Source organism: Oryx dammah, unplaced genomic scaffold (genome assembly GCF_014754425.2).
Source record: "Oryx dammah isolate SB20612 unplaced genomic scaffold, SCBI_Odam_1.1 HiC_scaffold_3, whole genome shotgun sequence".
NCBI classification, from domain to species: domain Eukaryota; kingdom Metazoa; phylum Chordata; class Mammalia; order Artiodactyla; family Bovidae; genus Oryx; species Oryx dammah.
In genome coordinates this window covers 71,554,422-71,621,461 of record NW_024070187.1, presented here as the reverse complement: position 1 = coordinate 71,621,461, position 67,040 = coordinate 71,554,422, and the positions used below count along the sequence as shown (strand labels likewise).

General features: G+C 40.0%; 2 protein-coding genes and 1 pseudogene across 4 annotated transcripts; 2 read left to right on the top strand and 1 right to left on the bottom strand.

The window, feature by feature from the left end:
* Positions 1-12,724: 12,724 nt before the first annotated feature.
* On the bottom strand, positions 12,725-37,861 carry LOC120862155 (RE1-silencing transcription factor-like). 3 transcript variants are annotated; one of them, XM_040238276.1, is made up of 5 exons: positions 37,500-37,828; positions 36,501-36,616; positions 30,345-31,248; positions 24,512-24,595; positions 12,725-18,361 (listed from the first exon to the last, which is right to left on the bottom strand). In XM_040238276.1, exons 3-5 carry the CDS (start codon positions 31,237-31,239, stop codon positions 16,347-16,349), a joined length of 2,994 nt encoding a protein of 997 aa, XP_040094210.1. In that variant the 5' UTR covers positions 31,240-31,248; positions 36,501-36,616; positions 37,500-37,828; the 3' UTR covers positions 12,725-16,346. The 3 variants fall into 3 exon arrangements, with proteins under 3 accessions (XP_040094210.1, XP_040094211.1, XP_040094209.1); XM_040238277.1 differs by lacking the exon at positions 36,501-36,616 and having other exon boundaries at positions 37,500-37,861; XM_040238275.1 differs by lacking the exon at positions 37,500-37,828 and having other exon boundaries at positions 36,501-37,219.
* LOC120861588 lies at positions 32,243-33,220 on the top strand (annotated as a pseudogene).
* LOC120861587 (translation initiation factor IF-2-like) lies at positions 35,242-37,905 on the top strand. Its single transcript, XM_040237316.1, has 4 exons — positions 35,242-35,263; positions 36,349-36,471; positions 36,666-37,140; positions 37,188-37,905. The coding sequence occupies exons 1-4, from the start codon at positions 35,242-35,244 to the stop codon at positions 37,903-37,905; spliced, it is 1,338 nt and encodes a 445-aa protein (XP_040093250.1).
* Positions 37,906-67,040: the final 29,135 nt, after the last annotated feature.

Genomic DNA, 67,040 nt, shown 5'->3' with positions numbered 1-67,040 from the left:
CAAATTTTTCCAAAATACAAAGCAGGTCAAGTATTATTTTTTATTCTTTTCTCTTTCCTGCATATAATTCCTTGTTAGTTCCACATTACTGAGAGAAATCTCAACTGATAGCTTCATCACTATTACACACACACACATGTACACCTAATATACTCTACACAGTTAAACTACAGTTCTCTGAACTCATCATCCTTTTTCCAGTTTTTTTGTCTGTACATGATTCTAACCCACAATACCTTTGCACTGAGTAATCTATTTTTCAAAATTCTGTTCATGTTTTCCTTGACCAAATCACATTAATTACTCTCTTCACAACCATAGTACTTAATAGATGACTCTCATCACTTTTCTTACCCTATAAATTATTTACTTGCTAATTCCACCTTCTGATTTCCTGTGGGATCAGGGACCATATTGTAACATCTTTGTGTGTCCTTAGTGCTAAAAACAGAGAGATCTATTAATACTTCCAATACATGGAAACACTTGTAAACATAGAGCTGAATCTTACCCATTCGCCATGTACCTTTCAATTCTAATGATGCAGGGAGTAACTTCTGTCTAGCTAGGCCTGTAAGAACTAAGGTGTTTGGAAGGTTGTTGCCTTAATTGCCCAGTTACTATGTCTAAAGCTTTATGGAGGGCTGTCAAAACAGTATAAGCTAATAAAACAAGATTCTGCTGTCTGGAGGTGACCATCAAGATGGATGCCATGGGGCCCTTGTCACTGGGATCCATAGGCTTCATCCTGTCACAGAGCTCCTGGGCTTTTCATTTGATCTAGAAGTGATTGAGGGTCTTTTTCAATAGTTTAATGTTTTAAAGGGTTTTATTATTGATACCTGTACAGTATTATTGTATCAGTTCCTTACTTAATATTAGAGTTATCAGGGGTTTCATTTGAATTTCCAAATAACTTCATCTCCTCCCAATGGAAGGTTCCAATGGGTGGAGAAGAAAGAATGGTGGGATTTCCTCCTCTTGTTGCTTAAGACATCACATTAGATGAAGGATTTGAGGAATCTGAAGCAGTAGCTGACATCAAGTTCTCCTCTGCAGGTAATTTTACACCAAGCACTTTTCAAAAGGGGAATAATGTAGCCTTCCTGATGTTTTAGGCTTCCCTAGTGGCTCAGACGGTAAAGAAACTGCCTGCATTGTGGGAGACCTGGGTCCATCCCTGGTTCAGGAAGATCCCCTGGATAAGGAACTGGCAACCCACTCCAGTATTCTTGCCTGGAGAATCCCATGGACAGAGGAGCCTGGTGGGTTACAGTCTACGTGGTCCCAAAGAGTTGGACACGACTGAGCAACTAACACATACACACTGATGTTTAGCATATTTTTATAGTCATGTATAAAAATATTTTATATATAAAAATATGTATATATATGTTGCCTTAACCGACATTAACTGAAAATTTTAAGAAACATGCTAGATTATTCATAAGATGCAACCTACTCTGAAAATGAATCTGTACATGTTCACAAATGCATTGTATGCTTTAAAAACAAAAAACAAAAAAACGGAGTGAGACAGCAGTAGCTTCCCTTGGGTCTCCATCTGGAGCTGTGTTTGGTGTTTTTAATAGGATGGTTGCTAACACCATCTGTATTCTGTCGTATGCCTACACAGGTTGGGTAGCAGTAAGGCCAAAGTTTAAGGACTGTACCTCTGATGCTATACACCTCAAGGGACAGTTCTGACACTGTACAATCTGCAGAAAAAGAAAAAAAGATGGCTGTATGAAGCTGACCTGTTCACATTGAAGATGAACTATATAGAATATACTGTGTACATCACATTGCATTTTATTAAATATCACTATAATAAAGCCCCCTCACCCTTTTTAAACTACCAAAGACCATGCCTCTTTTTTAATGAATTGAGTTTGAAAACACATTTTTTTTTAGTAGGGTATGTACATGTGCGTATCTGTGATTCAAACATACCTAAAAAGGAGTTCTGTTACATTCAGGTTTCTCCCACTAGTATTTGTTATTGAGACCAGATGGCGTTTCTTATTTAGAATCTAAAGAGCAGCTTAGCAGTTAGCGTAAGAGAAAATGGCAGAGAGTCAATGTCTCCAAAATACACTGGCTTAAATGAAAGAGAAATGAGTAAGTGGCTGTACCTCAAGGAGTCAGCCAAGCACCCAACTGTGGAACACTCCATGGCTTCCATCTCTGGGTCTAAGGTGGTTGCTAAGATTGTCATCCTTACACAGCAATGAGAAGAAGAGAGTGAAGAGCATGCAGCTACCTTACTGAAAAAAAAGGGAAAAGCTGGAAGTTGCCCACATCACAGTGTCCAGTGGGCAACAGTTCCATGGCCACAACCCCCCATGGGGAAGCTGGAGGATGTAGAGGGAAATGCAGTCAGATTTTTATTACTTAAGGGAAGAAACAGTGAAAGAAATCTGGAAAACAAGTAGAAGTTTCCCTTACATAATGTAAAAGTACCCGAACATCTTAGAAAATGATTTGTATCTTTTTGGTATTTGAGATCTATTCTGTAAGGATAAGAGCACTTCAACTATTTTCTCAGCATTTGCCTATAAACACTGTACATAAAACACTACACCGGTCAGAAGTCTGTACCTTTATGTATTCTTAGTTGAGTAAGTGGCACTATAGCTGTGGACAATGAATTGGTGAGTCAAGTCCCAGATCCCAGTGTTGAGATAAGTGCTTGTGGAGTAGGCTGGCCTGAAATGCAGACCCATGAACTTCCTGTAGACTCAGGTTTACCATGAACTTAACAGTCCAGGTTCTCTGTCAACAGGTACACTCTAGCCCCCTTCTCACTAAGTCAGTCATTGTTGGATAAATGGTATTTTAAAATGAAACTAGTAAAAAAAACAAAACAAAAAACTTCATAGATCTCACTTTCATCATGTTTCAAAGTGAATATTATTGGCATATTGGGGAAGGTGGTACTATACGTGCATCCTTCATCCCTAGATACTAAATGCCACTAGCTTGTAGCATAAATGCCCTGCCTTATTACTCACTGTGACATTGGAGAACCCCACTGGCGTTTCTAGACCCACCCTCTAGAGGGTGGTAGCTTCCCAAGTTGATAAAAATGATTGGTAGTTGATTTCTAGTTTATTTTGGAGAGAATGAAATACTGTTAACTTTACAAGTTAAAATTATGACCATTATTATTTTTTTTGACCATTATATTTCTATGTACTGTTCATAGTTTGTAGCTTAGTCCTGAATCTAGACAAGAAGATAATATGGTAAATGTGCATTTTAGAAAAATACAGAACCCAAAAACTAATGATGTTATTTACCTGAAAACTTACAGGCTTTTAGACATCTTGACAAAGATTCCATTTTTAAATGTTTAGAGTTGATATCCTCAGGTTTCTCTTATTTCTAATATTCAATGGTTATGGTTAGATTGAGGCATATCTAAGTGTTCCAAGATGTCTTGCTAAGTTTCAAACAGTAAAATTTACTAGGTAAATTTCAGTTTTACTGGTTGTGTTAGTTAATCTCTTTGGGTCTTCATTTTCTCATCTATAAAATGAGGGATTGACACTAAATATTTCTCAGTCCTTTTTATGATTCTCAGCAAAAGCAGACAGGAAAGCCAAGAAAGGTTGGTTACAAGACCTCAGATGAAAAAGGCCCTCTGAGCATAGACAGTGGAGACGGTGCTAGGATTTGCTATTAATTTATAACACATTCAGCCAACCTAGTGCAGCCCAGAATGATAGCCCAGTTGCTCTATCCAATTGATCCAGTGTGGATTTGCTTTAAGAAAGTTCTCTTACTGTGTTGGCTTCTGAGCATCAGCCAGCTAACTAATACTTCCTAATCCACTGATCTCAGGATGAATGACTTCCTATCTCTAATCATTTATACTGTGGCAGCACCCAGCAATCAGGAGAGTAGATATTAATGGCAAGGTGTCAGGACAGCCCCCTCATGTCCACAGAACAGGGTTGTTTTGAGGTACTAGAAAATGATTAAGCAAATTTTATACTAGTTCGTTTACTTGGTTCTGCAGACTTGTGTTCAGCATGTCACCTCTTGTGTATTCATGACACCTTAGAAGTAAAAAATGTGCCATCAAAGAGCTTTTTTACTTCTGTGATTATTAAATGCAGTTTTATCTTTTTAAAATTCCATATCTTTCCTCCCTTCTCCAAACGCAGCATTTTCTTCAAAGTTTCTGAGACAAAGTGATGTTTAACACATTTTGTGTTTTTCATCACCATAACCAGCAAGCCCTACCAATCAATGGGGCTTTACCATGTAGTTCCCCAGTGTCTTAATTTGTCTCTGTTACTTGCAACACTTCCCAAGACAATCGAGAAGTGCAGCACAGATGCAATCCTGTGTGTGCTTCTTGATCACTCACTCTGCTAAATGGAAATCAACGCTGGTTTCCTGCAGATGACTAACTTGGAGCTCCAGTGGCGCCAGACATGGCAGACCTCTTACTGCCTCACAGAGTAGGCACCCCATGCTCCAGCTGAGGCGAGCTGTTTTGTAGACAGCCTCCGATCATTTACCCTGGCTTCCCTCCCACCTGGCTGTGTCTCGTGGAGCAACAATCATTTCCATTCTTTCTCAGACTGCTTCATTTTCTCTTGGCTGCTCTCCTCCCCAAGGGATTGTTTTCTCTCAAATGTCAAAGAGTGACGCTTAAACAATAAAAACAGACTTCCGGCTCATGTGAACCCAACAGATGGCACCTCTGCCTGCTCTTAATGTCTCTGTCGTGTTGTCTGTCCCACTGATGCCTGGTAGTGGGTGGGAATGGCTCGAGATTAGTATTTTAACATCATATAGGAACGATGCTTCACTTTGTCCCTTCATGTCAAAGACCATCAATATTTTCTCATTTAGAACAGAAGTTTAATGATGTGAATATTTTTAGATCTAGACCATCCTTTAAAAACCCATGTCTTGGAGCCACAGGTTCCTGTTTTTCAGAAGCTTCCTTTTGCTTCTCAAACAATTCTCAGAATTGACCTTCTGGCTATTTAACCTGGTGGAAGCATTTGGCTGCAGTATTCTCACTGGTAGGTATAAGATGATGCTTAATCACAGATACTGTCAGTACCACTGGCCAGGAACATTGGTAGAGCTGAGAAAACTTGAGGCCACACACACACACACACACACACACGTGCTAGAGACCACATCATCAGATGATTTTGAACATGAAAGGTTATCAAAATCCTTCTTAAGTTTTCAGTAAGTCCCTGGAAAGCAGAAGGCATGAATGAATTAGGAAAAAGGGAGAACTTTTTTGTTTTGGTAGTTGGTTTTGCCTTCCCTAAAAAATAGCAAGACAGCAGAATTAAATTTGCTTAGTAGCACCAATACTTTTCTAGTGTTTCTTCCTATCCTGCCTAAAGACAGAACCTCAGGATCAGGACAGTTGTATTTGAGGCTATTCACAGTTACTATGATCACATAATAACCCATAGAGTGCCTATTTCTTTATAGTCTTTTAATACTACTAATAGATCTTATTTAAACATGTACAATGAGCCTGGCACTTTTAAGCACTTTACATTAACTGAATCCTTACAACAACCCCATGCTGGAGGTATTGTTATTTAGAGATTGCAAGCTAAGTTTCATGTAATTAGCCCAGAATTAAGGAGTGATGGATCTGTGATTCCAAACAAACCCAAGCAGTTGTGCTCCAGCACCTTGTGGGTTTAATTATACAGTAAAACTTCACCTTTTCCCCTTTTGATGTACAGTTCTCGATTTTAATATATGTATAAGCTCATTAACCACTATAATCAAAATACATAACAGTTCTAACAGCATCCAGTTTTATAATCACCACACAACAGTCCCTGTATATACTAGAATCCATCTCAAATCTAAAGGCGAGAAATTTTCAACCTTAGGAGGGGCATATCTCAGAAAAGCAACCCATTTTGAAGATCTCAAAGGTAGTGACAGAATTTCCTTGGAAATTCTGTAATTACCACTTAGTTCTCTTTAGCTTCCTTTGAATCCTTCCATATACAATTCCAGCCTAAGAACATTCCTCAGAGCTAGCATATGAGTGTGAGATGGGCTGCACCTTTGCTGACTTCAGCAGTGTTGTCCAAACTGTGTCCCACTGTGAATTCTGTGCTGTCTTACCATCTCAGATAGTTTTAAATCGAAAGTGCTTTCATGACTGGCTGGGAATCTTTACACATTGCTAGTGAGCTTTGCCAAGTACCACGGACAGATCACAGCATGAGTGGTGATCCTGACCCACAATTCTGATTAACAGGAAATTACACACACAGGAAATTTGGAATGCAAATACACAAAGAAATACACCAGTAAACTATCCTAAAAAAGAAACTGATTTAAAAAAATTAGTGGTCTCTATTTATTCATATCAAATAGCTTCAAAAACAATTATTTAAAAAATTAATTTGGCCTTAAAATTGTTTAAAAATGGCCTTGCCTTTCTCCTTGAGCACTCATCTTGTTTCCCATTCCTTTTCATATCTTATTGACTTTCACTAAAAGCGGATCTTAGTGGCACAACTAGAAGCCTTTTATTATCTCCAGTTTTCTCAACATTTAACATCTAGCTGGAAGAGATTTATCACTTTCTATTGTTCACTTTAAGGTTAAATATTCAACAGGAAGAAAAATTAGAGAAATGGTGACTACTTTCCTTTAAATACCAGATAGTATCCCATTTACTCACTAACTCACTAATTCAGCATGGGTTCAGACAGTTCTAGGTACAGTTGCTCATTTGTCAATTGGAAATGCTTCTTTTTAAACTACATTGAGGGCATAATTAGGCTTGTATCTACATTTGTTGCTGAGTAACCACCGCAAAGCAATGACTTTAAACAAGCTTTGCTCTGATTCTTCGTTGTTGTTCAATCACTAAGTTGTGTCTCTTTGCAACTCCATGAACTGCAGCCTGCCAGGCTTCCCTATTCACTATCTCCTGGAGTTTGATCAAATGACTGTCCATTGAGTCGGTGATGCCATCCAACCATCTCATCCATATCCTTTGCTGAGTGACTAACTACCCCAAAATTTAGTGACTTGAAACAAGCTTTGCTCCAATTCTTTGGTCTGGCAGTTTAATCTGGGCTCAGATCAGTGGTTCTTAAACTCTACAGGTCATGCATTTGCAGACCTCACTCCCATGTCAGGAACTTCAGCTGGGATGGCTGTTAGCAGCTGGGAAACCTGGGTCTTTTCCCATGGTTCACTCTACCTAGGATCTCATCCTGAAGTAGGCCAGTTCAGACTCGTTCACAGGTGATGGTGTTCAAAAACAGCATGAGTAAAAGTTACAAGGCCTCTGCAGGCTGAAGCTCACAATCGCACAATGTCACACTGCTGTATTCTACTGGTCAAAGCAAGCTACAGTGGCAGCAGAGACTCAAGTTGATGGGAAGGGCTGCCAAGAATCTGTAGCCATTTTCATCCACAAGGTTTCAGCATGTTCACCACCTTGAGGAAAATGCAGTATAACATGCTGAGTCAATTACTAAGTAGGTTGATAAGAAGTCCAGGGTCCCTGAGGAGGAGAAAGGGGTCTGGGGCTCTCAAGGAGAGGACAAACATTTTTTTTCCACATTGCTTTGTCTTAGTGAATATAACAATGTGTTTTGCACCTTTTAATTTCGTGGCTGCAGTCACCATCTGCAGTGATTTTGGAGCCCCCAAAATAAAGTCTGCCACTGTTTCCATTGTTTCCCCATCTATTTGCCATGAAGTGATGGGACTGGATGCCATCATCTTTTTCTTCTGAATGTTGAGTATTAAGCCAACTTTTTCACTCCCCTCTTTCACTTTCATCAACAGGGTCTTTAATTCTTTGCTTTCTGCCATAAGGGTGGTGTCATCTGAATATCTGTTACTGATATTTCTCCCAGCAATCTTGATTCCAGCTTGTACTTCATCCAGTCCAGCATTTCTCATGATGTACTCTGCATATAAGTTAAATAAGCAGGGTGACAATATGCAGCCTTGACGTACTCCTTTTCCTATTTGGAACCAGTCTGTCGTTCCATGTCCATGCTACAGTAATCAAAACAGTATGGTACTGACACAAAAATAGAAACAGGAGAGAAAGTCTGCTGGGCATATAAAAGCTATGTTTAGCTTCTGGTTAGATATTATGATAGAGGGAAGGCTGCTTAGAGTACCCTCTTTATCATGTTAATGTAAATAACAACTGTAAATTGAGAACCTTCAGATTAGGCTGAAATCCTTTTCACCACCCCTCCTAGTTGCTCCATTTACCACAGCATCCATCTCCCCAGCTAATATTCTTCACTTCATCAGAAAAGCAGTCTGGCACAGATCTGCCACACTGTGTGACACTAGGCACTTCGCTTGTCTGCAGGAAGCAAAGTGGGAATACCAACCTACTTCTTGGGGATGTTGAGGGGATTAAGAGTTAATGCAATGTGCTCAGAAGAGTGCTTGATACTTAGAAAAGGATTACTCCTGCTATGTTCATGTGAGATCTCCAGTTCCATGCAAAATGTTTCCCAATTATTTCCGGGTATCCCCAAGGGTGGCTCACATGGATCATGAATAAGGCTAGCTTACTCATATGTGAAGTCAGCCAGTCCCTTCCTCTCCAACAACAGCTCCCTTTAGTGTAATTTCATACTCCTGCACACAGACCACAGAGCATTAACATGCAAGTCTCACCACTCCACTGCTGCCACGACTAACCTGCAGAAAAATCATGTTCGTTACTACCTCTACCAAAGAGGCTATCTCAGTACTAACACAGCAGTGCAGATTCCTGCCCTTGGCTCCCTCCAGTCCCTGGGTAATGCAATCACTATAGCTGCCTCTGCTCTGTTAACTGCAAGGCCCCATGCTTGCTACTAGGTAAACTTGTCTGTCTTACTCTCCATATATGTAAAATGTGCTGTATCACATCAGAAAAACCTTTGTTCTCCCATGCAGATAAAAATCCTGCTGGCATCCCCACACTAGTTCACCAGAAACGGCAAAATTCCAGCTACTATTGTAGTTCATGCTCAAGCAGGGACCTCTGTCTTAATTTGCAGCTGATAGCTCGGTCAAGAATCTGCCTGCAATGCAGGAAACCCTGATTCAGTTCCTGGGTTGGGAAGATCAGCCGGAGAAGGGACAGGCTACCCACTCCCGTATTCCTAGGCTTTCCTTGTGACTCAGCTGATAAAGAATCCACCTGCAATGTGGGAGACCTGGGTTCCATTCCTGGGTTGGGAAGATCCCCTGGAGAAGGGAAATGCTACCCAGTCCAGTATTCTGGCCTGGAGAATTCATAGCTTAGAAGGGTATCCCCCACTACCAAATAGGGTAAAGTGAGTAACTCAGTACATGAAACAAGAACCTAGGTCTACGGGGGGGAAAAAGCTGTTCTTGATAGAGAATACCAGTTACAAGTTATGTAACTGATTTAAGCAAAAATCAGTGGATACTAAAATCAGTGAGTGTGTTTAAGAATAAGAGTTTCACTATATCATCCCACAGAATTATAAAGGGAAAAAATAACTTTGCAGTGGAGAAATATGATGGACACCACCTTAATCAAATAACAGAAGTGAAAACACCAATAACAGCATCATGTGTCTTCTGATGTAATGTACCAGTACTTACTATTCCTGCCAAGATGCATGACCTGATCTGAAGCATGAGGAAACAATTACAATACTCCAAATAAGGAACATTCTTTAAACAGCTGGCATGTACTCCTCACACTCTCAATGTTGTAAAGGACAAAAGCTATGGAGTTGTTTCCAATTAAAGAAAACTGACAACCAAAGGTGATGAGGTAATAGGAGCAGGGAGACTGTTAAAGGTTAGTATTTCATGCGGCACACTTTGAACATAGACTGTGGATTAAAGACTACACAAATCTTTAAAGAAGGAATTACCCGGTAGTTCAAATGGCAGTCTGCCTGCAATGTGGGAGACCTGGGTTTGATCCTACAGAAGGAAGTGACAACCCACTCCAGTCTTCTTACGTGGAAATTCCCACGGACAGAAGAGCCTGCCAGGCTTACAGTCCATGGGTCACAAAAAGTTGGACAAGACTGAGTGACTTCACAGTGTTTATAGTCCTGAATTTCATCATTATAATGTAACTGTGTAAGAGAATGCCCTCATCTTTAAGAGATAAAAATTGAAGTATTCAGAGATGAAGAGGTATGCTTGCAACTTAATTTCTCAGGTTCCACTACATACTGCGTACATACTAGAAAGGAAATATGAATGGTGGATCCCAAAGGGGTACACAAGATTTCACGGTATACCATTCTTGCAATTTCTTTGTAAGTCTGAACTTTTCTCTAGCTAGTTTCTTAACAAAATCTTTCTCAAAACTTGCTATTTCCTGCTACATTGACTTTTTAATGCATTCAGAAAAATATCCTACTCTATGAACAAAGAGATTTCTGCATTATCAAAACCTTAAAATTACAACTACTACTGAATATTAATTAGATGAAATCAAGGAAATGTACACATACACACCACAAAACACCACCCACACAATTATTCTTGGCCTGGGCAATTAACAACTGTTTGCCCTTCTAAGGGCCAGATACTATTTTAGGTGCTTGAGCAAAGCAATGAACACAAAAGCATTCTTATGGACACTACAATACAGTTGAGTGAAGTGGCTATGGTTGTTCAATCACTAAGTCACTGAGTAAAGTAGTGGACACAAAAGCCCACATACCACTTTAACATTAAAACTCTACTATTTTACAAGACACATAAGACAAGTAGGTGGATTATATAACTTACTCATGTCAAAAAAAGGAAGGACTTTATATATGTAAGGATATTTACTCTCTTATCTAGTGGGAAAAGTCTTAACACTAAAACTACATCCCAAGCACTACACTAAGTGCTCAGTAAGTACTCAACATTCAAACCCACTCTATGGTTACAAGGACCATATTACCCCATTTTCAGGATGAAGAAACAGGTTTAATAAAGTTAAAAATTTACCCAATTACAATCATAAGGAAGAGAGGCCTATTGTGAACACAACTCTAACAAAGGCAACAGAGCACTTAATACAGTGAACATCAAAATCCTTTTAAAAGGCAATTTTGGGTAACTAGTGGGAAGGTGCTGCCCAGCTAGAGGGGTGGGATGGGGGGCATGGGAGGGACGGTCAAGGAGGGTACATATGTATACATATAGCCAATTCACATGGTTGTACAGCAGAAACTAACATTAAAAAGCAATTATCCTCTGATTTTTAAAAAAGGGCAATTTCATAACACTGAAACTTCCCGATTACTAAAGATCAGTACATTGTTCTTACTACTATTATTAACAGCATCTTTGCCAACCTGCCTTTATGGAGCTGAAGATAAGAGCTGTGAGGTAACATTGGAGGGGAGCTCGTAATACTGTACCATTAACTCTACCTACAAACTAGGGTCAAGCCTTTAGTGAGACCATGGGCAGAATCCAAGAATGGCAAAAGGTTAAGGATAAACAAATGACACAAGTAAAAAATTATAACAGGGTGAACCTCTGAGAAAGGAGTAGCAAAGGACAGGAGAAACACACTTGTAACCAAATACACTGATAACTTAAAGGTAACAAACTAAGTCACACATCAGTAACATTTATATATTCATGATAAATTCCCCATGTATCCTTCCATCATGCAGAAAATTTTTGTACTTCCCATTATTGATTCAACCATGCCAATAAAATAAATGCTTGAAAATTAATTTTTCTTTTTGCTGATAGAGTCTTACAGGAGGAAAAAGGTGAATTGCTCATCAATTCACCAAGAAAAATCCATTCTTTTTTGATTCACGATCTTATAGGTCACTTGATGCATCAAGACAAAATGCAATCCAGTTGTTCTGATGTTTCTCCAACTTGTTCTCCCTCTTCTCTAAAGGCCACAGAAATATCTAAGCCTTCAACATATGGCACAACTGTATATCCACGAACAAAGGAAACGGAACCTTACTAGAATATGGCTTATCAGTTTCTCATGGGTTTCATATTCTTCTGATTTCCACTGAATACAGTAAAATCCTTAAACTAGTGAACATTACAGAGAAGGCAGTGGCCCCCCACTCCAGTCCTCTTGCCTGGAAACTCCCATGGACGGAGGAGCCTGGTGGGCTGCAGTCCATGGGGGCACTAAGAGTCAGACACGACTGAGCGACTTCACTTTCACTTTTCACTTTCATGCCTTGGAGAAGGAAATGGCAACCCACTCCAGTGTTCTGGCCTGGAGAATCTCAGGGACAGGGAGCCTGGTGGGCTGCCATCTGTGGGGTCACACAGAGTCGGACACGACTGAAGCGACTTAGCAGTAGTAGTAGTGAACATTCAGTGTAACTTCTAATTTTCTCTTCAGTGCATCTTTTCCCAATTATGAGTCAAAATTAATATCAGGCTTGCAACTGTGATGGGGCACGTACATTAAAACAATAAAAGGGATCTGTAGTTGGAAAGAAATTACTACGGAAAACCTCCTATACATCGTCTGCACGTTTTTTTTCTCCCCGACCTTCAGCTCCACCTCCCAGAAAACAAAGTATAGAAAGGCAGGCTTGAAAGTACTACCCACTGGGACTGTTAGCCCAAAGGACAATGTCCGCCACAATCTTTCTACTTACCGTGAGTTATTGTTACCTTGGGTAAAGATTTTGAAAATTATTAATACACATAATTTCAGCCAAATAAATTTGACTTGATATACCAATAATAAACAAAGCCATAAAATGTTTTAAAACTTTATTTCAATATAACTATACTTACAGAAATATGCATATTGGTTAATAGAATGCAATTTAACTTATCCTACACAATTTGAACCAAAAAACTTGGTACATGGTTTGCTTTAAAAAAGAAAGAAAAAGGATTTGCAGTCTGGTTTATTTTTTATCTATTACAAATGTATATAAAAGATCTTCCATCAAATGCTGCTGAAGTAAACAGCATGAACCTTGAGAAATTAAACTTTGGTTTGTCTCTGAAGAATAACATGTATTGCACTGTAAAAATTAATAAAAGTTGGTGCAACAAAACATTGTTATAATGTCTCAATGCCAGTTCAATAACTAATGGATGCTGATGAAAATGGGGAGAATCTATGTATACACATGAAAATATAAAAGCCATCCAATCTAGTCTGAATTAAAACTAGCAGTCCAATCCACCTGCTGAGGTCAACAAGGAAACTCTGCACAGTAGCTATTTTTCTGATATGTGCAAAAAAGAAAATGAACTTTCTTCCCAAGCTTTTCAGTCTAGAACTGAAACTATTTAAAGTATTCTGTCCATTGTCAATATTCATGGGATGATATGCTATGACTCAAGCTTAAATCTGAATTAGCACTTACATGCAAAATAGTCCCCAAAATTAAAGACCACTTAACTTCAGAATGTAGTTCTGAAGTCACATCAACTTCTGAAGTCACTTTGAAAGTCACAATAAAGTTATAATAGCACTTCTTGGAAGACTAGAATAAAACACCCAGCCATAGTTGTAAGAAATCTTTCAAAAAATGCAGCCTTTTGTGAATGACACCTCAATTTAAAAAAAAAAAAAAAAAAGAGGGGGACAGCCCCACAGAAGCAGCTCTGAAGAGAAAAAATACATAAATTAATATATCTTAAAAACCAATGTGAATATAGGTTCAGAAGATAGTTAAGAGATATTTTTATAAGGCTACCTAGGATTAGGCTTATAACATATTCTAGTCTTTCAACTTTTGCTCTAGGACTAAATATCAACTTACAAATAACATGTTCACCTTTCATGCCTTTAAGAGAAAATTCTAGCTTCAGTCCTATCCAGTGGAGGGGAAGCTGAGAAAACAAAAAGACTCAAAACAGTTCCACGTAAATATCACATTTTTTTAAATGGAAGAACTCCCAACTAGACCAGAAGTTATTACTAATCCACTTTTCATTGAAACAATTTTTAATAAGTACAAATACATGGCATTAAGTTTCAGAACCTAATATAGGCCTGACAATCAAGTCCTTGTCTTCTGGAAGAAAGGCCTCAAGTCCACTCAATTTCCAGTAACAATGTTTTCATACATCACTTTAATAAAGGGTTTTAATTTCCTTCATATGTTCACTTTTGGCATTCTAGCCTTAAAATCTAAATAAGAAAATTAACCAAATTCCCCAAAAATAAAAAAAAATTTTTTTTGAAGTATCAAAGAATCCACAAAACCTCTTTACCAAACTGATTCCCAGTTGGCAATTTGTACTTAATATGAATTTTTTCACATATACTGTTAAAAGATAACATACAAAATGTACCCATGAACATTAAAAATAGTTGTTAGAAAGGTTTAACTAGCCTTATAATTTAAGTTTTAAAACATAAATATTTGCAGCTTGATCTTCTGTTGACAGTGATTGTCGGAGCTTAGAATTCAACATCATTTACAAATCCCCATCATGCACACAAAACACACACCAGTAACACACAACTTACTCATGTCTTGAGAGAGTCTTCTGCTTCTTTGTATCTTTGGCCTCCCAGTCAACTCCAAGTTCAAATGTCTTTTAACAAACTTCAATCTATGATTTTTTTATCAAGTTTCCCATCAATACTTCAATACCTTTCCTAATCTTTCACCTTGCACTGCCGAACTCTGAAACCTTTCTCAGACATCATCAGACAAAAGAAAATAAATGAAATATAAAGTGGTAATTTCAGAAAAGAATATGGGAGGGTTGAAATTACTCAAGGCTCCCTGTCGGGATCATACTTTACTGGACTACAATGAGTAACTGCCATCAATAAGAAAAATCCTTTGCTGGATTCTTTCATACTCTTCGGTGACTAGCCAAAGAATCTACCAACAAAGTTTGGGAATATATACTCTTCCATACAAAGTACCCTCATAGGAACACCAGAATAGCTACAACTCATTTGAGGCCTCACCTATAGAAAAAGGAAGTCACAGGAACAGCCAGGACACCCACTAGTTGGTGGAGATCCCTGAGAAAGCGTGATTTTTTAAATCTGGACTGAACTTCAGTTTCACCAGCCTTTTTCTACTGTATTCACAGGAAGGAGCAGCTGGTCTACCAGCACTCATACTACCTTTTTCATCCTAGGTTTTCTGTATAACTGCTATGGCTTTGGAATCTCACAAATTCATATTGTGTGTAACTTGAAGGAGTACTTAGCCCTCCTAGTTCCAGATTTGCAGTTTCCAAATAAAAATTACAGCCCTTTATTCAGCGGAATAGACATAAACAACAACCATCTATGAATGAGGTTTTCCTCTAAGATACGATTTAACACTGCACTTTTAGGAAGTAGATGTACTAAGACACGTCAAAAGTTTACTTATGGTTGATACTTGAGATAAATATCCATTCAATATAGACCTAGTGGTTTATTTATTGTAAAGCTCAAACTGAGAGCTATGATTTCACTACATCCATTTAAAATAAATAACATTTGAAATGCAGACTCTGGCATATATATGAATTGAACCTACATATTTCATTTGCTCAGAAATTTGCACACAATAATATTCTGCAAGACAATTGCAGCAAAGGGGGAAAAAAAAAAACCTGCCCTTTTGCAAACAAGATTAAAAGCATCCCTCCAAAGAGGAAAACATAAAATGCAAATATATGTATAAAGTATTACTGTTCAACACAAATGCTAGTTCTAGGGGAAAAAAAAAATGTAACTGCATAGATTTTAAAAGTGCAATCTTAAGCCATTAAAGCACCAAAACAAAAAAACACACCAAAATCAGTGTTTTTCTTTATGACAATTAACATATACACAAATAAGAAATACCTATTGATCAAAACTCAGGAAGTAAATACCTGAACTGATAGAACATCTACTGTTGGCAGAATTTCTCTTCAAATTCAATGTATTTTCTCATCTTTAACACAATTTTAAAGTGCTAACTTTAAATAAAGCAGGCAAATTCAAGTAATTTGCTACTTAAGTAAGCCAATTTTTATAGGGCTAAACAAGGAATGAAGAATAAACTAAAGTGAACAGGAAGACAGACATGAGGAAAAAACTGACACGTTATTGCTGAACAAAGTGACAGAATGCTCTAATACCACCTTGGCATCCTTGGTTCAGTTAAAGGCAAAAGATAAAAATATTTTTAAAAAGCTAACAGGTTTAGATGACTGCTGGTTTAGTATACTAACTCCCTTGGATTTACTAAAATGTGTACATCAATAGGTACACGGAGTCCTAAGAAAAAGAGTGCCACTTAAAAATCAAGATTGGACAGTAATTAATTTTAAAAACAAAAGGCTGTCTACTACTCCAAATGAACATAAAATGTCAGAGACCTTATACACTAAGAACTGAAGCCTTGACCACAGTTTCATTACTCCTGCCCTTGAGCTGCCTTTTCAAGGAAGTATACATTAACCAAATGGCGATTGAGGTGTTTGCTGTAATCTTTTTCCTTGCGAAAAGAACGATCACAGAAGATACAAACGAAATCTCCCTCGGCCACTTTGACAGCCAAGGCATCCTTTCCATCTTTCCCACTGGTCTCTTGTGGAACTGGCCGAGCCCCGTTCAATCCAGAATCATCACTATCCTCTGACGTGTTGTCACTTAGGTCACTTCCATCATGACTGTGGATGCCTTCGTCTTCATCCATTTCCTGAGACTCATTTACTGCCACGGTGACAGGAGGTGATGCCACAGCAGTGGTGGACAGGGCTTCATGTTTTTCTAGCGGTAGAGAAGGCAGTGGTGGTGAAACTGGTTCTTCAGCTGCCGAGTCTCTGCTGGGGAAATTCTCTGCTTGCTTCTCATCAGTGTCCGTCTCCATTGCACAGAGCATAGCTTCAGCCTGAGGTTTATCCTCTGAAGTTTCACCCTCTGGCATATTCAAGTTTTGTTCGGAGGATGAAGTGTTGGCAGATTCCTTGCTAACAGCAGCAACACCAGCCAGACTCTTATCTGCCTCTTCTGCTCCCACTTTTTGAAGAGGGGCTTCTTTATTTCCTTCGCCTGCAGGGAACACATTTTGGTCTTCCGATTCTTGCCCTTTTAACTTTTCCTTTGGCAGGGGTGGGGATGGTGGGAAGAGATCCTGTGCACTGGCACTTTCTTCTAGAAGCTGCTTGTCTTTAACAGGCACTAAGCCAACCTCAATAAGGACTTGCTCCTTCCGTGCCATTTCACTCAGCATGCTGGACTTTTCCTTTCTGTTATCTTTTCGAGGAGACCTTCTGGGGACTGGCTCCGTGGGAGGAGGAGGCTCTGTCTGAACAGGCCCCTTCTGAACAACCTCCATCTCAGCATCCCCCACAGGGGGAGGGGGTGGGGGAGACTCTATCTGAACAGACCCCACCTGAGCAGGCTCTGGGGGAGGAGGAGGAAGAGGAGGAGAAGGCTCCATCTGAACAGGGGTCACCTGAACAGGCTCCATGGGAGGAGATGGCTCCATGGGAACAGGCCCCTTCTGGACAGCCTCGACCTCACCACACCCCACGGGAGGGGGAGGAGAAGGCGGCGGCAGCGGCTCCATCTGAACACACCCCACCTGAGCAGACTCCATCTGAGTGGGCCTCCTCTGAGCAGGCTGGCTGCTTTTTTTACAGGATTTACTTCTCACAGTTTTCTTCTTTGTACTGTTTTTCATGCAAATGTTTTGCTTTTTATTCTCCTCTACTTTGCTGTCACCCTTTGGTACTTCCTGACTATTTTTGGATTTGCTTTCTGCCTTCTTTTTCTTTTTTGTCACAGGTTCCTCATCATTAACAGGCTCTTGTAAGGAATGGGCTTCAGCTTCCACCTTCCTTTTGCTTTTCTTGCTTTTGCAGCTTTTTTCTGAATTGTTTCCCGGGGATACATCCACTTCCTTAGCTTCCATGGCCGATTTGCGCGTTCTGGTGGTCACTTGGCTTGAGGCATTACTACAAGGCTTCTTCTCCTTTGAAACATTCTCTTTCTTCTCCACTTTTACAGGCCTCTCGCTTTTCTTCCCAGTCACATCCCCCTTTACTTTTGTCTGCTCTGCTTCTGTTTTCTCACTGGTGATCTTGTTATTATCAGGCACGTCAGCCGCTCGCTTCTTGGTTTTCTTTAGTTTCACCTTTGAGACATCCATGGTTTTATTAGGACAAGTAGGATGCTTAGATTTGAAATGATACTGCAGATTACACTTCTTGGAAGCTGCATAGTCACATACGGGGCAGTTGAACTGCCGGGGATTAACATGGAGCTCCACGTGTTTTTTGAAGTTACTTCTGTCTGCTGTTTTGTAGTCACAGTGTGGGCAGTTAAGAGGTTTAGGCCCATTGTGAACCTGTCTCGCGTGGCGGGTCACTTCATGTTGATTAGAGGCCACATAACTGCACTGGTCACACTTAAATGGCTTCTCACCTGAAGGTAGACAAGAGATGTTACAGAAGGCACACATTAAGAAATGAATTCAAGATTTATTCAAATATGTTCATCAAGAAGTGGAGACATATATATATATATATATATAAAATAAAACCACCAAAACTATTTCATGAATACTTTATCATGCAACTTATATTTACCATATTTATTTGTATATCTTTGCTCTATCCTTTGACTGATTCTCATACCAAATGGAAGAATAATTCTCAATCATATTTCAAAACTTCATTAACTAATGCTTTTAATCACTAGTAAAGAACACAGATTCATCAAGAAGTACACAACAATTACTGGCAAACTAATCCTGGCTTTTTTTTGGGCTACCCCTTGGGGCTTAGGTTCTTAATGTTAACTCTAGGACAAGGGCACTCAAAGAGATAAGGTAATTTTAAAGTTTTTATCTTTAGTTAAACATATAATGGAATGGAACACAAAATTCCCATACATTCATTTAAGATAAACCATGGAATTTCAAGTATTTTACACTCTCTGCCACACTCCCAGACCTTCCATGTGAAAGTTTTAAAACAATGCCTTGGCCTCAGGGAGCAAAAGGCGTTTTCTTTCAATTTAACCCTTTGTCCTTTATGGCAAGAGCTGAGTCAAACTTTTCCAGTGCCAGAGTTGCTATTCTACAGAAAAAGTTTAACAAGCTAAACATCTTTTCTTGATTTTCTCTCACCTTCTTCTAGACTGGGCAAAGGAACTAGGTAAATGAAAAGGGGCATACAAATAGATATGGCATATTAAATAAGAACAAGAAGTCATAACAACAGGCACATACAAGACCAGAAGCCTCCCACCCACCCCCAAATGATAGGCGTAAGATTTAACTCATTCTACCTGAATACATACCCATCTAGATCACAGTCTAGCAAATATTACCAAACGGTATCCAAACCCCACTGGTCCAATCGAATGCATAGCAGAAAAATGGAAATTGACATTTATGAAAATTCATCTCTCGAACATTCTCAAATTCACACCAAATCTTTTTTTCATAAAGCAAAACTATTCAGACATTAATAAAACCACAAAGATGCTAAGCTTTACCTGATTAAAAAGAGGTCTGACGACAGATGACAAAAACTTGTTCAGGTATGGCAGACTGAAAATGCAGTTTATGACTACGTGCCCATTGTCAGTGACCACATATTAGTCTACCAACAGATTTCTAACAACACAACGCATTACTCTCTACTTGATCCTATCTTGTCCTTTCCATTAAATGACTTAAATGGAGACAAACATCTACTTAACATATATAGACACAGAATGGGGAAAAGAAATGTGACACAACTGTTAAGAACTTGTTCTACAGTAAGAATACCTGGAGGGATCAAATATGGGGCTCTGCAACTTATCATGAGGTCTTCAGCAAAGTACTGAAAACTCTCTAAGGCTCAATTTCCTCATTTGTAAAGTACTCTTAAGTGTTGTAAGCTATAAATGATCCAATCCATTTCGAGCACTTAGTATAGGACAGATGGCCAAACAGTCAATACACATTACCTGTAATTCATGACTTTTGGAATAAACTGGTCTAAGTTATAGAATGGCTAAACAAAAGGGAAGATTTCATGTGCTTATCTTGCCTTACTATACATAGAAACTCTGCCTTTGAGTATACAATGAGTTGCTGAATGGAGTCGATCACTTTAGTAAAATATTTGAGTTCATTAAAGAATTATAATGAAAACGTCTTTTTTTGGATTTCCATGGTGGCTCAGTGGTAAAGAATCTGCCTGCCAATGCAGGAGACACAGGTTTGATCCCTGATTCAGGAAGATTCCACATGTTGAGAAGCAACTAAGCCTGTGTGCCACAACTACTGAGCCTATCTGCCACAACTATAGAAGCTTGTGCACCCGAGAACTTGTGCTCCCCAACAAGAGACACCATGACAGGGAGCACCCCAAGAGAAGCCCCAGCTCACCGCAACTTGAGAAAAGCCTGCACAGCAATGAAGACCCAGCACAGCCATAAATAAATAAATGTCATTTTATAAGCCCTAATGAATGAGGGTATTTACACAGCCTGCATCAAAGTAAGGTGTAAGCCTCCATGTGTGAAACAGTCAGGGAATGGGAGTTCCTAGGATTCTGTTTAAAACTATGATGACATCATTTAACCACTTCCTTCACTCCACCCCCATTTTTGCTTTATTGTCATTAAATCTTTATTGTATTGAAAAATCAATTCATCAAGTTCAGTTTATTAATACCTAGCTGAATGAACATTCTTTTGCCATGTACCAACAGTTTTAACTTAATTCCCTTTTCCAGTTCTAGGAATATTTACTCATTTTTAATTTTACTTTTATGAATGTGTCATATGTCTATTTTATTCTTCCTAAATAAATTACAGATGTAAGGCACATTCTTATCAAAAAGAGCCCAGGAAGAGTATAAAGGGAATTTCTAATTAAACAGTAATAGGGGCATACTACTCAAAAAGTTCTGATAATGCAGCATGGAATGAATCTCAAAAACATTTTACAGAAGTAAAAAAAAAATTAACAGAAATCAGAGTTATCAGTTGAGGGGAAATAGGGGAGTACTGACTGGAAAGAATAAAGAGGGAACTTTTCTAAGGGTAGTAGAAACAGTTGGTGTCTTCACCTAGATGGCAGTCAAATAAGAGAAAACATATAAAGTCACTGACCTGTAAACCTAAAATGTGTGCATTTTCATGTGTGTAAATTAGACTTAATAAAAATACTGTTTAAAAATTTTCAAAATGAACTCGTATGCTAGGAGAATGGGGGAACTATCCAGGGTGATACATATAAAAATATAATGGCAAACATAAACAATGTATCAGGATCTCTAAACTATCTAAGTGAGGATGCTTCAAAACCATTACTTGCAAACACAAATAAAACACAGAATAACAGCTGATTAGGTTAGTGTGTCTATATATTTCACCACACCATTACTCTGATCCCTTCTTACTTTGGCCTCAGAAGACCTACCTGAATGGAACTGCTCCAAGGAAGTAATCAATGTGGTTTTGTTTCATTAACTAATTTGTCATTTTAGCTAAAATGTACCAACTCAACAGAGCCTAATCTCTTCCAGAAATTAATCTAAGCACACACTTCTCTTCCCTAAAAGATGAACAGGGAAGTGAATGCCCAAGCTGACCTGTAAAGATCAGACTCCAGACCACAGAAAAAGCACCCAAGATGTTCACTCCATGCAACCCAGTTAGGAAGGCTACCGTCCCAATTTGACATTTAGCCTCAATGATGTGCAATACAGGATCCACTGGAAATAATTCAGCACACTCATACACAAAACAAACTAGCTATGTTTGTTTCCTGTTAGTGACTCACAAATTATTGGCATCCAATAAAAGATGGTGGCTTTGCTATTTCCATACTTTGTGTTTCCAATTTCGTTATTCTGTAGCTTCCTGAGCCATAATACTCTGTAAACACTGCTGATGACTAAAAATGAGGGTGTGAAAATCTGAAGCCAAACCCTAGCTCTTCTAAATTGGAGGAATGACAAATTAACCTTAGATAAAACATTTATCTTCTCAAAACCAGTGTCCTAATCTATAAACTGGGATTTAAGTATTCTAGAGGTACTAAGATTTAAGATAACAAGTTTCAATTTTTCAGTACCCAGCATGCATACAATAAATAGTAACCACTACTCATTGTTAACACTTTAAAAATATTTGCTATATTACAATGACAACTAGTAAAAATCAACTTTAAAATATAGCAAAAGATAACAGTAATCAATACAAAATCATTCAGGCAATCATTATTGTTTGGTGTAAAACAGAGATAAACATTTATACAGTGACAACAGTATTACAGGTTCAATGAAAAAGATACAAGTGTGTTGTCATTCTGATCCAGTGACACTAATATAAGGTCAACCAGATATTTCAAGTGAGACACTTACAATTCAAGCATTTAGACTTAATTACCAGTGTACACGTTATACAAGGCACAGGGAAAGAGGAAAAACTAAAGATATCATGAGAAAGCTAAGTTAAGACAAATCCAGAAGAGAGGACATTCCACAGAAAAAATGGTTGTATTTCTTCAAGGCTTTGATGGGGACAGTAACAGAACTAATTATCACAAGTGGAGAAGGAAACGGCAACCCACTCCGGTACTCTTGCCTAGAGAATTCCATGGATGGAGGAGACTGGTGGGCTATACAGTCCATGGGGTTGCAAAGAGTCGGACACGACTGAATGACTTCCCTTTCTCTCTTTCTATACTTCCTTTTGAAGAAGGAAATGGCAACCCACTCCAGTGTTCTTGCCTGGAGAATTCCATGGACAGAGGGGCCTAGTGGGCTGCAGTCTATAGGGTTGCAAAGAGTCGGACCCGACTAAGCAACACACACACACACACACACACACACACACATATTATCACAAGACAGTTATGAAAATGGAAATGATCTAAGTCATGAAAAACTCTTATTTAAAGGCTACAGCACAAATATTAGTAGGATATGATGGCCTATCCTCAACAAAGCATCCATGTTACCCATGAAACCACAAAGCACCCAAAAGTAATACTAAAAACAGGTTTCTGGTTATGTGACTCAACTCAACAGTTAAGAAGATTGAGAAGGAGCATTCAAAGTATAAAACTTGACAAGCATGTAAGGTCAAGAAGGGCCAGTAAACATGCTGTGATCCCTCACAGCTGCTCAAATTAGAATTCATACTGTAATCGAGTCTTAATCACTGACTTAAAACAGCAATACCCAACAGAAATAAAATGCAAGCAACAGAGGCAACTTTAAGTTGTCTAGCAGTCACATTACAAAGGCTAAAAAAAAAAAAACAAAAAACCAAGTAACAATAATTTTACTTACTGAACCCACTATATTCAGCATCGTGCCAAAAAAAAAATCAATATTTTAAAAAGACTTTATATAATTTTCTTTATACTGTTTAAATTCAGGTATGCATCTCAATTCAAACCAGCCACATTTCACAAACTCAATAACCACATATGGATAGTGGCTATCCAATTAGACAGCACAAACTATTATCCTAAGGTAAGGGATTTGGGTCTATATACACATTGGTACACAGCCAAATTTTAGCAGAATTCCCCCACGGGGCTATATATTCTAAATTTAGGAGAATACGCTGATCAGATGTGCTTATTCACCAAGGGTCAGTGTGACTAAAACGAATTATCCATTCAAGACCACTATGCTAATACTGACCTAACTTTGCCATGTATCTACGTTTTTAATAATGGGGACCAATTCTGGTTGGTGCTCTTGATAATTTCAGTCACTGGAGGAAATATAAATCTTCAACTTGCTATAGTCCTATATTTTATCTATTATAAGTTAATAAATTGGAATCCTGATTATCTACCATTCGTTAAAGTTTGGCTCTTTATAAATCAGCCCTCAGAAGCCCTATCAACTGTCAAGAGAACAAATCCAAATTTCAGAAACTGAGCAGCTAAGAAAGAATCCCTGGAACCTGGTAACCACACAGTATGAAACTTGGTGTTATGCTCTGTTGGAGGCTAAGGGAGGCAAGGGCGGCTGGGTGGGAGTGTGAGAAGGCAGAGGCAGTTCAAAAAGGATTAACCAGCCTTGGTCTATATTCAACTTTTATTACATCATGGAACTTAAGTTTTGATAACAACTAAGGACCCTCCGCCTGGACAAAGTACACACATACATCTACATTCAGTTTTAGACATTCCACCTATGGACTCCCTGGTTAGGAATCTCCATTTAATACAGCTCTACCCTAGTAGACCACTCATTTTTAATTCTACTTTCAGAATTATGCTATAAATAAACATTTAGGATCCAGTTCTGAGACTAGAAGAACTTTCTTATAATGGCACTTTACTAAAAACAATAGATGGAAGATTGGGACTGACATATACATATGAATTACTATGATAAAATAGATAACTAATGAGAACCTACTGTTTATAGCACAGGGAACTCTATTCAATGATCTGTGGTGACCTAGATGGGAAAAAAGTCTAAAAAGGATAGATATGTATACTGTATAACTGATTCACTTTGCTGTACAGTGGAAATTAACACAACATTGTAAAGCACTACAACAGAAAAAAAAATTTTTTTTAAGTTCCCATTTCTTACCAACCTGAATGAGTACGCATATGTCTGGTTAAATGAGTCTTCTGAGAACTTGAGTAAGGACAAAGTTCACATTTATATGGACGTTCACCTACAAAAATATAATGATTAGTGTTCAAATATGATAAAATAATGCAAATACCATTCTTATCAACCATACACACATTATGCAGTATTGAAGATTTTTTCCCCTGTTCCCGGCAAAATGATCAATTTTTATCATGTATTAGAAAGATCATTTAAAATACACATAACTACATTATTTCAGCTTTGCTAGTAAAAAGTATCATTGGCTTTCTGAATTCCCATAGCCCTTTTAATTTTCACAGTAATGCTACATGTTATTACATTAAATATTAAGAACTGAAAAACTATCTTGGATCAGGTTATCAGCAACATTTTAAAAATAGAATTATCCTTAAAAAAATTCACTACATTGTAAATCAACTATATTTCAATGATATTCTTTTAAAAATCTACCCAAATTTTCTGATGCTGTGACTTGAGTAATTTTGGGTAATTTTTTGGTCTTTATAAATGATAAAACTACTATTTGAAATTGTTAGCTTCAAGCAAGAACATTTTTGAGTGAGGAAGCTATTGTTTCAAGCGAAAATTTTCAAGTGGCAGCCAGAACTTTTATAAAATAGTCAGGTCAGTGTTAAAGCAATTATAATCATTAACCGACAAGGATGAGAGTAACTGAAGATGACAGGCCAGTAATTTACTAAAGAATTAAAAGACTCAAAGGCAGGAAATACGTATTTTTAGGACACACATTGTCAACCACAAAACATTTTTTTAAAAAAGCTTGATAGGGACTTCCCTGGCAGTCGAGTGGTTAGGACTCTGCACCTCCAGTGCAGAGGGCATGGTTTGGATCCCTGGATGAGGAACAAAGATCCTACATGCCACAGGGTGCAGCCAGAAAAATTAAAAAATAAATAAAAATAAAAGCAGCTGTCTCTCACACAATGGACCATTACATTAAAAAAAAAAGGCTTGATAATTTGTTTTCACCTGTTCTTTGGCCACAAGATAGTAATTATGACTCTGGACAAGCTTCTTTTTCTGTAAAAGTATCTTTGAAAGTGAAGTCGCTCAGTCGTGTCTGACTCTTTGCAACCCTGTGGACTGTGGCCTACCAGGCTTCCTCTGTTCATGGGATTCTCCAGGCAAGAATACTGGCATGGGTTGCCATTTCCTTCTCCAGGGGATCTTCCCAACCCAGGGATCGAACCCGGGTCTCCTGAATTGGAGGCCAACGCTTTAACCTCTGAGCCACAATTTAAATCAAGAAAATATATGCAGAGCATTTAATGCAGTGCCTGACACACAAAGCCCTCAATAAACATCAGTTGTTATTTTGTAAGTTACAGTAATGCTGCTGCTGCTAAGTCGCTTCAGTTGTGTCAGACTCTGTGCAACCCCAAAGATGGCAGAGCACCAGGCTCCGCCATCCCTGGGATTCTCCAGGCAAGAACACTGGAGTGGGTTGCCATTTCCTTCTCCAATGCGTGAAAGTGAAGTCACTGAGTCCAACTCTCAGCAACCCCATGGACTGCAGCCCATCAGGCTCCTCCGTCCATGGGATTTTCCAGGCAAGAGTACTGGAGTGGGGTGCCACTGTCCTCTCCAAGTTACAGTAATAGATGTGTCTAAAACAATGGGATAAGGAAAAGACAAGTATAAAAAAAAATAGCAAGCATTGATGAGTGTTAAATGTATTTTTAATAACTTCAGTTGTTATTAGTCAGTAGCTATAGATTAGCTGTAAATACATCATAGCAACAAAATGCATACTTTGACATGGAAGAATTTTAAGACAGCTTAAAAAATGTTTGATATATTTCTGTAAAGAAAACATATAAATGGCCAATAAAAACATGAAAATATGCACAATAGCATTAGCCATTAGAAAAATTCAGATCAACACCACAGACATGAAGACATCACACCCAAAGGATGGCTACAATCAAAATGACAGATGTTAAAATATATCTGTTAAGAGAATTATTTGTGGAGAATTCGGAACCTCAGTACAGTATGGGTGGGACTGTAAAACAGTGCAGCCACTTTGGAAAACAATTTGTCAGTTACTCAAATGATTAAACATAATTACCATATGGTCTAACAATTTCATTCCTAGGTGTATACTTCACCAAGAGAAATAAACTACATCTACACAAAAACATATAGATATTCATAACAGCATTACTCGTAACAGCCAAAACCTGGAAATAACCCAAATATTCATTAACTGATGAATGGATGAATAAAATATTACTTATCCATATAACAGAGTATTATTTGGCAATAAAAGGAAAACAAGTACTGTACATATGACATGAATAAACCTTGAAAATACACTAAGTGAAAGAAGGTAGCCACCAAAGATCACACATGATTCCATTTATATGAAATACTCAGAACAGTTCAATCCACGGTGATTTGTATGGTTTATCAATTGTATATTAGTAAAGCTGTTACCAAAAAAAGTGAATGGAAGAAAAATTTAATACCCTTTCAGATTTACATGAAGGATCAACTAAGGATAATTTACTTTTAAAATTCTTTATAACAAATAGATTGCTTCCAACTGTGTAACTCACCAAACCAGGCATACTCTAGAAATGCTAGTACTTTCTCAGTCATACATAAGGCAAAAATGTAATCTTTTAAAGTAGAATTTGTGTACTTCAATAAAAATTAATTTTAAAAAAAGTAGAAATTGTGAACTAGCTAAATATCAAACCTACAAAATGAAAAATCTTTTAAGTGAAGATTCAAATAAAAATCCTCAGCCGCTTACCATGATAATTACCTATAAAAAGTGATTCAGAACTTTGAATCTTAGCTGCATGTGACCCTGGGAACGTCACTTCAGGCCTTTGGTAATTAAACACCCTGCTTCCTCAGCAAATTTTTCTGAAGATTAGCAGAGTAAAAGCACCTAACCCTTAGCACTCAATAAAGGAACTTAAGAGACCCACTAAAGGTTCCCTAAGTGAGAAATAAGAAACAAGTGATTCCTGTGGATCATTTTTATATTTCTGCTCATTAACACTAGATAAATTAATTTTTCCATAAATATAATTTTCATGCATGCATTTAAAACCAGAGGTACCCTCAGAATTTACATAATCAAAACAGTATCCTATTTATACACCAATAAACTATTCTGAAAATTTTTTTTTAAACACCACAAATAAACATAATGGGGGGTGGTGGGGAAGGAAGCTTTTTAAAAGTATCAAGAGACACACTAAGTTTAACACTAAAAATGCAAAATGAGATATGTGTACCTATGGAAGTCATAATATTATTGTGAAAATATCAACCTTACCTTAAGGTGAGGGAAAGTTATTCAATAGATGATGAAGTATATAAAATACAGCCATTAAAATTAGTCACCTAATCATTTCATGATATGCAACAATGTTAAATCACTATGTTGTGGTTGTCTCTCAAATAGTGTATGCTAATTATAACAAAAAAATTCAAAATATTAAAAAAATTAGGCACCTAGACTATAATTAAATGACAAAAAACCACTGTAACAAAAAAGGTTTGAACTCTTCTGGTGGTCCAGTGGTTAAGAAGCCACCTGTCAACGCAGGGGACACAGGTCTGATCCCTGGTCTGGAAGATCCCACATATCACGAGGCAATTAACCCCCATACCACAACTACTGGTAAGCCCATGAGCCAAGAGCCCGTGCTCTGTCAACAGAGAAGCCATTACAGTGAGAAATCTGCAACTAGAGAGTAGCCCCTAAAGCTCCAGCACAGCAAGGAGAACCCAATGCAGCCAGAAATAAATAAATAAATAACTTTTTGTTTCGAAAAGTTCACATAAAAAATTAGAAATTTATACTAAAAGTAAAATTTTTCCAGATCTCTGCATCTTTCTTTTTAAATGTTAAGAACATTTAAAATGTTCTTAAATCAACTAACTTAGTATCGTTGAAAACATTTTTAGATTTGGGGGAAATTTTTTAAATTGTTCAGTGACTCAACAATTTTCAAAGTATTAAAATATAACTGACACTAATAAAATCAAAATTGAGTACAACAAAGACACTGGTAATATTCTTTATGATGACTTGTATGGTGGTTAGGTAAGTGCTAAATCACTTCAGTCGAGTTCGACTCTAGCCTGCCAGGCTCTTCTGTCCATAGGATTCTCCAGGCAAGAATGTTGGAGTGGGTTATCATGCCCCCCCTCCAGGGTATCTTCCTGACTCAGGGATCGAACCTGGGTCTCTTATGTCTCCTGTGCCAGCAGGTGGGTTCTTTACCACTAGCACCACCTGGGAAGCCTGGTTATGAGTATAGATTTGTAAATATTCACCATTGTCAATAACACCGTTTTAAAAAAATTCATAAATGTGTACATGTAAAACTCATGCATTTTTCCATATGTCCGTTACTACCTGAAAGCTCTACACATTAAGGCCAATCCTAAATTAGGCCCCAGAGTTTCACAAAACTATTAAAGGAACATGAAGTATTTATGACGGAAATATATTTGGTATCTGGAACTTGTTTTATGATACTGTTGGTGAGGTGGCTGCTACTGCTGTTAAGTCGCTTCAGTTGTGTCCAACTCTGTACAACCCCATAGACAGCAGCCCACCAGGCTTCCCCGTCCCTGGGATTCTCCAGGCAAGAACACTGGAGTGGGTTGGCATTTCCTTCTCCAATGCATGAAAGTGAAAAGTGAAAGTGAAGTCGCTCAGTCGTGTGTGTCCGACTCTAGCAACCCCATGGACTGCAGCCCACCAGGCTCCTCCATCCATGGGATTTTCCAGGCAAAAGTACTGGAGTGGGGTGCCATTGCCTTCTCCGTTAGTTTAGTCTAATAGTTTGTTTAATTAAAACAGTTAAGTAGATTAATGGTGTAGGATTCCCAAGAAACTCTCCTTTCCTATGCCATGTAATTTTGAAATGTTTGTACTTTTTTTTTCACTTTTGAAACAAAATGGTTTTAAAGCCTGGAGACAATTACAAATTAAAACAAATTCCAAGGAGACTGCAAAGTATTTTACTTGACCAGATTTTAAATTACACAGAAGCCATCTGTTGGAGCTTAGAAATCTTGCTGCAAATGTGTTTCTTGTAATGGAATTTCATCTGCAAGCTTTCTTGTTTATGCCTACCACTTCAACATCAATTCCTCTCCTCACTAAGACTCACTTTTAGCACAGGGTTCAGTCCTACAGAGTGACAACTACTGCAAATGGGATCTGATGCAAACAGCATTCCATAGCCCTTTTCTCTGCTGATAGGAGGAGCAGAGTACTAGGTTACCTTATCTATGTTGTTCAGACCAGTAATTAGTCCTCAAAGGTACCAAGTCGCACCAAGAAAATGTAATGCAATTATCAACAGTTACAAACATTGCTTTTAAAAAATAAGACCCTTTAATTACACAGATTTGAAAGTCAATTTAAAAGTGATTAAGGGGTGTCGGAGAGAAATGGCCAGCAATCACTGATAAGGGATTCCTTTCGGGGTGAAGATGTACTAAAATTAATTGTGGTGTTGGCTGCACAATTCTGTGAACATACTAAAGCCAATGTATTTTAACAGTAAATGGATGAATTGTGTTGAAGTGGAGTATATCTCAATAAAGCTGTTATTTGAGGTACGAGTTGATACAGGAGGTATGATTGCCAAACGTGATAAAATAATTTGTAACTGTTGCGTATAGGTGATGGGTACCTGTGCGTGCACTGAGGCATTCTCTTTACTTCTGAGATATTTGAAATTTTTCACATTTTTAAGACTGTTCCATTTTGGGGTGTACAGTACACTTAATGAGAAAGGTACTCTTACCTGTATGAGTTCGAACATGCTGAACATAATTGTTTTTTCTGTCTGAAAAATAGTTGCATTTCCCACATGTGTAAACTTTCCTTGGAAAATGGTTTCTCAGGTGTTTCCTCCAGTGGTATTCACTCACTGTGGTGTACGTGCATATGATACACTTGTAGACTCGCTCATTGTCCCCGGCTCGGGTGTGATGCTTCAGGTGAGCAGTATAGTGATCGTAGCGATTGGTATTGTAGCCACAGCGCTCACAGCGGATGGGGCCCTTGGAGAAATCCCCCTCTTCCCCAGTAGAAGAGCCGGATTCCCTGGCTTTTGCTTGCTTCTCTGCACTTTCTTCCACAAAAAATTTCTTGGCGCTATGAACTCGGATGTGATGCACAAACTGCTCTTCAGATTCTGCTTCATACTGGCATGGTTTGCAGCGGAAGGGTTTGGTCTTCAAGTTCTTGCACTTGTCCTCTGCTACGGGTGTTTCCTGAGGAAGGTCTGTCTTTGAGCTGTACGTTTCTGAGGCAGCTGCCACCTCAAACACAGGCCGTGGCTGCACAACACTGAGTTCCAAACTTTCCAGTTCCATGTTCTCCAGTCCACTGGGTTCGCCTTTCACCTCAGGAGACTCCTCAAGTCCTTCTCCATCACTGTCTGAGAAGTTGCTATCCCCAACAGGCATCAATTCTGCCATCTGTCTTTCTTCGCCAACCACATAATCACAGCAGCCGCCATTTACCTCCCCAGTTAAGGCCACGTTTGCCAACATGATGAGCTGAGGTGCAGCCAGTTCAGCCCGAGAGAGATCAGGCAAGTCATACATGTCATTTGGCAAGGCCATGCCCATGGTGCCACTGCCGGTGAACAGCCCTCCTCCTCCAGAAGACTGCCCCATTACCTGGGTGGCCATATCTGTGCTCTGCATTCAAAAGAAAACAAAAAACATAAAAGCACCAGTTTAAGCACAACTTTTACTGATCTAAAACAAAACATCACTGTAATTCTTTGTAACTTAAAAAAATACATTTCCCCATATAATCTTTAAACCCAATCAGCTTCATTAACTATTGAAAATAAGTCTTTAAAATAGCTTTGTGCATGTACACCCATGGTGGATTCATGTCAATGTATGGCAAAACCAATACAGAATTGTAAAGTAAAATAAAAAATAAATAAATTTAATTAAAAAAAATAAAAATAAAATAGCTTTGTAATCTCAAATTCTCTTTATTGCAGTCATCAAAAAAACTTCTATGACCCCTATAGGAAATTCTATCAAGTGTTTGACACATGGCATGTCTTCCCTCAAGCACTTTCTGGTGTAAAAATTAATTTACCTTCATTTTTAGAGCTACTTAAAAGTATATTTTAAATTCTATACATGAATAGAAAACTGCTGTCCTCTTAATTCCCCCTTCAACAGTTTACTGGTCTAAATCAGAAAGGGGAAAAAAATCCAAAAGCCAACTGTGCATAGATTAAAGCATGGTCTGCAAAGTAGAAGCCTGTAATAATTGCTCCAAGAATTAAATCTCATATGAACCCAACTATCTTCAAAAGAATAAACTACCATTGGCCCTTGAACAACAAGGGGCTAGGAGCACTAACTCCCTGGTGTAATCTAAAATCAGAGTGAAACTTCTGACTTCACAAAAACTTACCTACCAATGGCCTAATGTTGACCAGAAGCCTACTGATGACAGTTGATTAACACATATTTGGTATGTTATATACATTACATACTATATTATTACAATATAGTAAGCTAGAAAAAAGAAGACGTTAATAAAATCATAAGGAGGGCCAGGCCAGGCGGGGCTCAGCAAGAACAGGAGACCCAACCCCGACACCCATGATCGTAATCTTCCAGGTGATACTTGAGACTCTCTGCACCTTTATTTATGGAGCATCTCCCAATGATCAGCTCAGTCTCCGCCTTTGTAGGCTAACAGTCTAGTGACTATACATCATCCTGGTAAGCCCGAACTCACCAAAATTGTGACAAAGGAGCTGGCAAGAACAGGGAGCTAGTCTTGAGGTTCTGGGAGTACTAAATCCTGCTTATCTATGAAATGCAGTTAACACCTCAGCAGGACCTATTTCCCCAAATACAGGATGACCCTTCTGTTATTTACATATGTAAAAAATTGAGACTTGAGAAAAAAAAAGCCCTAAGGTACCACAGATGGCTAGTTAATAAACCCTACAGTGACTGTCAACCAGTCCATCCTAAAGGAGATCAGTCCTGGGTGTTCACTGGAAGGACTGATGCTTAAGCTGAAACTCCAATACTTTGGGCACCTCATGCGAAGAGTTGACTCATTGGAAAAGACCCTGATGCTGGGAGGGACTGGGAGCAGGAGAAGGGGACGACAGAGGATGAGATGGCTGGATGGCATCACCGACTCGATGGACATGAGTTTGGGTAAACTCCGGGAGTTGGTGATGGACAGGGAGGCCTGGTGTGCTGCGATTCACGGGGTCGCAAAGAGTCAGACACGACTGAGCAACTGAACTGAACTGAACAGTGACTGTCAATCCATTTCAGATACTTGTGGCAGCAAACAAAGCTGTTCACCTCTCCAAAATGGGAAAAATGAAAACAAGAACTTTACCTACTGAAATTATTTTCAATCTTTCCCCAAATAACAGTATTTCACAGGCCTTGAAAAATTTTGGTATCACAGCAAATGACACTTCAATTCTAACTGCTTTTATTGAAGAAGGAGAAAAACATATAAACCAGGAAGATGTAATATCTCGGACAGAAAGTCATCAATTTTCTCTAAAAAATCTCCTTGAAATAAATATTACAGAAATCAAAAAGATACTTTCTTGGGATATTATTGAATGTTATCACTTGCAGAATGTCAACAAAAGATGTTTTGTGAGATGACAGAAACTAAAAATTTTCCAGCATCAAAAAAGGGAAACTGTAAGAAAAAAAATATTTACAGTATATGTATTTATGATTTACAGTAATGTATTTATTTACAGTAATGTATTTATAAACTTATGATACCATAAGTTTATGTACACATACGTAAGATACCCATATTGTCTTATACAATTAAAAATGTTGTTAAACATTACTACTACTAGACATCAAAAATAAAAAGACAGTATGAAGTTCATATTTATTTATGGGTATAACATTTATACACTGATAACAAAGAAGCAACAATATGACTGCTTTATGATAACTTAATGTGATCAATATGATTGCATCCTGATAGTCTAGCACATGTGTGAATGAATGAAGCTTTATAAAAATGTTATGGCATAAAGTACTACAATCATATTCCTTCCACAGTATTGGAAATGTCACATTTAAAAAAGAAAACTACTTATCTGTGACAACAGGCTGACACAGTTTTGCCAGTTAGGAGAAAGGCATACTATGTGGTGGTGTAATTTTTTGAAAGCACAGTTAAAAAAACAGCAGGAAAACAGATAGTTTTACATTAAATATCAATCACTTTATATTAATGTAAGGGCAGGCTATCCACTTCAATACGAGTCTTGCACACTATGTCCTACAGAATGAACACTTAGGTGATAAAGATGATGACACAGTAACATCTCAGGACTCTTGCTGTAAAGTTACTAGATTTTTCACAAGACATACACAACTGATAAGTTTATTAGCTGTACCACATGATGATTATTTACTGTTCATTAAATGGAAGTGGAGCATCACAAAGGTTTTCAACCTATTAGTCTTCATTCACATTGAGCAGTCTGAGAGGAGGAAGTGTTGGTTTCCGCTAAGGAGTGAAGGAGGTGGAGGAGGAAGTGGAGAAGGCAGGAGAGTCAGACTCATGCAGCTTGATGGAAATGAACCCCAATTTTGTTTGACTTTTTTCCTTTTTAATTTCTCCCAAAATGTTCCTATATGGCATCAATCCTTACACGGTTTGCTTTAGTTTCACTGTCTGTATCATAGAATGCTCCATGTTGTAAAAAAGCACTCATCTCCATCAAATTATCTTAATTCTTCTGATTTGAATTTCTCCAAGACCCCTGTCTTAAAACTCTTCATCCTACTTTTTTTTTTTTTGCTGTGAGATCCAGAATCTCATTCATAATTTCTTTGATTGGCTCTGTCGTAAATCCTGTTAAGTCATGCACAACATCTGGACAGAGTTTTCTCCAACAGGAATTTACTATATGGTGCTTGATGGTCTTCACAACTTTTCCTGTAAAAACAGCATCTTCAATGGTGTAATCCTTTCAGACTTTCATGATGTTCTATCAGGGTTCTCCTCCCATAGGATTGACAACCTTTCCAATCTTTTTCATAGAGTATCACGTCTATTGAGCTTAAAGACTCCCTGATCTAGAGGCAGAATTAGAGACAGTTCTTTCTCAAGGAAAGTAGACCACTTCAGCATAATTAATGTTGAATTTGTGCGGTTCTGGGTGGCCAGGAGCACTGTTCAAAGCAACACTACTTTAAAGAGCACTCCAGTATTCTTGCCTGGGAAATCTCATGTAGCTGGCGGGCTACAGTCCACAGGGTCACAAAAGAGTAGGACACGACTTAGTGACAACAACAGCCCCTGCTCTCTACAACTAGAGAAAAGCCCGCACAGCAACAAAGACCCAGCACAGCCAAAAATAAATAAGTAAACACAATTTTTAAGTGAATTTTCAATTTGACATAAAAAGGTATTTCCCAAAACATGCAAGGTTTTCAGGCCTGCTGGTGTAGCTGCAGTAATGATTTCACGAATATCCTTTTTCTTTAATTTAAAAAAATTAGTATGGATTCTTTTATTTTGAGATGGTGGACAACCTCAAGTGCAGACATCAATCTACACCAGTGTATCAAGCAATTCAACTTCTTCTTGTAAAACCTTTGCTTCTGTGGAGCACTTCCAGTATCACAAGTTGTACTATGTATGGGTCCATGACGTTATTCAAGGTTTCTGGTACTGCACTAAACAGGATGAAAAATGTGCTAGAACTGCAAGTAGTGACTTTTTACTGAAAACACAATTTACTGATTAGCCTCACCTAGCATTTTCAGCAGACACTTGCAACACTCGAGCTCAACAAAATTAAAAAGAGGTGGCCACAAAATTACGACATTAGTACTTAGATACTAGAGTTACTTTTACACAATTATGATTTAATAATGAATCTCAACATTTCTATGAATGGCACTAGTGCGGTGGCTTATGTGGTTGAGTGCAAGTCTTGATAAATTTCAACCTTCTATTAGATTTGTCAATAGTAAATAATAGCAGATTAGTATTTACATATATTTTACATATGCATAACATCTTTCCCCTAATTTTTTGATATTACTAGGCTGCATGGTTGATTTGTTAATCTTTTCAAAATACTGCAAAGCTCAAAAACTTTACAATTTATTCCTTGAAAAAAAATCCATGTATAAGTGGACCCCCACAATTCAAACATCAAGGATCAATTATATTGTGAAAAAGTACTACTTACTTCTTTTTTTGATTTGATCTGTAAAAAAAGTAAAAATAAACAAACAAAAAGTAATCACCTTTTCTCCTGTGAGAAGATATGTTTGGTGTATTTAAGACTTCACAAATCAAAGTAAAGAAACTTTCAAATCCCCATATAAAATATAAGTCAACTCATTTTCACAATCAGCAACTTTCTTGCACTGTGCTTGACTTGGCCCACTTGCAAAGCGGAGCCATTAAAAGATCACCTTGAAACCTTGAGGTTTTCATATACCATCTTCACACTTTAGTTTCCAATCTGAAAGGTGTTATTCATGAATCAGGTGTTCTCTTACAAATCAGAAAAAGCAAAAACAGGTGGCAAAGACTGAAAAAAGAGAATGCTAAACCCAAAATACAAACAGTAATCCGTTTCACCCAAGTGCATAAACACAAACTCGTTGAGTCATAGGTACCAACGAAAGTCGGAATCAAATGCCATCACACAAAGCAAAGGCTGTCCGAAGCCTTAACGAAATAGTCCAGGCGACTCGTAATTCCTAATTCTCCCCAAACCCTAACTACCATCCCCACAGGCATTTTCCACGTTGCTCAGGAAGGCCGTCCGTGCACAGCCCGAAAGCCTAAAGTGCCGCTCGGATCCTACGTGCCGCCTTCACCAGCGCCGGCCTCGGCCGCCGCATTCCTGACTGAAATAGGCATTCGGCCATTTTCTCAAAATACGTACCAAACACAAAGCAGCTCTTCGCAAACTCCGGCGCCCTCGCTTCCCCTCGCCTCGGCCCGCTCACTGCACCACCGACACACCAAGTCGTCCTGAAGCGTTTCCTGGGCTCCCCACCACTGAAGACGGCGAGACGGGCAAATTCGGGGCGCCGTTGAGTCTTCCCAGTCCAGGCTGCCCCCTCCCGGCCCGCGCGCCCCAGTCCGGGAAGAGTGAGCAAAGTTGCCGCGTCGTCGTCCCCGCTCCTCGCCCGCCCAGGGCTCGCCCTCCGCAGGGGGCCGGGAGCCTCCGCCCGCCCTCCCGAGGCGCCGGGCCCCGAGCGCCAGAGGGGGCCCCCTGCGCCCCGGAAGTCTGAGGCTCACTCGCCCACGGCGCCCCGTGGGACGCGCGCCCCGGCCCCGCCGACTCTGGCGGCCAGACGACCCCGCACGCAGGGCCTGGGCGGCCTGGCCGCCCGAGCGCAGAAATCGCTGTCCAGCCCCATTGGCGGAACCGCCCGGGTCCCGGGCTCACTCAACCAGCCCGGCCGCACTCAACGGCGCCTTCCGGCGAAAGGGAGAGGCCGGGGAGGGCGGAAAACGCGAGGGCCGCCGGCAGGCGAGGGGCTGCGGCGGGACCCGGAGCAGGAGGAGCACGAGAGGAAGTTAGTTTCAGGACTAGGGCCCCAAGCAGCTCCGCTCCTGGCCTCAGGACAAGACATCCCCGGCGCCTGCGCCCGCGCGGCGGCCCGGCCTTGACTGGGGAGGGGGTCCAGGCGCCGCGCCGCCCCTCACCGACGCCCCCGGCCCAGCCCCCCGGCGGCGACGATGTAACCCGATCCCGCCCGGCCGCCCGCCCCCGCCCGACGCGGCGGTCGCCGCCGCCCGACCCACAGTATCTGCAAATCAGCCCTGGACAGCGCCTCGCTCCGCGTCCTTCCGCGCCCTCCCCTTCTCGCGGCCACCGCCGCCCGGCCGGCCCGCCGCCCCCACCCGACCGCGTCTCAGACCGCGCCGCGCTTACCGGCCTTCCTGGGCGAGGAGGGGCGACGACCGGCGTCGCCGCTCCTTCGCGGACTACTTTTCTTTGTTGCAGGAGTTTCGGGGGAGGGGAGGGCGACGGTGGAAAAGTTAGACGCTGGGCCCGTCGAGGCCCGCGAAGACCCAGTGGGGCTGCACAGAGTGTTCAGGCCGCTGGCTCTCGCCCTGCGGTCCGGGCCGCCGCCGCCACCCACAGCGGGCTCTGGGGCCCCAGGCCTCGGCGGCGCTTACTCGGCTCCTGCGCCCTGAGCTCGCGGGAGCCGCACATTCCAACACAGGAGGCTGCGCCGCGCACCCGACCCGCGCCGCCGCCGCCACTCCCGGGGCACGCCCCCTCACCGCCCGCGCGCGCCCGCCGGACACGCCCCCGCCGCTGCCCCCGCGCGTAGCCGCCTGGCGCGCCCCGCCCCTGGGCGAAGTGAGTTGTGAGCCCCGGCTGCGCTCAGGGCGCGCCCAGAGTTAACCGCGGCTGATTCTCCCAGTCTCTCACTTGGGCTCTTAGGTAAAAAAAGACCCGAGCCCATCTTCATTTGTTGATTTCCTTCATAAACTAACAACAGAAAGTTATCTCCCAGCCCTGGAGCGCTGTTTAAAAAAAGTCTACAGGCTTTGACCTTTCACTTTAGAAGCATTGTCACCCGCCCTTTCAAGTCTAAAACGCTCAAAATTACCTTTCAGAATTTCTTGAGGGCTCCATCCATAGCCACCCTTAACCAATTAAGCTTCGTATTAAACTTCTTGGTGGGGGGGATTACATATATATATATAAACAGAAAAAAAAACACAAAAACCTCGATCTGTTAGTGAGTTGTAAGAAGAAAATGTTTCTGAAAGATCATGGACTTAAACTGTGAGAATGAGGACAGTGGGGACAAATCCCTAGACATGGAGAGTAAGCAGGTCATTGCTGAACCTTCAAAGTACTATTTCGGTATAGCATTACAGAGGGTAGAGAAGGTGGTGAGGATGTGGAGGCTGCTTAGTGAGCAAGTTTTGGAGAGTAACCTGCTTCCACTTTTTTAAACTAGGGTAGCCATGCATGATATCTGACACATAGCAATATGCTAAAGAGAGAATAGTTTCTGCACCCGCTTCTTTTTTGTTTTCACCAGAAATACCTTATTAGTTTGCCTTGAAACCTAATGGCCCTCTTTAAGCCCCTTAGTATGGAATTCAAGGCCCTGGTTAATGAGATCTAGATAAGTTGGACTATCACTAGTATTACAATAAAGAGAGCAGCAAGTGCTACGAAGCTTCAGAGTTGTTCAGTCGCTAAGTCCTATATGATTCTTTGCAACCCCATGGACTGTAGCACACCAGGCTTCTCTGTCCTCCACTATCTCCCAGAGTTTGCTCAAATTCTTGTTCACTAAGTAATGCCATCTAAGCATCTTATCTTCTGCCAATCCTTCTCTTTTTGCCTTCAATCTTTCCCAGCATCAGGGTTTTTTTCCAATGAGTTGGCTCTTCACATCAGGTGGCCAAAGTATTGGATCTTTAACTTCAGCAACAGTCCATTCTGAATATTCAGGGTTGATCTCCTTTAGGCTTGACTGGTTTGGTCCCCTTGCAGTCTAAGGAACTCTCAGGAGTCTTCTCTAGGACCACCGTTTGAAAGCACCAGTTCTTCAGTGCTCAGCCTTCTTTATGGTTCAACTCTCACATCCATACGTGACTACTGGAAAAATCATAGTCTGGACTATATGGACCTTTGTTGGCAAAGTGATGTCTCTGCTTTTTAATATGCTGTCTGTGTGTGTGCTTAGTCACTCAGTCGTGTCCAGTTCTTTGCAAACCCATGAACTGTATAGCCCACCAGGCTCTTCTGTCCATCGGATTCTCTAGGCAAGAATACTGGAGTTGGGTTGTCATTCCCTTCTCTAGAGAATCTTCCCGACCCAGGGATCCAACCTGGGTCTCCTGAATTGCAAGCAGATTCTTTACTGTATGAGCTACAGGGAAGCTCATGTCTAGGTTTGTCATAGCTTTCCTTCTAAGAAGCAAGCATCTTAATTTCATGGCTGCAAAATCACCATCCATAGTGATTTTGGAGCCCAAGAAAACAAAGTTGGTGACTACTTCCACTTTCCCCCCATCTATTTACCATGAAGTGTGGGACCAGATGCCATGATCTTAGTTTTTTGAATGTTGAGTTTCGAGTCAGCTTTTTCACTCTCCTCTTTCACCCTCATGAAGAGACTTTTTAGTTCCTCTCCACTCTCTGCCATCAGAGCGGCATCGTCTGCATAACTGAAGTTATTGGTATTTCTCCCGACAATCTTGATTCCCGCTTGTGAGTCATTCAGGCCAGCATTTCACATGATGTACTCTGTATAGAAGCTAAATAAGCCAGGTGACAATATACAGCCTTGTTGTACTCCTTTCCCAATTTGGAACCAGTCAGTTGTTCTAGCCCAATTCTAACTGTTGCTTTTTGACTCACATTCAGGTTTCTCAGGAGATAGGTAAGGTGGTCTGGTACTCCCATGTCTTTAAGAGTTTTCCACAGTTTGTTGTTATCCACACAGTCAGGAATATCTAGAACTTCTCACGGTAGGTGGTTTATACAGTTGGGTTTTGGAGAATTAGAATTTCAACAAGTGGAAGATAATGGAAGTGACATTATACATGGTAAAAACAGCACACCTCAAAACCCATGTATTGAGGTCTCCTAAGTCTTTCTAGAGCTCCCTCAATTCCTTCTCTTTCAAGCCCCTTCACTGGTCTAGTTTATGAGAAAGCCTCCAGACTCTTTTCTCTCCTGGTCTACTCCTCATAGACCTGTTTCCCTAAATCTGGACGATATGTTATTATTTTTGCAGTGTCAGATGTAAGATGGCATGAAAGCTCTAATGTGATTATCAAAGGTTTTGATTTTTAATATTAAATGCAAGCCCTCTCTATAAATCAAACTTAAGAAGTATTCATTTTCATCGACTCAAACAGAAGAAAGAAAAAAATGTGGAAAGAATAGAAAAAGAGAAAGAAAAATTAGAGAGAAGAAGAAAGGAAGCAAGGAAGCAAAGGAGGAGGAAAAAGGGAAGAAAAACACTTTTGTAGGTGTGGTATGAAATTTTCAACATTTATTCTTTTTTTAAATTTAAAGTAAAATCTAACTTGGATTGCATGGCTTTTTTTGATGCTGTAGCCCAGGGAATAAATCTGGCCTCAATCAACACTTCAAAGACATAAACTTTCTTTCCTTTTTTCATGCCCAAAAGGGCAAAAATGAAACATCTCTTTTTAAATTACTAGATAAATGTCCTTCATTTCCTCAATCTGACTGCTTACTGGAAATGTTTCTTAATTGCAAATTTATTCCCATATATTGTGATGCAAATAAATGAATGGCAATCGACAGCTGCATTCATTTAAAATTAGCAGAGGCCCTTGTTCCAGAGACGTCATAATCAGAGTGACCCAAATCATCATGACATGAAGGCCACAGGTCAAATTCAAGGACAAGTTAAAAATCAATAGGAACTCTCCTTAGGAAAAACTGTGCTGTGAACTGGAATTCTTTTCCAAGAGGCTGTATTTTACTTTGCAGCATCCAAAATTTAAGATCTTTCGCAAAATAAAGACCTTGAAAGGTGAATGAGTTCTGGTTTTCTCATTTTGAAACTATGAATTCTTTACCATATATATAATTCATCATTTAAAAATGTTAGTTATCATTGTCTTTTAAAAATTAATTTTGATTATAGTTGCTTTACAATGATTCTATGTTCTGAGTAATATTTTTCTCTAGAGATTTATTTCAGAAGCTTGATTTAATATTGTTTTTGAGTTTCCATGTGCTTTGTATTCCTAACCATGTTTCATTTTTTTCTTTAGAAAAGAGCTTAATTTGACTGAACTTACATTTAATGTTACACTGAATTACAATAATCTGTTTAAATGTTGCATTTTACTTAAAGTTGTCATTGTTTAAAAATTTGGGTGTAACATCTCCATCCTGATATTACTGGGTTTCAAGTCTATTCTTGATGTCACCAGCCAAAGAGATGGCTTTGGTCTGTCAGGGACTTATGTTTGGGGGTTTTTCTCCCATTTTCCCTACATTTCCAATAGTATCTGTCACTGCTTGCACCTCCAGGAATCTTCTCCTGATATAACTGATCCTGTAGGGATCAAAACTCTGACACTGAAATTTTTGCTCTCTGGGTCAGCACAATTTCTCTTTCTCATTTAGTTCACTGTGAATTTACAACATAACTTGAAATATTGCTCTTGGGCTTCCCTGGCGGTTCAGTGGTAAACAACATGCCAAGCAATGCAGGAGACACGGGTTAGATCCCTGGTTCAGGAAGATTCCATGTGCTGGTTGTATGTGGAATATTCCACAAATAATCCCATGAACCAGAACTACTGAAGCCTGTGTGCCTGGAGCCTATGCTCCGCAATAAGACAAGCCAGTGCAATGAGAAGCCTGCACACCACAACTGCAGAGGAGCCCCTGCTCACCGCAATTAGAGAACAGCCCGCACAGTAACAAAGACCCAGCACAGCCAAAAATAAATAAATAAAATTATTTTTAAAATATTGCTTTTTTCTCTCTACAACCTTATTCTGAAACTTTGGTGAAGGTTTAAAAAAAAAAAGTTGTGATAAATTAATCACTGCACTGGCCAAATAGGCTAGAGAACTCTTTCTCCTTCCCTCTGTTACTTTGAGAAATCACTTCTCTTAGGATGGATAATCAGTGAAGTCCTACTGTATAGCACAGGCAGCTATATTCAATATCTGAGATAAATAATATAATGTAAAAGAACATGAAAAAGAATACATATATATGTATAAATGAGCCATTGTTGTTCAGTAGAAATTGTAAATCAACTATACTTCAATAACATTTTTTTAAAAATAAATCATTTTTCTTGAGTTTTGTCTATAAAAGGAAAAAGTTGCACTGGTGAGATCTAAAATTCTCACAGTTTAGAAATCTAAGGTGCTTTTTATTTTGTTAAATTTTGAATCTCCTGCAGATATTTTCTAGAAAAACTATATGCTTTTTTTTTAGTTCAATATACCCTAGTTTCTTCTCTGTAGCTTCATTTGTCCTCTGTGAGGAGACCCACCATTAGGCCTTCAGAACTGAATACAGAGATTTAAGTCCTGCTCAAGTAGGCTGTAGTCCATGCGGTCGCTAGGAGTCTGACACGACTGAGCGACTTCACTTTCACGCATTGGAGAAGGAAATGGCAACCCACTCCAGTGTTCTTGCCTGGAGAATCCCAGGGATGGGGGAGCCTGGTGGGCTGCCGTCTCTGGAGTCGTACAGAGTCGGACACGACTGAAGCGACTTAGCAGCAGCAGCAGCAAGTATTGTTGACAGTACCTTCGTGTACCCTTGCTGCCAGTTGGGCCCTAATGTCTTATTCTGGTTCTGGTAACCAGAACACAGGGTCTCATCCATGAGAGCATCTGCAGCTTGAGTCACAGAGGTATTCCCTAAATGCTGAGAGAGTGAAGGAAGTGAGGCAGGGAGCTCCAGAAGGAGCCGAGCTCCTCCTGCTTCTCAGGGAGCCCAGACCACATTTTGCATTACTCTCCCCTGTTCCTCTTCCACTCAAATCCCCGGCTTCCTTGAATCCTGGCTACTTGAAATTGCTGTTCTTTTTCTGAAAGACTGTCCAGTACCTCTCTGTCCGTGGAAGCTCATTCCTTCCACTCCTGAGTCAGATGACATCGTCTCAGCAGCCGCACTCTTTAGAATTACAGCCCCTCCCCTTTGCACCCAATCCTATTGTCCTTCCCTGCTATTAGCGCTAATCACTAACAAACACACCTTGTATGTTATTTTAAAATTTTATTTACCATTTTATTGTTTATCTTTCCTTACTAGAAGTCCAGAAGAGCAGAGAAAAAAAATTGTTTTAAACTCCCTCCCATCTCCCTCTCCATCCCACCCCTTTAGGTTGATACAGAGTCCCCATTTGAGTTTCCTGAGCCATACAGCAAATTCCTGTTGGGTATATTTTACATATGTTAATGTAAGTTTCCATGTTACTCTTTCCATACATCTCACCCTCTCCTCCCCTCTCCCCATGTCCATAAGTCTATTTTCTATGTCTGTTTCTCCACTGTTGCCCTGTAAATAAATTCTTCAGTACCATTTTTCTAGATTCCATATATATGTGTTAGAATATGGTATTTCTCTTTCTCTTTCTAACTCACTTCACTCTGTATAATAGATTCTAGGTTCATCCCCCTCATTAGAACTGACTTAAATGCTTTCCTTTTTATGGCTGAGTAATATTCCATTGTGTATATGTACCACAACTTCTTTATCCATTCATCTGTCGATGGGCATCTAGGTTGCTTCCGTGTTCTACCTATTGTAAATAGTGCTAGTGCAATGAACAATGGGATACATGTGTCTCTTTCAGTTTTAGTTTCCTCAGGGTATATGCCTAGGAGTGGGATTGCTGGGCCATATGGTGATTTTATTCCTAGTTTTTAAAGAAATCTCCATACTGTCTTCCATAGCGGCTGTATCAGTTTACATTCCCACCAACAGTGAAAGAGCATTCCCTTTTCTCCACATCCTCTCCAGCATTTACTGTTTGTAGACTTTTTGATGAGGGCCATTTTGATTGGTGTGAGGGGATATATCAGTGTAGTTTTGATTTGCATTTCTCTAATAATGAGCAATGTTGAGCATCTTTTCATGTGTTTGTTAGCCATCTGTATGTCTTTTTTGGAGAAATGTCTGTTTAGGTCTTTTCCGCACTTTTTGACTGGGTTGTTTGTTTTTCTCACATTGAATTGTATGAGCTGCTTGTATATTTTGGAAATTAATCCTTTGTCAGTTGTTTCATTTGCTATTATTTTCTCCCATATTGAGGGTTGTCTTTTCACCTTGTTTAACATTTCTTTTGCTGTGAAAAATTTTAAGATTAATCAAGTCCCACTTGTTTGCTTTTGTTTTTATTTCCATTACTCTAAAAGGTGGATCATAGAGGATCTTGCTTTGATTTATGTCATCTAGTGTTCTGCCTGTATTTTCCTCTAAGAGTTTTATAGTTTCTGGTCTTACATTTAGGTCTTTCATCCATTTTGAGTTTACCTTTGCATATGGTGTTAGGAAGTGTTCTCATTCTTTTACATATACCTGTCCAGTTTTCCCAGCACCATTTTTGAAGAGGCTGTCTTTTCCCCATTGTATATTCTTGCTTCCTTTGTCAAAAATAAGGTACCCATAAATGCATGGGTTTATTTCTGGGCTTTCTATCTTGTTCCATTGGTCTATATTTCTGTTTTTGTGCCAGTACCATACTGTCTTGATGACTGTAGCTTTGTAGTATGATCTGAAGTCAGGAAGATTGATTCCTCCAGCTCCATTCTTCTTTCCCAAAACTGCTTTGGCTATTCGGGATCTTCTGTGTTTCCATATGAATTGTGAAATTTTTTGTTCCAGTTCTATGAAAAATGCCTATCAAATGGTAATTTGATAGGGATCACATTAAATCTGTAGATTGCTTTTGGTACTATAGTCATTTTCACAATATTGATTCTTCCTACCCAGGAACATGGAATATCTCTCTATCTGTTTATGTCATCTTTGATTTCTTTCATTAGTGTCTTATAATTTTCTGTGTACAGTTCTTTTGTCTCCTTAAGTAGGTTTATTCCTAGATATTTAATTGTTTTTGTTGCAATGGTGAATGGGACTGATTCCTTAATTTCTCTTTCTGATTTTTCATTGTTAGTATATAGAAATGCAAGTGATTTCTGTGTATTTATTTTGTATCCTGAAACTGCTAAATTCACTGATTAGCTCTAGTAATTTTCTGATACTATCTTCAGGGTTTTCTATATACAGTATCATGTCATCTGCAAACAATGAGAGATTTACTTCTTTTCTGATCTGGATTCCTTTTATTTCTTTTCTTCTCTGATTGCTGTAGCTAGGACTTCCAGAACTATGTTGACTAATAGTGGTGAAAATGGACATCCTTTTCTTGTTCATGATCTTAGGAGGAATGCTTTCAGTTTTTCACCATTGAGAATAATGTTTGCTGTAGGCTTATCATATATGGCCTTTACTATGTTGAGGTAGGTTCCTTCTATGCCCATTTTTTGAAGAGTTTTAATCATAAGTGGGTGCTGAATTTTGTCAAAGGTTTTTTCTGCATCTATTGAAATTATCATGTGATTTTTATCTTTCAGTTTGTTAATATTGGTGTATCACATTGATTGATTTGTGTATATTGAAGAGTCCTTGCATCCCTGGAATAAACCCTACTTGATCATAGTGTATGAGCTTTTTGATATGTTGCTGAATTCTGTTAGCTAAAATTTTGTGGTTTTTTTTTTTCATGCCGAGTTTGAGAGAGAGAAGCTTTGTGAAGGGGAAAGGATTGAGACCGGGCCTCTTTAAAAGAGCCTTGCTGGCACTGAGGGGCCTGAGGATGTCATTTGACCTCTGTGAGGAGTCATGTGAAAAATTAAAGCAAAAATTCATGATGGAGTATGAAAAGAAGTTTTGTATTGTAAAGAAGTTCTTGAATGGTGTGTAAAAAATACATCAAGTACAAACCATTATCAAAGCCTAAACAATGAGATCAAGCCCTGGGCCTTTGGAGTAGGAACATTGACTCCAGGACCTTAGACTACCGGAGAACTAACCTTAAGGAGTATCAAATAATGAGAACTCACACAAAGGAAATCACTTGAATACAAGACCCTGCATCACCCAACCATCAGTAGCACCCTGTGCAGGACATGTCATCTAAACAATAAAGCAAAAATACAAATCCAATCATCAGCAGACAGGATTACCACCTTACTCAGCCTTGCCCCTCAGAGGAAAAACAAACAAGCAAAAACTCAGCACAAATCTCACCCTATAGGAAGCTCACACAAACCACTTTGCCAATCTCGAAGTGAAGTGAAGTCTCTCAGTCGTGTCCGACTCTGCGACCCCATGGACAATAGCCTACCAGGCTCCATCGTCCATGGGATTTTCCAGGCAAGAATACTGGAGTGGGCTGCCATTTCTTTCTCCAGGGGATCTTCCCAACCCAGGGGTCAAACCCGAGTCTCCTACATTGCAGACAGACCCTTTCCCGTCTGAGCCACCAGGGAAGCCCAAAGTGTTACCACGGAGGACAGAAATCAAAAGGACGAAAGAATTCAACCTTCTTCAAGGAAAGAATTCAACTTTCCTTGAAGGCTGGGAAAGGAGACCTCAAACACAATAAGTTAAAAAATAATAATGAAAAGGCAGAGAAATACTGCACAAATGAAGGAACAAACTAGAAACACAGAAGCCCAAATAAATGAAGAGGAAATAGGAAAACTACTTGAAAAAGAATTCAGAATAATGATAGTGAAGATGATCAAAAACTTTGAAAAAAAAAATGGAGAAAATTCAAGAATCAATTAACAAAGACCTAGAAGAATTAAAGGACAAGCATACAGAGACAAATGGGCTTCCCTGGTGGCTCAGAGGTTAATCATCTGCCTGCAATGCAGGAGACCTGGGTTCGATTCCTGGGTCAGGAAGATCCCCTGGAGAAGGAAATGGTAACCCACTCCAGTACTCTTGCCTGGAAAATCCCATAGACAGAGAAGCCTGGTAGACTACAGTCCATGGGATCGCAAAGAGTCGGACACGACTGAGCGACATACAGAAACAAACAACACAATTACTGAAATTAAAAATACTCTAGAAGGAATCAATAGCAGAATATCTGAAGCAGAAGAATGAATGAGTGAGCTGGAAGACAAAATGGTGGAAATAACTTCTGAAGAGCAGAATAAAGTAAAAAGAATGAAAAGAGCTGAGGACAGTCTCAGAGATCTCTGGTACCATATCAAACGCACCAACATTCAAATTATAGGGGTCTCAGAAGAAGAGAAAAGGAAAAGGTATGAGAAATTTTTTGAAGAGATTATAGTTGCAAATTTCCGCAGAATGGAAAAGGAAATAGTCAACGAAGTCCAAGAGGCACAGAGAGTTCCATACAAGATAAACTCAAGGAGAAACACACCAAGACACATACTAATCAAGCTAACAAAGACTAAACACAAAGAAAGAATATTAAAAGCTGCAAAGGAGAAGCAACAAGTAACATACAAGGGAAACTCCATATGCTTAACAGCTGATCTTTCATCAGAAACTCTGCAGGCCACAAGGGAATGACAGGATATATTTAAAGTACTGAAAGGGAAAAATCTACAGCCAAGATTACTGTGCCCAGCAAGGACCTCATTCACAACTGATGGAGAAATAAAAAGCTTTTCAGACAAGCAAAAGTTAAGAGGATTCAGTACCACCAAACCCGCTTTACAACAAATGTTAAAGGGACTTATATAGTCAAGAAATACAACAGAAGAAAAAATATCTACAAAATCAACCCCAAACAATTAGTTCAGTTCGGTTCAGTTCAGTTCAGTCACTCAGTCGTGTCCGACTCTTTGCGATCCCATCAATCACAGCACGCCAGGCCTCCCTGTCCATCACCATCTGCCAGAGTTCATTCAGACTCACGTCCATCGAGTCTGTGATGCCATCCAGCCATCTCACCCTGGGTCGTCCCCTTCTCCTCCTGGCCCCAATCCCTCCTAGCATCAGAGTCTTTTTCAATGAGTCAACTCTTTGCATTAGGTGGCCAAAGTACTGGAGCTTCAGCTTTAGCATCATTCCTTCCAAAGAAATCCCAGGGCTGATCTCCTTCAGAATGGACTGGTTGGATCTCCTTGTAGTCCAAGGGACTCTCAAGAGTCTTCTCCAACACCACAGTTCAGAAGCATCAATTCTTCAGTGCTCAGCTTTCTTCACAGTCCAACTCTCACATCCATACATGACCACAGGAAAAACCATAGCCTTGACTAGACGGACCTTAGTCGGCAAAGTAATGTCTCTGCTTTTGAATATACTATCTAGATTGGTCATAACTTTTCTTCCAAGGAGTAAGCATCTTTTAATTTCATGGCTGCAATCACCATCTGCAGTGATTTTGGAGCCCAAAAAATAAAGTCTGACACTGTTTCTACTGTTTCCCCATCTATTTCCCATGAAGTGATGGGACCAGATGCCATGATCTTCATTTTCTGAATGTTGAGCTTTAAGCCAACTTTTTCACTCTCCTCTTTCACTTTCATCAAGAGGCTTTTTAGTTCCTCTTCACTTTCTACCATAAGGGTGGTGTCATCTGCATATCTGAGGTGATTAATATTTCTCCCGGCAATCTTGATTCCAGCTTGTGTTTCTTCCAGTCCAGCGTTTCTCATGATGTACTCTGCATAGAAGTTAAATAAGCAGGGTGACAATATACAGCCTTGACGTACTCCTTTTCCTATTTGGAACCAGTCTGTTGTTCCATGTCCAGTTCTAACTGTTGCTTCCTGACCTGCATACCAATTTCTCAAGAGGCAGGTAAGGTGGTCTGGTATTCCCATCTCTTTCAGAATTTTCCACATGGCAATAGTAACATATTATCAATAATTACTTTAAATGTAAATGGATTAAATGCTCCAACCAAAAGACACAGACTGGCAGAATGGATACAAAAACAAGACCCATATATATGCTGTCTACAAGAAACCCACTTCAGACCTCAAGACACATATAGACTGAAAGTGAGAAGATGGAAAAATACATTTCATGCAAATGGGAAGCAAAAGAAAGTTGGAGTAACAATCTCATATCAGACAAAATAGACCTTAAAATTCTTACAAGAGATAAGGAAGGACACTACATAATGATCAAGGGATCAATCTAAGAGGAAGACATAATAATTGTAAATATCTATGCACCCAACATAGAAAGTGACGTTGCTCAGTCATGTCGGGCTCTTTGTGACACCATGGACTGTAGCCCACCAGATTCCTCTGTCCGTGGAATTTTCCAGGCAAGAGTACTAGGGTAGATTGCCATTTCCTTCTCCAGGGGATCTTCCTAACCCAGGGATTGAACCTGGGTCTCCCACATTGCAGGCAGACGCTTTACCATCTGAGCCACCAGGGAAGCATACACTCAACACAGAAGCACCTCAATACATAAGACAAACACTGCTGCTGCTGCTAAGTCGCTTCAGTCGTGTCCGACTCTGTGTGACCCCATAGACAGCAGCCCACCAGGCTCCCACCATCCCTGGGATTCTCCAGCCAAGAACGCTGGAGTGGGTTGCCATTTCCTTCTCCAATAAGACAAACACTAACAGACATAAAAGGAGAAATTGACTGGAACACAATAATTGTAGGAGACTTTAACATCCCACTCACATTAATGGACAGATCATCAAACAGAAAATTATTAAGGAAACACAAGTCCTAAATGATACATTAGATAAGATGGATCTCATTGATATATTTAAGACATTCCATCCAAATGCAGAAGAATACACCTTCTTCTCAAGTGCACATGGAACATTCTCCAGGATAGACCACATCTTGGGCCACAAATTAAACCTCAGTAAATTTAAGAAAATTGAAATTGTATCAAGCATCTTCTCCAACCACAATGCTATGAGACCAGATATCAATTACAAGAAAAAAAGTGTAAGAAACACAAACACATGGAGAGTAAACAACACATTTCTAAATAACCAACAGGTTACTGAAGAAATCAAAAGGGAAATCAAAAAATTTCTGGAAACAAATGACAATGAAAACACAACAACTCAACACCTATGGGATGCAGCAAAAGCAGTTCCTGCTCTTTTGCATATTGTATTCCCAGCATACTCCTAGTTTCACACGTTGCCTTGGTGGAATTTAAGGGTCTGTTTGAGCCTTAGAGGTGACTCCATTCACCTCTGTTTACATACAAGCCACATCTCTCTCCCTGCATAGCCCTGCCCCTCCCCTCATTTCATTTCTCTGCCCTGGCCCTCCCCATTGTCCTTTTTTTGAGAATTCTTCCTCCATGTGATATGCAAACCACAAAATGTCACAACTGAAAGAGATCTCAGGGATCTAAGCCCTGTTTTATAGATGGAAAGACAGGCCTGCAAGCATTTGGCTTGTCTAGGTCTGCTCACCTAGTTGGAGCACAGCTGGAACTGAGATCCAAGGACACAGATTTCCAACTGGGCCACTGATCTTTCTGTCTCAAACTTTCCAGTCTTCCTCTGTTTGTTCCTGGCCCCAGGAACAGCCTTTTATGAAAATTCCTCTGGGCCTGATGAGCTACTTTGTTCACTGGCCCTACAGACAGGGTATTTGAGGTAAGATGTCTCTTCAAACCACCTTTCCTTAACTCTTCAGTATACTTTTATGCTAAAATTATTTGTCTTTTGGCTAGGAGAGGCCTTGTTGACTTCTATAGCTTCTAAAATAGTGAAGATATAAGATTGACATTTTAAAGTACAAGGCTATTCATTAGTTTATGGGAAAGGGGATTTAACTCAAATATATAACTTCTTGAAGCCTTTCTCTTCCTTTCAGAAAGAGGTAGAAAGCTTCTACTCTGTGCTCCTGACGTGCCATAGCAAGTTTACTTGGGCGCATACTTTTCTTTCATATGTTCCTTTGAGCTGACCCTGAGGACTGTGAGATAAGGTACTGTATCATATGTTCTTCACATGATCTTACTCCTGACAGTCAATGAAATCAAACATTTGACAAAATGTTGAACTCAACTGAAGCTAAAACCAGGCACTGGTTTTATCAATAAGTATTTCTTTGATGAATAATCTGTATTTTTCCTTGTTTGTCTTCAAATTAACACTTAACCTTCCAGAATGGCTAAAAGTAAAACAGCAGGCAATATAAAGTGCTGACGAAAATGCTGAGCCACTGGAGCTTCATATATTAATGATGGCAATGCAAACTGGCCATACAACCATTTTGGAAAACAGTCCTGAAGTTTCCTATAGAGACTTGAAGTATATGATCTGGATATCCTGTTCCAGAACAGAACTGAAATTTTATGTTATGCAAAGAACTGGTAGGGAAGTGTCCAAAAACTGGGAACAGCCCAAATGTCCAGCTGGTGAATAGATAAATAATTTTAATACACCCATACAATGAAATAAAGTGTCAGGGAATTAAAACTTTTCCTGCACTTCCTTTAGTGATTGAAAGTGACAGTTGCTCAGTCATGTTGGACTCTTTGCAACCCCATAGACTATACAGTCCATGGAATTCTCCAGGCCAGAATATTGGAGTGGGTAGCCTTTCCCTTCTCCAGGGGATCTTCTCAACCCAGGGATTGAACCCAGGGCTTCACATTGCAGGAAGATTCTTTACCAGCTGAGACACCAGGGAAGCCCCCTTCAGTGATTGGGATCTTTCCAATTCAACTGATAGAAGACAGATTAGCAAAAGATAACAATTAATTGCCATATTTTTGTTAAGGTATGGGTGCAGAGAAATGTGTGACTCAAGGGGAAACTAGAATTGGGGGCTTATATGCCATCTTAATGAGCTTCCCTGGTGGCTCAGGCAGTAAAGAATCTGCCTGCAAAGTCAGAGACCCAGGTTCAGTGCCTGAGTAGGGAAGATCCCCAGGAGAAGGGAAAGGCTACCCACTCCAGTATTCTTGCCTGGAGAATTCCTTGGACAGAGGAGCCTGGTGGGCTACAGTCCATGGGGTCACAAAGAGTAGAACATGACTGAGCAACTAACACTTTTTTTATATCATTTTAATAGGGGAAGGAAGGGGAGAGAAAGATACTTAAGGGAAAACAAGTGAGTTCTCAGTGAGGGAAGGGGAGGAAGAAAGGGGAAACAAATTGACTTTTTGGAAAGATACAATGACCTGAGGAGAATAGATGGGAGATATGATAGTTCTGGGACAATGTATGTTTACATATAGTGTGGAGACTTCTCATTTCCCATGATAAGCCTCAGTCATCCTTGGTGGATCCCACAGATGGCCTCTAGGGGAAGGGATTTGTGATCATTGAATTCTTCTTACTTCTGCATTTAGGAAGATGAGTAATTTCAGGAATTCAAATGTCTTCTGCTAAAAATAATTTTCAATAACGACAAAAAGGAACTAGCTACTAATACAGGCATCTACATAGACAATTCTCAAAAGCATTATGCTAAGTGAAAGAAGCCAGATACAAAAGGCTACTTTCCTTATGATTCCATTTATACAGCATTTTGGGAAAGGCTATAGAGCTAACATCCAAAAAAGATGTCCTTTTCATTATAGGGGACTGGAATGCAAAAGTTGGAAGTCAAGAAACACCCGGAATAACAGACAAATTTGGCATTGGAGTACAGAATGAAGCAGGGCAAAGGCTAATAGAGTTTTGCCAAAAGAACACACTGCTCCTAGCAAACACCCTCTTCCAAAAACACAACAGAAGACTCTACACATGGACATCACCAGATGGTCAACACTGAAATCAGATTGACTATAGGTTCTTTGCAGCCAAAGATGAAGAAGTTCTATACAGTCAGGAAAAACAAGACCAGGAGCTAACTGCGGCACAGACCATGAACTCCTTATTGCCAAATTCAGACTTAAATTGAAGAGAGTAGGGAAAACCGCTAGACCATTCAGGTATGACCTAAGTCAGATCCCTTACAATTATATAGTAGAAGTGATAGATTCAAGGGATTAGATCTGATAGAGTGCCTGAAGAACTATGGACTGAGGTTCAGGACATTGTACAGGAGGCAGGGATCAAGACCATCCCCAAGGAAAAGAAATGCAAAAAGGCAAAATGGTTGTCTGAGGAGGCCTTACATATAGCTGTGAATAGAAGAGAAGCTAAGGGTGAAGGAGAAAAGGAAAGATATACCCATTTGAATGCAGAGTTCCAAAGAATAGCAAGGAGAGATAAGAAAGCATTCCTCAGCAATCAATGCAAAGAAATAGAGGAAAACAACAGAATGGGAAAGACTAGGGATCTCTTCAAGAAAGTCAGAGATACCAAGGGAACATTTCATGCAAAGATGGGCACAATAAAAGACAGAAATGATATGGACCTAACAGAAGCAGAAGATATTAAGAAGAGGTGGCAATAATACATAGAAAGTGAAAGAGAAGTCGCTCAGTCGTGTCTGACTCTTAACGACCCCATGGACTGTAGCCCACCAGGCTCCTCTGTCCATGGGATTTTCCAGGCAAGAGTACTGGAGAGGGGTGGAAGAACTATACAAAAAAGATCTTCACAACCCAGATAATCACAATGGTGTGATCACCAACCTAGAGCGAGACATCCTGGAATGCGAAGTCAAGCAATTCTTAGGAAGCATCACTACAAACAAAGCTAGTGAAGGGAATGGAATTCCAGTTGAGCTGTTTCAAATCTTGAAAGATGATGCTGTGAAAGTGCTGCACTCAATATGCCAGCAAATTTGGAAAACTCAGCAGTGGCCACAGGATGGAAAAGGTCAGTTTTCATTCCAATCCCAAAGAAAGGCAATGCCAAAGAATGCTCAAACTACCGCACAATTGCACTCATCTCACATGCTAGTAAAGTAATGCTCAAAATTCTCCAAGCCAGGCTTCAACAGTACATGAACCGTGAACTTCCAGATGTTCAACCAGGATTTCGAAAAAGCAGAGGAATGAGAAATCAAATTGCCAACATCCGCTGGATCATGGAAAAAGCAGGAGAGCTCCAGAAAAATATCTACTTCTGCTTTATTGACTATGCCAAAGCCTTTGACTGTGTGGATCACAATAAACTGTGGAAAATTCTGAAAGAGATGGGAATACCAGACCACCTCACTTGCCTCCTGAGAAACCTGTATGCAGGTCAGGAAGCAACAGTTAGAACTGGACATGGAACAACAGACTGGTTCCAAATAGGGAAAGGAGTACATCAAGGCTGTATATTGTCATCCTGCTTATTTAACTTCCATGCAGAGTACATCATGAGAAATGCTGGGCTGGAAGAAGCACAAGCTGGAATCAAGATTACTGGGAGAACTATCAATAACCTCAGATATGCAGATGACACCACCCTTGTGGCAGAAAGTGAAGAAGAACTAAAGAGCCTCTTGATGAAAGTGAAAGAGGAGAGTGAAAAAGTTGGCTTAAAGCTCAACATTCAGAAAACGAAGATCACGGCATCCAGTCCCATCACTTCATGGGAAATAGATGGGGAAACAGTGGAAACGGTGTCAGACTTTTTTGGGGGGGCTCCAAAATCACTGCAGATGGTGATTGCAGCCATGAAATTAAAAGACGCTTACTCTTTGGAAGGAAAGTTATGACCAACCTAGATAGCATATTCAAAAGCAGATACATTACTTTGCCAACAAAGGTCCATCTAGTCAAGGCTATGGATTTTCCAGTGGTCATGTATGGATGTTAAAGGTGGACTGTGAAGAAAGCTGAGCACCGAAGAATTGATGCGTTTGAACTGTGGTATTGGAGAAGACTCTTGAGAGTCCCTTAGACTGCAAGGAGATCCAACCAATCCATCCCTAAGGAGACCAGTCCTGGGTGTTCATTGGAAGGACTGATGCTGAAGTTGAAACTCCAATACTTTGGGCACCTCATGCGAAGAGTTGACTCATTGGAAAAGACTCTGATGTTGGGAGGGATTGGGGGGCAGGAGGAGAAGGGGATGACAGAGGATGAGATGGCTGGTTGGCATCACTGACTCGATGAACATGAGTTTGAACTCTTGGGTGAACTCCGAGAGTTGGTGATGGATAGGGAGGCCTGGCGTGCTGCGATTCATGGGGTCGCAAAGAGTCAGACACGACTGAGCAACGTTGAACTGAACTGAACTGAACTGAAACTTCAAGGAAGAGGAGGAGTATTTTTGAGGGAAGTAAGCCGCTCATGGGCACAGTTTATATACAGAAATTCCTGTCTAGAGATCAGTTACCTTAAGGTCGTTCCTAATATATCATCCAAGAGGAGGGAAAACTGGTCCTCTGTTGACAGATGAGGAGGCAGAAGAAGGGATGCAGTAAAGTCAAGTAAACCAGAGTGGCAAGCCAGCTGGGATTGGAGCAAATCAAGACTGAAGATAAAATGCGTGGCATTAGTCTAGAACAGACACCATTTTAAGCATAAATTTGGTTTGTTCCAAGGAAGTCTTAGAGCTTTCCTGGTGGCTCAGATGGTAAAGAAACTGCCTGAAATGCAGGACATCCGGGTTTGATCCCTGGGTCAGAAAGATCCCCTGGAGAAGGGAATGGCAACCCACTCCAGTATTCTTGCCTAGAGAATTCTATGAACAGAGGAATCTGGCATGCTACAGTTCAGGGGGTTGCAAAGAGCTGAACATGATTGATCAACTGACACTTTCACTTTTCACAAGGAAGTCTTAAATAAGCAGTGATGAAGTCTCCCCAAGAAACAAAATCAGACCACTATAATCCAATCACAGTAGTGAAGGTCACACCATGAAACTTTAACCAATTCAGATACTGATTTGGGCAAAAATGATATGTAAATTCCTGTGTTGTGCTCAGAAAATAGAATGTTTCCCTAAGAAACTAGTCTGCATGTAATCTGGAAAAAAGAAAAACAAAGGGGGAAAATTTGGCACTGTTTACCTTACACTGTGCACAGAACATTGAGACACAGAATTGGACAGGTAGAGATGTATCACCTAAGTTTAGGACAAGGATATTCACTTGGATTTTTTGACTCAGAGTAGGTGTGAAGATTATCTCTCCTGACATTAAGTCCATGCTCACAAAGTAACTCAACACCTCATTATATGTACTGTCTATACTGTGATTTCAAGGGACAGTGAAGCCATTTAACAACTAGCAATCTAAGTTTTGCATCACTTCCTCCTACTTTCCCCTAACATCTCCTACTGTATCTCTTCCTTTTCTTGACCTCACTCGTTCCAGGCACACATGCCTGGAATAGTGTTATCTGAAGGCCTTTGCAGATGTACTTAAATTAAGGATCTTGAAATGAGGAGATTATTCTGGATTATCTGATTGTGTCCTAAATCCACAGACAGATGTCCTTATAAGAGACACACAGAGGAGAAAACAGAGTTAGCAATATAAAGATGGAGAGAAATTGTAGTGATATGGCCGCAGGAAAAGGAAGTGGGCAACCACCAGAAACTGGAAGAGACCTGGAATGGATCCTCCCCTAGAAGCCATTCAGAGGTATCATGGCTCTGCTGACACCTTGATTGTAGACTTCTAAACTCTAGAATTGTGAGAGAATAAACTTCTCTCCATTTTGAAGCCAGATCAGCCACCCCTACAAAAGCTTATGCTCCAAGCTTGAAAAATGAATTGGAAGACAAATTGACAATTATTGAATTCAAAGACTATAAATCAGTTCAGTTCAGTCAGTCAGGCATGTCTGACTGTTTGCGACCCCATGGACTGCAGTACGCCAGGCTTCCCTGTCCATCACCAACTCTCAGAGCTTACTCAAACTCATGTCCATAGAGTCGGTGATGCCATCCAACCATCTCATCCTCTGTCATCCCCTTCTCCTCCCGCCTTCAATCTTTCCCAGCCTCAGGATCTTTTCAAATGAGTCAGTTCTTCTCATCAGGTGGCCAAAGTATTGGAGTTTCAGCTTCAGCATCAGTCCTTTCAATGGATATTCAGGACTGATTTCCTTTAGGATGGACTGGTTGGATCTCCTTGCTGTCCAAGGGACTCTCAAGAGTCTTCTCTAACACCACAGTTCAAAAGCATCAATTCTTTGGTGCTCAGCCTTCTTTATAGTCCAACTCTCACATCCATCCATGACTGCTGGAAAAACTATGGCTTTGACTAGTCAGATCTTTGTTGGCACAGTAATGTCTCTGCTTTTTAACATGCTGTCTAGGTTGGCCATAGCTTTTCTTCCAAGAAGCAAGTGTCTTTTAATTTCATGGCTGCAGTCACCATCTGCAGTGATATTGGAGTCCAAAAAAAAAAAAAAGAAAAATCTGTCACTGTTTCCATTGTTTACTTTTTATAGTATGAAAAGGCAAAAAGTGACTTACAGTTGAGTATTTTTAAGAGAAAAAAATGCTAAATTACTTTTTTGTTTAATATGTATTTGATGTAGATACATTTAAAGATGATTGGTAGTAAGGTAAAGCCTTGCTTTTCAAAATACAATCATGTCTGAGGACTCAGAGGCCTAGGCAGGTCTTTCCCAGAATTTCTTAGGAGTGGCATATATTGTTTACATGTGCTAGAGGAAAAAGAAGAAAAAAAATCTTAAATTGATTTTTGACCACAAAAATCAAATTGTCCACATTGTCATCTTGTTGCAAAATAATCTCAGAAACTGGATAGGGGATAGGAAATACCTCAATTTTCTACTTTAAATGTTCCCAAATTGTTCCCACTCTTCTCAAAAGGATATGTACTTTTATAATTTAGAAAATAAGAATTTTTAAAGTAAAATAATCATGGACCATTGTACAACATATGTTTAGGGGAGTCAAAATTATTACAACTTTTTGGAGAGTAAGTTGACACTACCAAAATACACACACACACACAGAAACCTTTTGACCCAACATAACCTCCTACAGCACATAGAGATATACAAGAATGCCCAGTCCAGTGTTTTTAGTAAAACTAGTAGTCAAAATATTAGCCAGGATTATTTTGTACAGTGCACATGTGAGTGGAAATTTTCACCTACTGGTATGTTTCTATATTATGCAGCTTATAATGTTATATTCAAATTACAGGGTTCCAATTTGCTTGTAAATTGCTTCATTCACTAACAGTAAGTTGGTACTTATAGTATATCAGGTTTGCTCTTTTGAATCTTCCCTTGCTAATGTAAAACTAGGGTGAAAAAATAATTTTAATAAGGAGAGAAAATAAGGAGATGACTAACTGAATGTTTTCTGGGTACCAAGGAAATCACGTGGTGTAGAAAGACTGGGCAAAAGATAAAATAGATGGTGCTATTTCAGGAGTTCTTTGATCCCAACCCCAAGGAATGCCTGCCACAACCGTCACTTTAAAAGAAACTAATAGCTAAAGCTAATGCCTTTAACTGTCAACCACTACTCTCCAAGATCCAGAGATTTCAGGCTGAAAGTCAATAGAATTATCTCACCACACATCCATTCTCCACAGTGCAAAGTACTAACCACTATATGATCACAGCCTACCTTCCATATAGTTGTTTTAGTGAATATAAACACTTCTCTTTGCTTTCTGTATTCCAAAACTATTAAATGAGTAACAGTCCCTGGCTTAAATAAAACAAATCCAGAACTCTTCAAACTTATTCTAACATGTAATTTACATCATAAATAGGCAACTGTATAGTCACTCTTGGGGAGTTTATGCATACAGCTGTGGTGACATTGATGAGTTAATGTCTAGGAAGAGTTAGAAAAAATAATGTTAAGTGATCAAGAAATGTGCTGTTGCAGAAAAGGGAACCACTTCCAGAGCCCAAGAATGGGCTTTTTTCTGACACTCAAATGAATTGTCTGAGGAGACATGTGCTAACAAAGAAAGAGACTGTACTGGGAAGGGGTGGAGAGCAGCAGAGTAAGGGAAGCCAGGAGAACTGCTCTGTCACGTGGCTCACAGTCTCAGGTTTTATGGTGATGTGGTTAGTTTCCTGGTTTTCTCTTGGCAATGGTTCTGACTCAGGGTCCTTCCTGGTGGCACATGCATCACTCAGCCAAGATGGATCCCAGTGAGAAGGATTCCGAGAGGTTGGTAAGATACATGGACTGGTGTCTCCTCTCTCCTTTTGACCTTTCCTGACTTCTTCTGGTTGGTGGTAGCTTGTTAGTTCCGTGTTCCTTACCAGGACCTCCTGTTACAAGATAACTCCTGCAAGTAGTTGCTATCAGTCCTGGCCAGGGTGGGTGGTTTCGGTCAGTGGTTGCCCTAACACCAGCAGCCCAACCCAGGTCACACATCTAAACCTAAGCCAGCCTGCACCTCCAGGAAATGCCCCACTGTCAACATACACCCCTTACAATCCCCTAGCTCAGCTTCAGCTAGCTCACCTTACCCTGGAAAATAGGACTTGACAGAAATGGTATGGACCTAACAGAAGCAGAAGATATTAAGAAGAGGTGGTAAGAATACACAGAAGAACTGTACAGAAAAGTTCTTCATGACCTGGATAACCACAATGGTGTGATCACTCATCTAGAGCCAGACATCCTGGAATGTGAAGTCAAGTGGGCCTTAGGAAGCATCACTACAAACAAAGCTAGTGGAGGTGATGGAATTCCAGTGGAGCTATTTCAAATCCTGAAAGATGATGCTATGAAAGTGCTGCACTCAATATGCCAGCAAATTTGGAAAACTCAGCAGTGGCCACAGGATGGAAAAGGTCAGTTTTCATTCCAATCCCAAAGAAAGGCAATGCCAAAGAATGCTCAAACTACCGCACAATTGCACTCATCTCACATGCTAGTAAAGTAATGCTCAAAATTCTCCAAGCCAGGCTTCAGCAATACGTGAACCATGAACTTCCTGATGTTCAAACTGGTTTTAGAAAAGGCAGAGGAACCAGAGATCAAATTGCCAACATCTGCTGGATCATGGAAAAAGCAAGAGAGTTCCAGAAAAACATCTATTTCTACTTTCTTGACTATGCCAAAGCCTTTGACTATGTGGACAATAAAGTGTGGAAAATTCTGAGAGAGATGGGAATACCAGACCACCTGACCTGCCTTTTGAGAAATCGGTATGCAGGTCAGGAAGCAACAGTTAGAACTGGACATGGAACAACAGACTGGTTCCCAATAGGAAAAGGAGTACATCAAGGCTGTATATTGTCACCCTGCTTATTTAACTTCTATGCAGAGTACATCATGAGAAACGCTGGACTGGAAGAAGCAAAAGCTGGAATCAAGATTGCCGGGAGAAATATCAATCACCTCAGATATGCAGATGACACCACCCTTATGGCAGAAAGTGAAGAGGAACTAAAGAGCCTCTTGATGAAAGTGAAAGAGGAGAGTGAAAAAGTTGGCTTAAAGCTCAACATTCAGAAAACGAAGATCATGGCATCTGGTCCCATCACTTCATGGCAAATAGATGGGGAAACAGTGGAAACAGTGTCAGACTTTATTTTGGGGGGCTCCAAAATCACTGCAGGTGGTGATTGCAGCCATGAAGTTAAAAGACGCTTACTCCTTGGAAGAAAAGTTATGACCAACCTAGATAGCATATTCAAAAGCAGAGACATTACTTTGCTGACTAAGGTCCATCTAGTCAAGGCTATGGTTTTCCTGTGGTCATGTATGGATGTGAGAGTTGGACTGTGAAGAAGGCTGAGCGCCGAAGAATTGATGCTTTTGAACTGTGCTGTTAGAGAAGACCCTTGAGAGTCCCTTGGACTGCAAGGAGATCCAACCAATCCACTCTGAAGGAGATCAGCCCTGGGATTTCTTTGGAAGGAATGATGCTAAAGCTGAAACTCCAGTACTTTGGCCACCTCATGTGAAGAGTTGACTCATTGGAAAAGACTCTGATGCTGGGAGGGATTGGGGGCAGGAGGAGAAGGGGACAACAGAGGATGAGATGGCTGGATGGCGTCACTGACTCGATGGACGTGAGTCTGAGTGAACTCCGGAAGTTGGTGATGGACAGGGAGGCCTGGCGTGCTGCGATTCATGGGGTCGCAAAGAGTCGGACACGACTGAGCAACTGAACTGAACTGAACTGAAGCTTATAAGGAAATGGCTGACATCCTAGGCTATCTTGCCCTGTTTCCTGTTTACTCTTTGAAGCTCTATAAACTTGCTGTTGCTCAGACTCCCTCTGGAAGAGTTCTCTATTGTCTGTCCGTAAGGCAGTGTACTCCTCGATCCATGGATGGTTTTGCCATGGATAAGGGACATCAAGTTCATGACTAAACTGTATTATTGTTGTCATTTGACAGTATGGACTCCCACTGTGCAGAAGATTCAAAGGGAGGTTCCATGTCTTGACCCGGGTAAGTGCCATGGAGTCCAGAAATCTGGCATTATCTGACTATGGCATTCAGTCCAGATACCACCTGTCTGAGTCTACCAGGCTGGGATGCTGAGGGCACCATGTGAGTGTGAGAGCCCCAGGAAGCTCTGGACCAGTTTCCATCGCTAAACTGATTTCAAATGCCTTGAATTCATACCTATGCCCCAAAGGTTTTAAAGTATTGTTTCATAAAACCACTTATTATCAATATTTTCAAACATCTCAAAGTAGAGAAAATAGGGTAATGAAGTCCATATATCCATCATTTAGTGAGGCACTACTTTTTTAAAATTAAAAAACTTGCTAAGTCATGAGGTCCATGAATAAAAGTAACAAGAGAAAAATGCACAATTGGCTTGTAGTCCTAGCTCTGCTATGAATAAGCTAATATTGAATAATTCATGGTGCCTTGTTCACTGAGACATAAAACCTGGAACTTGAAAGGTATGTGTGGGGACTCTCCAGGCCTTGTGTCCTATACCTTGATTCTAAAGTTCCGCTATCTACATTCATTAAGCCACCATTATCTCTTGCCTTAGCTAAAATCCCTTTGCCCATTCCTGCTCTTCTACATTCCATTCTTCATCTGGAGGCCTCAGAAATTCAACTTTTAAAAATGCAAATCAGATCATCTGATCACGTCATTCCTGTGCTAAAATCCCCTCCCAGCTTTCTCGTTTCTTTAGGGCAATGTTTCAGCTGCTTAACAAGTTCAATAAGGAGCTGCCTGACCTGGGCAGCTATCTCTCCTGCCACCAACTCCTCCACACTGGCCATTTCCAGTCTCAGACTATTTCCACATGCTGTTTCAACTACCTGGATGGTTCTTCTGGGCCTCAGTACCTACCCCCACTCCAACACAGACCCACTCTGCTTGGGCAACTTGTTCTCGTTTTAGGAACCCCCTAAAATGTCACATCTTCCAGGAAGTCTTCACCTGAACTGCATCAAGTCCTACTAAGCCTCTGTGTGCTCTCTTACCACCTATTACTTGGATGTTGTGGCTCTAAACACTATTTTAATTGATTAGTTTCTTGTATATTAATTTACAAAACTGATTTCCCTCACCAGACTCTAAATTCCATGTCAGTTTTACTATTTTGGTCATCTTCATAAATCCAGCACCTAGCACAGCACCTGGTACAGAATAGGCCTTCAAGTAAGTATCTGTGGCCAAATAACTAATCCCTGCTAAGCTTTAGGTCTGGGTTTCATGGCTCAGATGATAAAGAATCTGCCTGTAATGCCGGAGACCCAGGTTCAATCCCTGGGTCGCTAAGTTTTAGGGATAAAAGAAGCCCATAACTTAGTGGCGAGGGAGAATTTCATGGAAAAATGACAATGCATTTCTAGAAGTGTTAAGATGGATGAAGAGGTGCGTGGTAGCAAACCAGGCCTGTTTAAGGAGCATCTAACCCAGTCTGGGTCAAGATAGGCTTACTGAAGGGGACAGTGACTTTGTAGGGGAAATCCATTCCACAAGCCTCCTATAGAGTCATATAAATGGGGAGGGATGAGTAGCGGGAGGAAACTTTCTCAGTGACCTTTTGGAATATTCAGATGATGACCTTTCCAGTTGATTTCCTTAGACTAATTTAGCCTGTAGTCAAGTGTCATCTCTCTTTTCCCACTCACAGAATGGATGATGAGCAGAGCAACTATGGGCCAGTTCTAAATTGGGCTGATCTGGGAATGGGTAGGAACTGGGTAAGCCATTTTTTAAAAATAGGGTAGTGGGAATTATAATTAAGATAAGCTTCTTAATTTAAGGTCCAGAATGAAGGCATAACCCTTTTTATTTTTGAGAATCAGTTCAGTTCAGTCGCTCAGTCATGTCAGACTCTTTGCGACCCCATGAATTGCAGCACGCCAGGCCTCCCTGTCCATCACCAACTCCCGGAGTTCACTCAGACTCACGTCCATCGAGTCAGTGATGCCATCCAGCCATCTCATCCTCTGTCGTCCCCTTCTCCTCCTGCCCCCAATCCCTCCCAGCATCAGAGTCTTTTCCAATGAGTCAACTCTTCACATGAGGTGGCCAAAGTACTGGAGTTTCAGCTTTAGCATCATTCCTTCCAAAGAAGTCCCAGGGCTGATCTCCTTCAGAGTGGATTGGTTGGATCTCCTTGCAGTCCAAGGGACTCTCAAGAGTCTTCTCCAACACCACAGTTCAAAAGCATCAATTCTTCGGTGCTCAGCCTTCTTCACAGTCCAACTCTCACATCCATACATGACCACAGGAAAAACCATAGCCTTGACTAGACGGACCTTAGTCAGCAAAGTAATGTCTCTGCTTTTGAATATGCTATCTAGGTTGGTCATAACTTTTCTTCCAAGGAGTAAGCGTCTTTTAATTTCATGGCTGCAATCACCACCTGCAGTGATTTTGGAGCCCCCCAAAATAAAGTCTGACACTGTTTCCACTGTTTCCCCTTCTATTTGCCATGAAATGATGGGACTGGATGCCATGATCTTTATTTTCTGAATGTTGAGCTTTAAGCCAACTTTTTCACTCTCCTCTTTCACTTTGAGAATAATCACTGATAATTTGTCAACAAGTATAGGTCATCTTGAAATAGAAGTCCAAATAAAATGTGTCATTCACACCAAGAGAGAAGTTTTAGTATAATCATTGGCTGTCATTTTATGATAATGTCTAATTTAGTTCCATTTTATTAGTTCCTATAAATATGGACTTAATTACTAAAGTATTATATACTTTATAAATCATGTGTGTCTGCATGCATGCTCAGTCATATCTGATTCTTTGTGACTCTATGGACTGTAGCCCACCAGGCTCCTCTGTCCATGGAATTACCCTGGCAAGAATACTAGAGTGGGTTGCCATTTCCTCCTCCAGGGATGTTCCTGACCCAAGGATTGAATCCACATCTCCTGCATCTCTTGCACTGGCAGGCAGATTCTTTACTGCTGAGCCATTGGGAAGCCACTGTATAAATATTGCTGCTGCTGCTGCTGCTAAGTCGCTTCAGTCGTGTCTGATTCTGTGCGACTCCATAGACGGCAGCCTCCCAGGCCCCTCCGTCCCTGGGATTCTCCAGGCAAGAACACTGGAGTGGGTTGCCATGTCCTTCCCCAGTGCATGAAAGTGAAAAGTGAAAGTGAAGTCGCTCAGTCGTGTCTGACTCTTAGCGACCCCATGGACTGCAGCCTACCCGGCTCCTCCACCCATGGGATTTTCCAGGCAAGAGTACTAGAGTTGGTTGCCATTATAAATATTAGATTCTAATTATTTTGTGTTATTTACAACTAATCAGAAACAAATTTGTAGAAAGTGTCAAATATTTCAGTAACATACAATCTGAAAACTAAAATGTTATGTATTACTCATACTCAAGAATAATTAGTATCAATAGTCATACACTTGAGGCTTTCTCCCAACCTCAATATAATATAACCTTTTTATATTATATATAAAATGATACATATACAATATACATTTACAATATGTATATTAAAGGAAAATTTGAGGATAGAAGGAAATAATTTGTTATAATACACATATAAAATTTTCCTTTAATATCTTAAACTTATTATATTCAAATGTCTGCTTCTTTTTAATAACTTCTCCGTGTTCCATTTATTAAAATTCTATAGCATTCCCCCCCCAAATTAAAATTTGCATGCTGAGCTGAAATTGTCTCCATCATGTTGTAGAAATGAAATGTACTTACTTATCACTTTTATTCAGTTGCATCTCCTAGGAAGTTTCCAGCAAATTTGCTCAGATATACAACCCACCAAATATGGTTATACATTAAAAAATCCAATTGAATTTCTTGGAGAAAATCTCCTCAAAGTAGAGTTCTCATAGAAAATCTTCATTGCTGTGTGCTGGCTTTCTCTAGTTGCAGGGAGTGGGGGCTGCTCTTCCTTGCAGTAACACAGGCTTCTCATTGTGGCGGCTTCTCTTGTTGAAGAGCACAGTGGCTAGGTGTGCAGGCTTCAGTAACTGTGGTACACAGGATCAGCAGTTGTGGCCCGTGAGTTTAGTTGTCCACAGCATGTGGGAATCTTCCCTGATCAGACATTGAACCCTTGTCCCCTGCATTTGTAGGTAGGACTATTATCCACTGAGCCATCAGGAAAATACTGAGATGAGGGTTTGACAGAATAAACTAAAAGACATTTGTTTGTATGTGCAGTTGGTTTCAGAATGGCCTTCAAGATTCCTCTGGGACCTGGTTTGATCTGGAGAGGAAATTTTTCCCCCTTTAACCACTATAAATAAAAACTTATTTGAAAGAAAATCACATTTTCTTTTCAGATTGACGTATTTTGAAGAAGTGTATTAAGTGTTTAGGGGTTTCTTTAAGCTTTTAGGAGTTTGGATTCTTATGTCTCTGCAAGGAGACAAAAATAAGGCTTTAAAGCAGGAGCAGTAGAATGACTAGGTCTGTTTACAAAAGGTCATTGTGGCTGACATGGGGAGTTGATTTGGGGAAGAGTAGCGGCCTAAATGAGGTTTCATAGATAATGCACAAGGAGGTCAAATCACTCTTTGATTCAAAAGCCTTCATCTCAGAGTAAAACCAAAGGCCCTTCAGTGCTCAGTCCATTTCCCCATCTTCTTCCCTCCAGCATCTCCTGCCCTGTCCTTGAGGTCTTTACTAGGGCAGGAGTTTTATTGTTTTGTTCATTGCTATGGGGCCAGTGGGCTTCCCAGGGGGCCAAGTGGTAAAGAATCCTCCTCCAATGCAGGAGACACAGGTTCGATCCCTGGGTTGGGAAGATACCCTGGAGAAGGAAATGACAACCCACTCCAGTATTTTTGCCTCGGAAAACCCATGGACAGAGGAACCTGGCAAGCTAGGTTCACAAAGAGGGTCACAAAGAGTTAGGTATGGCTTAGTGAGTAAACAACAATCATAGGGCCAAAAGCTTAGCAGAGCTGCACATAGCTATGCTGATCATACTGGTAGTTAAGTAAATGGTTTTTTGGTTTTAATATAAATTGAAAAATTCTTAGCCTGGTCTCCAAGGCCTATCTAGGGCAGTCACAGCTTCAGCTTATCATCTTTGCCCAGGGATCTTGCTGTGACCTCACTGAACTTGCTTTGATTTTCTCAGTCTTAGAATTCCCTGTAATCTCTGCCTAGAAGAATCTTAATGTCCTCTTTTCTCGGCCAACTCCCTTTCAAATTTCAAGTCTCAGCTCTTTCGTGATTTCCCAAGACGCGTTTCTTGCCACCTTTAGGGACACTAACAACAAACATCCAGTTTTTTGCCTTCTTATTGTTTATCATAAATAATTTTTGTTTTATTTACAATGCAAGCATTTAAATTGTTTGAGATTTTACTTTTTTGGAATAGTTTAAGATTTACAGAAAAATTGAATAGGTAGTACTGAGTTCTCATATACTTTCATCCCAGCAATTTTCCCTTATATCTTATATTAAAAGGGCACATTTATTATAGCTAATGAACCAAGACGCATTTGTTACTTTCAGTACATTAATATTAATTAAATCACGTAGTTTATTCAGATGTCCTTAGTTTCTACCTCATGTCCTTTTTCTGTTTCAGAATCTCATCCAGGATACCATATTACATTTATTTGTTGTCATGTTTTCTAAGGTGATGACAGTTTCTCAGACTTTCTTTATTTTTGATATTTTCAGGTGTCCTGGTCCCAACATATTGCATTGTTTTTGTTTGCTTGTTTGTTTTACTTTTTGGCCACACTGCTCAGCATGTG

What these genes read in the sequence shown, in the direction of transcription:
- LOC120862155 (XM_040238277.1), bottom strand. Translation starts at nt 31,239, where the DNA reads ATGGCCACCCAGGTAATGGGGCAGTCTTCTGGAGGAGGAGGGCTGTTC. An exon ending in GCATGTTCGAACTCATACAG is followed by an intron (nt 24,596 to 30,344) that starts GTAAGAGTACCT and finishes ATATTTTTGTAG; the next exon opens with GTGAACGTCCATATAAATGT. An exon ending in ACATATGCGTACTCATTCAG is followed by an intron (nt 18,362 to 24,511) that starts GTTGGTAAGAAA and finishes GTCTACCTTCAG; the next exon opens with GTGAGAAGCCATTTAAGTGT.
- LOC120861587 (XM_040237316.1), top strand. Translation starts at nt 35,242, where the DNA reads ATGACGTTATTCAAGGTTTCTG. An exon ending in CGCATTCCTGACTGAAATAG is followed by an intron (nt 36,472 to 36,665) that starts GCATTCGGCCAT and finishes GAGTCTTCCCAG; the next exon opens with TCCAGGCTGCCCCCTCCCGG. An exon ending in CAGGAGGAGCACGAGAGGAA is followed by an intron (nt 37,141 to 37,187) that starts GTTAGTTTCAGG and finishes TCCTGGCCTCAG; the next exon opens with GACAAGACATCCCCGGCGCC.